General features: G+C 37.2%; 2 protein-coding genes across 2 annotated transcripts; both read right to left on the reverse strand.

Moving 5' to 3' along the window:
* Window positions 1-1487: 1487 nt before the first annotated feature.
* Window positions 1488-17930, reverse strand: LOC114033918 (neutrophil collagenase-like). Its single transcript, XM_027849561.1, has 11 exons — window positions 17867-17930; window positions 14377-14625; window positions 12478-12722; window positions 11174-11322; window positions 10960-11085; window positions 7409-7570; window positions 6682-6799; window positions 5932-6065; window positions 3388-3547; window positions 2033-2136; window positions 1488-1591 (listed from the first exon to the last, which is right to left on the reverse strand). The coding sequence occupies exons 2-11, from the start codon at window positions 14497-14499 to the stop codon at window positions 1488-1490; spliced, it is 1425 nt and encodes a 474-aa protein (XP_027705362.1). The 5' UTR covers window positions 14500-14625; window positions 17867-17930.
* A 31280-nt stretch (window positions 17931-49210) lies between these two features.
* On the reverse strand, window positions 49211-58858 carry LOC114033941 (interstitial collagenase-like). The gene is made up of 10 exons (XM_027849598.1): window positions 58700-58858; window positions 58064-58308; window positions 57797-57945; window positions 57585-57710; window positions 56053-56214; window positions 55725-55842; window positions 53327-53460; window positions 51907-52069; window positions 50291-50394; window positions 49211-49927 (listed from the first exon to the last, which is right to left on the reverse strand). The coding sequence occupies exons 1-10, from the start codon at window positions 58796-58798 to the stop codon at window positions 49818-49820; spliced, it is 1410 nt and encodes a 469-aa protein (XP_027705399.1). The 5' UTR covers window positions 58799-58858; the 3' UTR covers window positions 49211-49817.
* Between the last annotated feature and the right edge of the window lie 13231 nt (window positions 58859-72089).

Here is a 72089-nt window from a genome sequence, read left to right on the forward strand (position 1 = left end):
CAACATGACTATTATGGAAATGTTTTGCATGACTGCACATGTATAGCCTATGTAGAATTGCTTGACTTCTCAATGAGGGAGGGTGGGGAGGGAGGAGGGGAGAGAATTTGGAACTCAAAGTTTTAGAAATGAATGTTAGAAATTGTTTTTACATGCAACTTGGAAATAAGATACACAGGCAAAGGGGTATAGAAATCTATCTTACCCTACAGGAAAATAGAAGGGGAGGATTGGAGAAGAGGGCGGGGCAGTAATAGAAGAGAGAACAGATTGGGTGAAGGGGGAATCAATGCAGGCCGTCATGGATGCCCACCATGGGATGGGGAGAAATTTTGGAACTCAAAATCTTGTGGAAGTGAATGTTGAAAACAATAAATAAATAAGAAAAAAAAAGTTTAAAAAAAAGAAAAAGAGAGTTAATAACAAATTCATGAATTAAAGAGTGGTTTAATAAATTTAACAAACTTGTGTTTAACACTGGGTGACTAAAAACTGTTTTTTTCAATGCAATAAATCCTTTTTATTCGTCATGGGTAACATTGAGAATTAGGAGAAGAGCAAAAGCAACAACAATGAATGCAACTAACATATGAGAAACAGCAAATTACAGTTAGAAACATGGAAAGAACAAAAGGAAGAAAGCCTCAGTTTCCCTCACAAAATAGGTTAGGCCCCATCCATAGGACCGCATTTTTTTTCTCTGCCCTCAGCAATTTTCCTCACCAACTCTAGCCAGATTCAAGGGAATCATGAAAATCAATCACCTTAATTGTGGAGGCCTACACTGGGGAAAATGGTACTGGATCTCCCATGATACCGTGGGGCCATGGCTATAACTTATACCAACCTCCTTTCTCAACCAACACAGAGCACTATGTGCTTGGGCATCAAGTCCAGAAAATCAATATATCAAGAACCTCTGATTTCCTCTGTGCAGGAACTCCTTCCTTTGGGGGGCAGATTTCAGGTAATTTATATCTTATGGTCCTAGAGAGTTGCTTGTTCATAATCACTTAGCTAGTAAATGCCAAAGCCAAGACTAGAACTTTTTGACTCAGCTCTTTTATACTCAAAGTGTAGCACTATACAACTTCTCTATCTAGCAATTTATGGAAAGTAAAAGGGACTTGTGGGTGTCAAATATCTTAAGGATCAGATAATAGATTGGCAAAATGACAAAGAATGTGTATAAAACAAGGACTCTGGAAGACTATTCTGAGTAAAGATCACTTGTTAGATAGAGAGTATATGCCTTGATTACAATTGGGTCAGGATATAAAAGTATTGATTAAGCCTCATTCCTTACTCACAACTGAAATTTGGACTTATTTTACTAACAGGTAAAATAACTAGAAAGATGGCAGAAGACAATAGTAGTAGACAAAAGTGTAAAAAAAAGCCTTGAGTCTTCACCAATAGATTTTTTAAAACTATTTGTTGATACATCTAAAATATACCTTATTTCTAGCTTACATTTTAGTCATATTTTATCTACAATTTAACAACTGGTTACTTCTTCCAACAGCAACAATTCTTCTAGCGTGGAGATCAAATTTATGGTATATTGGTCCAGTAAAGAAGTAGAAATAGTCTAGGGGGAAAAAGAAATCGAATAGTTACCTTACAGTTATGTGCAAACTTTTCAACTGGAGGAAATTACAATACTTGTCTCCAGACTGACTTTTCTGAATGTTCTGTCTTCTGTCTGGACCTGTGATTTCACTGATGTAGGCAACACCTAGTGTGGAAATTCCCTTTGCCAGTATAGACTGACAGCTTCCTCGTAACTTACAGACTTAATGCCTGATGCACTGAGAGGTTAATGTAACTTGCTTCTGGTCACAGAGCTGATATGTGTCGGAGGCAAGACTTGAACCTAGGGATTCCAGACTCCTTCTGGCTATCATACAGTATGCTATCTATGCTGCCTCTGAGGGTATTTGATTCAGACCTATCTTCACAGGGCCTCTCAATGTTATTTCTAAAAGGATAGTTTTTAAAATGCTCTCACAAAATAGGTATTTCTACTTACGATCTTTCTGGAAAACGGCATCCACTCCGCTTCTCAACCCTTGAAATTTATCTGCTATATTTTTAGGATAACCAGGATCCATGGCACGTTTTCGATTATCATATCTGATAAAAATAGATAAAGGTTTATAAAAAGTAGCTCACACATAAAGTGTACTTTATATTTTTCAAAGCACATTTTCTTATTTGATCCTCACAAGTATCCTGGAAGATAAGTGGGGCAAGGTATTTACACCCATTTTATAGGTGAGAAAACTGATCTATAGAGTGGCTAAGTGACTTGTCCAAGATGAAGTAGTCAGCGATAGAATCAGCACTAGAACTCTAGCCTCCCAGTGTCCGTGTTATTTCTAAAGTTAGAGATCTTATGGTTTACAAAGTCATTAGTATACCCGCACAAAACATTGTGTGAGCACATGCATGTTTGTGCTTAATATCACATTGGTGTTGAGAGTTGTGGTCACCAAATTCTCTGGGCCATCTGCAAAATATTTGCTTCAAAAGATTAGAGTTGAATCCCTAAAAAACAATCACTTGCATTGCATTACTCTTCCTTTCCATTGTACCACAGCGTTTCAGCTCAGCCTGATGTGTTTTCTTCTCGTATAGATGCCACCATTCCATTATTTGAATGAGGAATTTGTTAAAAAAAAAAAAAGGAATTTTCACAGACCCTAGCTTTACAATGACATATAAATCATAGAAAGAGCACTGACACAAGAGTCAAGATACCTAAATGACTCGACACTTTATTATTTTGATGGAGCCATCAGTTCATCGATATGGCCACTCCTTCCATATCATTTCATCCTTTGTAGTAATCCATATCACCAGTAACATATTTTGCACCACTTTTTGCATACAAGTCATCATCATATGACATAAAGAAAATGAGGTCCATAGACTTAAAGTGGGCCCAAAGTCACATGACCAGTAAGTGGTAGATCTGGAACTTTAATCCAAATTCTTTGACTCCACAATCACCACACTTCATCATGTTTCCCCTTTGTGTTATTTTTCATTTTGAATCTTCTGATATAGATATTCCATGACTTCTAACTATATATTACAACACCAGGGGAATGTTAGTATTGAAGAGATGGCCTTTTGTCTCAAATGATCCCCAAATAGCTATGGAATCCTGAACAAGCTCTTTATTCCGTTTCAGAAAACTGGACTATTTTGTCAAACACCAGATGCTGTAGCAACAAACATTCAGTTCTTCAGAAATCACTGGAAAATGGAATTACCCATTTTCCTCTAGATTTTTTCATGTTATCAAAAAAGAGCAAAGATGACTTCCTTTCATCTCAAAAACAGATTTCAACTTCTGGATATGGAAACATGTGCCCTTACCTCCAGTATTGGTTCTTTACAAAGAAATATGTTTTTCCGTAGTTACTATATGAAACAGCTGCATCTATGGCTTGCACGGTTCTTGGGAAGCCAAAATTGGAGATATCTTTGGGGAAGCCAGGCCTGATTTCATAACCAGATAGTGCCCAGTACTGGTTACCTATAAATAGTGGTGGGAAACCATTATGTAAAACTTCAATTTTTCTGAACAGTTTATATCACAACTTGTCTCATTGCAAATCATTATAAAAATGAAATTAGATCAAATGTGCCAGTTTTTAAATAACCAAAGGTACACCCATACTGCTAAGTCACAGTTAATGGTATCTCTCATCACTTGCACAATAAAAGCCAAATTCCTTAGCTTGGCCCCTAGTGATTTGGCCTTTACTTCTCTCTTTGAAATAATTTTCAATTAACCCCTTCTGCTCCAACCAAACTGACCTACTGAGCAAATAGAGATTACTGTTACATGCAAAAACTAGGCCCATAATAGCCCCTCTGCTCACGTTGTTTGCTCTACTGGGCATACCTTCCTCTCTGCTCTTTTCATTTCAAAGTCAGTGCCTTCCTTCCAGCCCTAGAAAAAGAGCTGGTTCCCTCCTGTAAATTGCTGTAGATTTTGTTGCCTTCACTATCTATTTGGCACTTAGTCCAGATTTAGCTTTTGTGATGCATAATTTATCTAGTGAGACTGTAAGTTCTTTGAGGTAAAGTCTTATCCTCATCCCTATCGCAACACACAAGCACATGTGCACACATGCACACCCACACCTGCACATGCACACACATACACGCACATCTTAGCTTAGCACAGGGCCTTCCTTGCAAATAGTAGGAACCCAAGCAATACTTTTCAATGGTGGTGATATAAATTCTTTGTGTTGCTAATACCTATAAAAGAACTTTTGTTTTTATGGGAGATTTCACTGGGGTAGACACCCAGCAAGAAGAAACTAGATTTTCCTTTCTGGTACTCTCAGTGTTATAGCCAGCCAGCCTTTTGTCTGCTAATCTGGTCTTGGACATGTAGAAATGTGGTGAAACTGGTGGTTATCTCCAATGTCAGTTTCCCATTTGTAGGTCCTCAAAAATCTCCTATTGTCCTTGTGGAAAACCCTAAGTAAAATTCTATACCTAACCGCGTACAACTTTTTGAGCCCAAACTTTGAAACAGCATAGCATAGTAGATTAAAGTGCTGTCCTTGGAATCGAGAAAACATGAGTTCAAGTCCTGTCCCTGATATAAACTGGTTGTATGACCAAGGGTAAGTCACTTAACCTCTTAGTGCCCCATTTAACTCTCTATGACTCTAAATTACAAATGACCTGCCAATCTATATCAGTGTAGGAAGTTTGCACACTAGGTATTCTCCATACTTGTGAAAATCAGAGAGCTAAACTCCAAAATTTAGGTATTAATGTATAGTAAAGCAGTGAACTATTTTGAAAAGTTAATATTAGAGTAATTAGATAATTAATGAGAGGAACTGTCATATGCTTCAATTATGGGAATATTTCAGGCAAATAATCCAGAATCTTTTCTCTGAGTTTGTATAGTCTCATCCTAACTAGATTTTCCAAAAAGTAGTTCAAAACCCTACTATGAAATAATAAAACTTTTCTCATCATGTAAATGGTATGAACAAAGTCAGGCCAGGCAAAAGTTGGGGCAGCTAGGTGGCACAGACTGCCAAGGCTGGAGTCAGGAAAATTCATCTTCCTGAGCTCAAATCTGGCCTCAGAGACTTGCTAACTGTGTCATCTTAGGCAAGTCACTTAACCCTGTTTGCCTCAGTTTCCTTATCTATAAATGAGTTGGAGAAAGAAATGACAAATTGCTCCAGTATCTTTGCCAAGAAAACCCCAAATGGTATCATGAAGAGTCAGATGTGACTGAAAAACGACTGAACAGCAACAAGATTTATTTTCAGTTCAGTTCAATATCTCCATCCTCTTATTATGCCATCACTCTACTCAGGCAGAGCTCATACTACTTCTGTTGACAAGAGCTTCCCACTATGGCACCTTTAAGAGCAGAGAGCACATCATGCTTCCTGCTGAAAATCAAATATAGCTGAAATAGCCCATTGGATCAGACAGTGAATAAGCATTTATTAGGTGCTGTGCCATATAGTGTGTTAAACACTAGGGATACAAATACAAGGAAACAAGTCTCTACCCTCAAGGGGCTTACATTCTAATGGACAGGGGTTAGATTTGGAATTTCATTAATAAAAGGGAATTCCACATGAAAAAAAATATCCTCTTCTAATGCAAGTTGGCACCTTTTCTGCAACTTCTGACCTTAGAGAGTTGCCTAGGGCACTGATAGGTTAAGTGAGATGTTCAGGGTCATACCACCAGTATGTGTCAGAAGTGGGCTACTAAAAAAAGTAACTTCTCTAATTCCTTATTCCAAGGTCTAAAATTACAGATTCCTGACATGGAGACGTGGGAAAAGACAATAAATGGCAACCGAAACTGGGTTATGCCTCTCTTTAGGCAGGAGTAGAGTAAGAAGAGAAATCCAGGTGCAGTTACCTTTAAATAGAATAACTAGATCCTTTTCATCATCCTCATAAGCAGCTTGTATCCCAGATGGTAATGATGGCCAGAATAAAGAAATCTTATGGAGTTCAGGCTTCGGTAGCTGGTTATGCCTTCGCCAAAAGTACCTGATGAGAATTTTTGAAAAAAAAGAAAATAAAATTAAGGTTGGCAGTAATAGTGTCTCTTTCAATAAGTGAACCAAAATGAATGTAATGAAGTTGATTCTGGTTATGTCTTATAAAGGACTGATTTACCAAAATCATAAACTGACTTAAGAAATCATCTTGTCCCAAACCCTTCTTGCATCTTAAGCTATTCCACAAAGATATCTGTAATTGTTCTCTTTTTTTCTAGAGCAGAGGTTAGCAAACAATGACCCATAGGCTAAATATGGCCTTCTGCCTGTTTTTATACAGCCTGTGATTTAAGAATGGTTTTTACATTTTAAAAGTTACTATAATTCTTAGTTTGGGGGCATACATAAACAGTCAATGAGTTACATTTAGCCCATGGGTCATAGGTTGCCGACCCCTATTCTAAATGTTTAAAGCAGTGTAGACACAACCATTATTTCCAATGAAAACCATAACCAACCAAGCAACCAAGCAACAAAAACAAATAGAATAGAAAGGAAAAGCAGAGAATTAGGTTATGAGTTAAACCCAATCACTTATTTTTAAAATGCATTTGGATACATCTACAAAATAAAAAGTTAAGGGAAGTATTGATTCAGCTTTATACTTGTCTTTAAAGATTATGATTTCTCCACGGAGAGTGGTAATCGCATCAAATGTCAATTGTGGGTCACAGGTTCTTGGTGTAGTGGGTCCAGTAGGGTTGATTGAATTAGTCGAATGACCTTAAAGACAATATTTAAAGAGGTAAGGTTTTAAAAAGTGAAGAGTTAGAAGACTATTGTGATGCTTCTTGAGGTAATCTAAGAGGGAAGGCTCTAGCAAGAGAGACAGGTAGTGGGGAGGCCAGGGAAAGACCTCCTGGAGAGATAAGATTTGCCCAATCCTAGTGGGAAGAATGTCTTAACCTCAATCCAATTCATTATCATATATTAATTTAAGACTTTTGATGTAGCCAGCCCCTAGGTCATCGCACAGGTTCAATACACTGCATCCTTTTGGAGGAGGGAGGAGATTATACCTGGAGTCAGTGGTGTTGCCACGGAGAAATTCGACTCCTGCCTATACAGCAACTTTTACAGTAATTGCTAGAAGAGCATTGGTTGAGCCATTTTAAAATGAGCTCCTTGGTATCAGCAGCTTGAAAATGCTAAAGGAAGGTGACTTATGGAGAGAATCTTCAAGAGAGTAAAAGGTTAGCTCTTCAGAGCCTATATAGACCCATTTCTAGGGTCCTCCAAACAGAAAAATGGGCATGGGGCTCAGCTCCTAACTGAATCTATGAACCAGTCCCTAAGAATAGCTATTCACGGAGGAGAATTACCATAGCTTACCATAGAGAAACTGAATGCCATTAATGTCATCCTGTGGCAGTATGTAAGCTCTAGGTTCAGAGAAGGAATAAGTGGGGAACATCAAGGCACCAGGATCAGTGGAATGAGAAAGGCCCAATGAATGGCCAAATTCATGAGCAGCAACAAGGAATAAGTTGTAACCTGAAACAAGAGTGTAGTCATAACTTTTCCCTATATTCAAGACTATAGCAGAGCAGCTAGGTGGTGCAGTGGATAAAGCTCTGACCTTGGAGTCAAGAGGACCTCAGTTCAAATCCAGCCTCAAGACACTTAACACTTACTAGCTGTGTGACCCTGGGTAAGTCACTTAACCCCAATTGCCTCACCAAAAAAAAAAAAAAAAGAAAAGAAAAAAAAAAGACTAAGGAATCATGAATATAGGTTTTCACATGTCCAAATCAGAAATGCCTAAAGACCCCTCAGTCTACCCTATGTTTAGGACTTTATTCACACATAGAACCAAGGAATGGAAAGTAGATGAATCTTTATATGATTTGAGAATAAGCTAGTGCATTTTTCTCATGGAATGTTTTGAAAACTAACCCCCTCATTTAACATGACAACAATGAAGCAGCAGAAACATGATGTCATTCATCCAGGGTCACAAGGTAGTTAGAGGCAGATTTAGGACCTGAAATTAAGTTTCTGGACTCCCAGTTCAATATTCTTGCCATTGTATGTTACTCATCCTTTTTGTTCTTTTTTTGTTCTTTCTCTACTCTTTGGTCTTTCACATCCTTAATTCTCATTGGTATAGTCACAGCCAACTGCAGGATATGAGAATAGGTATCCAGGGTAGGCACAGAGGATCAAAGGAGACATTAATTTTGACATTTAGTCATATACTGCATTGCATTGTTCTATACTTGTTTCTTTCCAGTCTAAAATCTCAAAACCTTGTTCCTCAAACAAGACACTCCATTTCCTAACTTTGGACATTTTCACTGACTGTTTCCCATGCCTGGAACTAACTCTCTTCTTCTTCAGCTCTGCCTCCTAGCTTCCTTCAAGTTCCCAAATGGGAAGCCTTTCCCCATTCATCTTAATTCCAGTGCCTTCCTTCTGTTGATTATCTCTAATTTATGCTATATATAGCCTGTTTATAGATAGTTTTGCATGTTGTTTACTCCATTAAACTGTGAGCTCCTGCTGTCTTTTGTCTTTCTTTGCAATGCCAAGGCTTAGCACAGTGTCTGGCACACAGTAGTTTATATTCACTGTTTATTGACCAACTGACTAAATGTAAGTTCTTATTATTATACAAACTTTCTATTGCAGACAAAATAGTCTTCTGGTTTTCAACAGAAAATGCCTTTGTGTTTTCCCACCCTCTACTGTAAAGACTGCTTGGAATTCTCTGTTTACTTAAATCTTAAATCTTATCTATCTTTCAAAGCCCATCTCAAATACTGTCTCCTGTATGATGTCTTCATATCTCTTCCCCCATCCTCACCAGCTTATAATAGTTATTCCATCCCTTTGCACTTCTACAGCATTTATGGTATTTCTCAACCCTCCAACCCATCCACCACACAGTTGCCAAATCATCATTCCTAAAACACAGAGCAGACCATGCTTTTATCCCTATTCAAAAATATTTAATAGCTATCTGTTGCTGCTGGGCTAAAATATAAAATTCTTGGCTTGGAATTTAACAATTAATTATCAATTTAGTTTTCCAGGTTAATTTTATATGACTCACTTTCATACATTCACCATCTGGTCAAATTGGCATCATTGGTCCTTTTGTGTGACATTTCATTTCCATCTTCCACAGCTTTACATGGGTTACTTCCCAATTCTAAAATTGACTCTCTTCATTTTTGTCTCAGCTTTCCAAGCTTCCTTCAAAGCATGGCTGAGGTGCTATTTAAGGCCCTTCCTGAGTCCTGAAAAGGTTGTTAGTATACTCTCCTTCCTGAAATTCTTTATCATCAATCATAGATCTAGAACGAGAGGGATGTCAATAGCACCTAATTCCATCCCCTCATTTTACAGATAAGAAAACTGTAGTCTGGGAGGCTGTGACCTTCCCATGGTCACACAAGTTATAAAAACCAGAAGCAAGATTTGAACTCAAATCTTCTGATTGCAAAGTTGGCATTCTTTCCACTATACCGTGTTGCCTCCTATACTTTGGGCTTACTTATTTGTGTATAACCCCAGTAGAATATAAGCTACTTGAGGGCAGGGGCTACTTTGTTTTTATCTTTATATCTCAGGAGTCTAATACAGAACTACACAAATATTTTTTAGTCCAAGTCTATGTCAAGAACTCATGCTGTAGAAATACCTTCCACCATTCCAGATCAGTAGCTTCTTTATAATTCATAATCTCAGAAAGTTGCCTGCTTTCCTGATTCCAAGGATAGCTCTTACCTCCCTCTTCAATAAACTCCAATGCTTCCCTATTACCTTCAGGATCAAAAATAGTCTTCTGTTTGTCTTCAAAGCCTCCACAGCCTGGCCCCTTCCTACTTTTCCAGGGAAAAGGATAAGAGTCTTCTTGTTCTAGTACTGCTTTTGAAAAGCCAGTGATTTATTGAATAGGGATACATTTGGGCCATTTCCTTTAGCATGCCCATTAAGTCTTTCACCTCAGTGAGTTTATCTGGTGCTTAATGATTATTTAAATTTGATTAAATTTAATGATATAAGAGTAGGAGAGAATGTTTAAACTACATAAATGAAATGATTAGATATTTTCCTAATTGAGACTGTTTCTAAATGTTTTGCATTTTTTAGTATCAGAAATTGGTGGTATGGTATCATGGAAAAAGTAGTTATTGGAGTTAGAAGAATGGGTCTGAATCCTGCCTCCATCAGTTACTAGCTATGTGACCTTGAAAAAGTTACTTCCTGTCTCTGAGACTCAATTTATTCATCTGTACAATTAAGGAGTTGAACTAACTGGTCCCTTTGTCCCTTCATTAAAAAAATGCTGTTAGCATTTGTTAAGCACCTACTATGATTCCAAAAAGGCATGGAAAAGTTGGAATCTGTATGGGTGGAAAAGGTATCCATATAGATGGTTTACATAGATCATTGAAGTATTGGATTCAATTTCACAAGCACATAGTAAGCTCCTTTTATGTTCCAGGCACCATGGATGTATGTGTGTACATACAAAAACAGAGAAGAATGGGGTGGACACAAAGTGAAGACACAAGTTGTTCATTTAATGTCTTCACATAGTAAAAATCAAGTGATATTCTGGGATATGATTATACAAAAACAAACAAAAACAGATTGGAAAACTGTCTATTGGTTAGAGTCTAAGGGAATTTTGTTGTTAGCCATTCAGTTCAACCCCTTCATGTTACAGATGGGGAAATTGAGGCTGAAAGTGGTTAAGTGACTTGTTCAAGGTCACACAGCTACTAAGAGTCAAAGGTAAGGTTTGAACCCGAGTCCTCCAACTCCAGAGCCTTGTTCCACTTTGATTTCCAGAAAAGAGATGTTAAAAGAACTGTGAGGGAAAAAAAATGCTCTCAAAAGTATCCATTCAGAAACTGCATTTCGTAACTTACCACTGGAGCCCATGGTCCAAGTTTCATCTTCATCAAAATGAGCATCTCCTCCAATTCCCTGGCCTGGTTGAAATGCATGTGCAAGGACTCCATTCGGACCATCAAAGGGTGAGTTGTCACCATGATCTGTAATCAAAACAAAGTCAATGCTGAGCCTTCCATATTCTCAGATTGGCCAAAGAGACTACATGTAGCATGACAAGGTTGCTATTACCTCCTAGGACAAAAGAGATCTTTATGTCAGCTTCACCCTTATAGATTCTGGTGAACTTCAGAGGTGATGGACCACTCCAAATCTGTATGGCTTTCTCAAGTGCCGAATCCACATCAGCTTTTGACATATCTGGTGTGTAGTTCATAATGCTTTTAAATGAAAGGGATTGATAAAAGACTTATCAATATTAAAGTAATCATATTAAGCATTAATCACTTTGTGATTTCTTTTAGAGTTAACTGGGTACTTGTTTTATCCTTTTTTCTAGATAAAATTTCCTTGTAGGTAGGGTCATAGAATCAGAGATCTGTAACTGAAATAGAGGGCATCTAAGTGGCATAGTGAGTGAAGTGCCAGGCCTGGAGTCAGGAAGATTCATCTTTCTGAGTTCAAATCTATCCTCAGACATTTACTAGCTCTTTTAATCCTGTTTGCCTCAGTTTCCTCATCTGTAAAATGAAGTGGAGAAGGAAATGGCAAACCATTCTAGGATCCTTGCCAAGAAAACTCCAAATGGGGTCAAGAAGAGTTGGACATGACTGAAACAACTGAACAGCAAAAAGCTGAAGTAGATCTTAGAAATCATCTAGTTGAACCTCTCATTTTACATATGAGAAAACTAGGACCTAGAGATGTTAAGTGACTTGTCCATGGTCACATAGGTAGGAAATGGCAGAAATGGGATTGGAATTCAGGTCTTGTACCTTCATTTTTGGTGTCCTTTGTAGTGCACCATACCACAATGCCGTGGTTCATTCTTATATCCTTGATTTCTAGCATAGTGTATTGCATAAACTAAGCACTCAATAAATGCTGATAAGTGAATAAATGAAGTAAAGTAGTTCATGTCTCACATGATTTCTCCTTCCTATTTTTGGAAAAAATGATATACGTATTTTCCATCACTCTTTGGGAGAATGTCAGGCTATGAGAGCGTGAGAGAGGAAGGTAGAAGTAGGTGCTAGACCAAAAGGATGAAGGTGCTATTTCACTGAAAAGATGAAAGAGTGGGAAAGAGGAAATGATAATATAACTGATTTCCCCATTCAAACATCAGTTTATCAGATATCATGAATATTTAGTGAATTGCATAAATTTGAACTAGATTCTCCCCAGTAGTAACTAAATCTTTTCTTGGTGAAAAGCAATTTGGATGCATGGAGAGATATCTTCATGCTATTAAGGTACCACTTAGTCCACTAGAGAATTAATTCATTAAATAACAGGTATGGGGGAGAAAGGATCCTGTATAACTTGTCATTTATTCCTTGCATGCTGTCATCCTTGAATACAGGGTACTTTACCTGTATGTAATTTCATTCCTTTTCCACTTTGGATTTCCTTCAGTCAGCTTATATCCAAGTGCATCAGGAACCCCACATCTGGGCATTGCCATCACTCCCATGGTTTCTTCATCTGGTTGTCCAGTCTCCTCCAATCCAAAAAATTTCTGCATTTCTTTAAGCTTCTTAACCAAATGAGTGCTATTCTTCTGCCGTTTTATCTTATCTCCACTTTTTGGCATATCATAAAAGTTTTCTAGATACCTCTGTTGAAAGACAAACATTAGAAATCTGTGAAATCTCTGCGCAGTTATGTTTTCTGAGTTATCTTTGTTCCAGGTGTAGAAACTCAGGATGACCTCCACTTTCATGTCAACTGGGCTTTCTAGAAATATGAGGACAGCTACAGAGAATACCGCTCTTTCTATAGAACTCTTTGACTATAAAATCATGTGACCAATGTTTTAAGAAGCAGACCCAAGCTTACACATCCAAATAACTGTTGTCACTTTCAAAGCAGTCACCTTGGAAACCTACACACTTATTCTAAGGATATTAAGAACATTTCTTAGTGGGGCACATCGTGGGCATGTAATAGATACTTAACAATCAATAACAAAAAATAACAAAAATACTTCATCAAATGTGTGCGTATGTGTGTGTGTGAGTGTGTTATATGAACTATAACCAGAATAGGATAAACAGGAATTTTTACTAGGGTACTGGTATGGACAAGGGCATACTTCTCCACTAGGAGATCATGCTTCCATACTTTTCCCCATGCTAATTGCTGTCTTAGATTTTACTTTCCAGTCCTACACAGGCATTAGTTGGAGCTGGTCCTGAGAAAACACCTTGACTGCCTTCCACCCACCACTGTAGTATTGTCTTACTGCTCTCTTATGATTGTGCCACAGTGTTCCTGCTCCTCTCTGAGGGTCTATCCTCCTGCTTCCACATCAACTAAATTTCTTCTATCATTTCAGCTAGTTATGGCTCTATGCAATATTGTTTATAGAAAGTTATTTTAGGAAAATTAAAGAGAAACAATGATATCATCACCAAACGTGTTGAATGCTTGTAGCAGTTTCATTAATTCCTTTTTGTGATGTTGAGCTTTCGTTCTATGAAATAATGGAAAAAATCCCTTAGATCTGCTTTTCTATTGATTACTATGATTCGCAGATAGCCCCTAAATCTGGTGAATAGGCACTCTGATTCCACTGTCAGGATCTACTGAATTGATTTTTCCTTGTTCTATTTTCCTGGCTCTAGGTTTCCTTCTGTCCCTGGCTACAGATGAATTCTGTGAATGGAAAACCAGTTAACAATAATAACAAATAGCATTATGTAGCTCTTTCTTTATAACAACCTTGTAAAGGAGGTGGTGCAAGTGATCCATTTTACAGAGGACAAAACTGAGGCTCACAGCAGTCAAATGACTTTCACAAGATCACAGAGTCAGTAAATAAGGGAATCACAACTCAGATCCAGGTCTCCTGGCTTCCAGTATATCATACTACCCTTCCATGAATATGTGGGTGTGGGAAGGAGGGTTGTGGGAGAAGACAGGAAATCCTAATTTAGATAAAAGAATTTTCATGTAATAAAAAATAATAAAAAAAATCATTGTAAAAGCTTCATAGTAAGTACTACTTGAGCTACAACATTTTTATAAATACTAAAGGCAGGGCTAATTCTATTTTCTTCCCTCTGCGGGTGGAGGGGTGTGAAGAGACAATGTTCACCATCTTTAAATCTAAATCATGAAGCTGAACCCAAACCAAATTCCAGAGGGAACAGTCTCATTCTTAACATTCATATTAGGACATTGCAATTGAGAAGGGAAGCAACATCCACTTAACTTCCTGAAAACAAAAAATCAGCCACCACAGTAGGTCATTCACAACCAATTTTTACCTGAACAGTTGCCATTTTTTCCTCCTCGAGGCTTTTAGGAGATACAGGAAAAGCACTTGAAAGCTGTGTGTGAAGTAACAGGAGAAACAGAAGGACCTCCTTCATATTTGGTGTGACTTCCATTCCTTTCTCCCCGCAGCTCTCCTTTCCCTACTAGGGAAGTCGGGCTCTCTGGGTGAGGACCTTCTTTGCTTGCTTGCTTAGAGCTCATACCCTCCTTTGTCCCTTGTTAATGTTCTCTTTATAGACCTGATAAAGCAATGTCCAAGATGATGGTTTCTTCGGAAGTTGTGAAGCAACCCCAGCTTGTTACACTATCAATTTTGTAATTTTATTCTGTGATTTATCACAAGGAAGGGGGGAAAAGAGGCTTTCAATGAAAAAAGAGATTGTCCTGTTCTTTGCTTCCTGAATTTTTCTACAGGCTTTTTCACTCAGATGTTCATCTCAGCAAAATTTACAACTGCATAGGAACAGGAAATAACTTTGACAGTTTTTAGACAAAGAGTAGAGGTTTCCTCCAGCATATATAAGACACTGCGACAGATAGGTTGTGCTTGTGTGCATCCTACCTATAGTGTAGACTTCTTGGGTTCTGCCCACCTCATTGGACGTGAAAAGATTTTGTGCCTAGCCACAGGGCCATGAATATAGGAGTTGTGTATTGGGGGAAATGAAAAAAGAACTTTTTCAATGATGGAATCAAAAATGGGTAATGATGAGGGAAAAGAATTAATCTCCAAAGGTAGAATTTCAAGTCCTATGAAGGTAAGGAGGGTCATAAGATCATAGATTTATAGTTGGCAAAGGTCATTTAGTCCAATTCCCTCATTTTGCAGATGAAGAGACTGAGATCAAAGGAGCTTAACTGATTAGAACTCCTTGAATCATGTTTTCTTACCCCAGGTATGTTAATTCACTCAATCTTAGGACCCCATTTCTCCAGGGGCTGTGCTAAGCCAATTAATGGTTGGGCAACTAACTGAAAACTCACCTAACCTACTATATGTACAGGCCATGCTTCTCATCCCATTTGGTCATCCACCAGGATTCATGGGCCTACCTAAAAACGTTGCCCACTGCCTCACTGTCACACTCAAGACCCACATTTCTCTCTACCTCCTGAACTCACTCTGGGAACAATATTCAAATTAATTCTATCACAACTGCTAGAAAGGTTCCCCAGACCAAAACTCCCTTCCCAGGTCAACAGTACTCTTTTCTGTTATTTCTTTCATTAGTAGGTGTTTAATAAATGTCTGTTGATTGGTTAATTCGTTGGTTACCCACAGAGAGTTGTCACAGAGAATCCCCACTATCACATTCCAGATAGTTTTTTGTTAGGGAAGCCTTTGAGCAGTACTTTTCAAATTATAGCCCATAAACAATAGCCTGGTCTACTTTATATAAAATCTACTCCTATATCCTCCCAGATTGGCTACCATGGGTCTTCTCGATACCCCAGAAATATTTATTGAATGAATGAATACACACACATATGTTGCTGTTACCTAATTTGTTTGAGATAAGACTTCAGATCCTTTGTAATATTTGCTGGGAAATTTTTGACCAACTTTAGGAGCTGGAACTGGGCCTAGATTAGTGAGGCAGCTAGGTGGCGTAGTAGATAGAGTACTGAACATGGAATCAATTGGGAAATATTTATTAATGTTTAAATTAATTAATCTAGTACCTGCCAAGAATTCTGATAAGTACTGGGGATACAAAGCAAGGCAAAAGACAGTTCCTGCCCTCAAGGAGCTCATGCTGTCATGGGGAAGACCACATACACATAACTATGTACAAACAGACTAAAAACAGAATAAGTAGGAAATAGCAGAGAGAAAGTACTTAAATTCAAAGGGATTGGTAAAGGATTCTTGTAAAAGGTAGGATTTTAACTGGGACTTGAAGGAAGCCAGGGAAGCCAGGGAAGCCAGAAGGCAGAGCTGAAGAGGGAGAGCATTCTAGGCCATGAGGGACAGTTGGTGAAAATGCCCACATTCGGGAGTTGTTGGAGTATTTTGTTGGAGGAACAGCAAGGAGGCCAAGCTCACTGGATTGCAGAGTATAGGAGAGGGGTGTAAGGTGTAAAATGACTGGAAGCAGGGAGTAGGTTATGAAGGTCTTTGAACTCCAAGCAGAGGATTTTATATTTGATCCCGGAAGTAATAAGGAGCCATTGGAGTTTATTGAGTCAGAGGTGACATAGTTAGGTCACCCTTTTCTGTACCTGGGTGATGGCAGTTATTAGAGAAGAGAAAGGAGTGTATGCAAGAAATGTGGCAAAGGTGAAATTAAAAGTGTTTGGTGACAGATTGAATACAGGGAGGGGAGTAGGGTGAGAGCCAGGGAGGAGTACAGGACAACATCTGGATTGAAAGCCTAGGGGACCGGGAGGATAGTAGTGCCCTTGACAGTAATGGAGTAGTTTGGAGGGGTGTAGAGGAGTTTTGGGGGAAAGAGAATGAGTTCTGGATGAGTACCAGTATAACTTCAGCTGCAAAAATGTATGCTGAGTTTAAGATATTAATAAGATATCTATTTTGAGATGTCAAATAGGCAGCTTGAGATGTGAGATCAGAGGTCAGCAGAGAGGGTAGCGTTGGATAAGAAGACTTGAAAATCATCAGCATAGAGATAATAACCGAATCCATAGAATCAGGAAGACCTACGTTCAATCTACCCTCATACACTTACCCAGCTGTCTAACCCTGAGAATATCATTTAACCTCTGCCTTGATTTCCTTATCTATAAAATGGTGATGATAGTAATAACATTGGCATCCCAGGTTTGTTGGGAGGCTCACATGATGTAATATTTTTTTTTGTTTTTTTTTTTTAGGCAATTGGGGTTAAGTGACTTGCCCAGGGTCACACAGCTAGTAAGTGTCAAGCATTTGGTCTGAGGCCGGATTTGAACTCAGGTCCTCCTGACTTCAGGGCCGGTGCTCTATCCACTGTGTCACCTAGCTGCCCCACATGATATAATATTTGTAAAATGCCTTTCAAACCTTAAAGTGCTATATAAATGCTAGTTATTATTATTATCCAAATAACACATTTAAGAACATTATATATTCATTACAAAACCAATACCATAGCACTCTGAATCCAAATAGTGCCTTTTCTGTAAGCAGTTCAAAGTGTTTTTCCTTATGTTGTCTCATGGATGGAGGGAAAAGAATAGACATTTATATAACACCTACTATATGCCAGGCACTGTGCGAAGTGCTTTTACAATGACCCTTCAAGGTAGGTGCTATTGTTATCTTTTTTTTTTTACAGTTGAGGAAACTGAGGCAAACAGAGGTTGTGAGTTGCTCGAGGTCATATAGCTAGTAAGTGCCTAAGGCTATATTTGACCTCAGATTTTCCTGGCTCCAGATCCACTGTTAGGGTAGTTTTTGCTTGATTTCCACCCCCCCCATCAGGTTTACAGTTAAAACATCCACTTTGTACAGAATGGAGGTGTCTGACACTTACCCACCTGAAGTTGCAATCATTTTGGGGAATTTGCTTGTGCAGTCAAACTTGGTCTACTTGACTTTTCTCTAAGCAACCAGCCAGGAAGCCAGCACTTTCAGGCTGATTCTTGGGGATTGTTTAAATGTTCTAGCAGTTGCATATTTGCTATATCCTGTTTCCTGACAGCAGGACCAACATTTTGCAAAATGGGGAAGGAGGCAAAGTTTGTCTTTGGTCCTCCTGCTTCCCCTTTTCTTCACCTTTATTATCCCTCTATGGCATTCGCTATACCTCCCTGCTTCTGGTGCCCAGTGCCCTCATGCTACCTCAGGCTCCCCTATCAAAAACTACTTTCACGGAGAACTCTGGTATGAGCCAATTGTACTTTAGGATGACTTTAAGTTGATATATTCCCTCTCACAAAGACTTTGGTAATTTAAGCCTAGAATGAAAGAATTTCTCTACTGTAGATGGAATTTTAGGCATCAGAGAGAAAGAGACCTTGGCAACATTAAAATCTAACTAAGCCAATGACTACCTATTTGGCTTAAATCACTCATTAGCTCGCATTTACATGTTACTTGAGAGTTTAAAAAGTACTTTCCTGTACAGACAGTTTCACCAGACATGAAACTTGACTACACAAGTATAAATAACATAGGAAACCAAGCAAATGTCCACTGTCAAACTTAGTTATTTCGCCTTCTCAAAGTAAATGAAATAGATGGTCCTACAGTGAAAGTGGGATAAAGACTGGGAATGTGATTTTACTTCTATAGGGAACTACTGGTTAAGGGAACTCTCTCTACCAATGAGAGTCAACGTCTCAGCAATTTATAGTCTTAGAGAGTTGCCTAGAGCACTGAGGAATTAAGTGACTTACCCAGTCAGGGTCATATAACCAGCCTGTGTTAGAGGCAGGATTTGAACCCAGGTCTTCCTGGCTTTGAGACCATTTCCATGTACTCTTCCACACTGCCTGTAATGAAGAGTTAAATCTTCTCTGTCACATAGGCCTAGCCTAAGAGATAGTGACTTTTTGTATTATAATTATCTCTAGGTTTATATAATTTCATCACTAGCAGTAATCTCCATGAAGGTAGCCAGTTCATATCTCTGAGCCTCAGTTTCTTCATTTGTAAAATGAACTAGATCAGTGGTGTCAAACTTAAATAGAAATAGAGGCCACTAATATGTACATATGGATTCCTGCAGGCTGCCTATTGACTTAGTTTTAAAATGTGATATTACCCATTTTTTATAGTATTTTTATTTATTTTGTTAACTATGTCCCAATTACATTTTAGGGGCAAATAGGTGGTGCAGTGCATAGAGCACTGAGCTTGGAAAGACTCATCTTCCTGACTTCAAATCTGGCCTCAGACACTCACTATGTGACCCGAGGCAAGTCACATAACTCTGTCTTAGGTTCCTCACCTGTAAAATGAGCTGGAGAAGGAAATGACAAACCACTCTAGTATCTTTGCCAAGAAAACCCCAAATGGGGTCATGAAGAGTCAGACACGACTGAACAAATTACATTTTAATTGGGAGAGTTGTGACTGGCAGTTGCTTGTTTGACACCTCTGGGCTAGATCAACCCTAATGTTCATTCCAACTCTAATCCTGTTAATTTACAATTGAATCTCCTGAATAACCTGTTTGGAGTGAGGTGAGGATAGAAGGAACATGGATTTCTAATAGGTACAACTGGGTTCAAATCCCAGCTCCATTACTTACTGGTTATGTGAACTTGGGCAAGTACCTTGTCCTCCTGGCCTTTAATTACTTATTTCTAAAGTAAAGAGGTTGGGCCAGATGGTCTCAAAGATCTCTTCCAGCTCTAACATACTATGATCTGTATATGAGAAGGGCAAGTAAGTGGTAAGGAGATAAATCCCTGCCTCCCATCTAACCTAATTCTCCTTGCTTTTAGGATGTGTTGGACTGAGGTGGAGAATTACTGCCATCATGTGGCAAAGAGCTCTCTACCCTTTCATTGCCAAACCTTTTGCTGTGGTTTCCTCCAGGGCTGCAATAGTTTTTATCCTGGGCCAACTCAAGCTGTTGTTACCCAATTTGGCCTGGTGAGGATTGAGGCAATTAGGATCACAATGCATATTTTTTGTTGTTTTCATTTTCTTTAAGCATTGCAAAGAAGTTTCTGTCTCCACTCAGGAAGGCAACACAAGCTGACTCAAGCAAAACCATGACTAAAACTCAGATCTCCTTGCTCAAATTGCATTATTCCAAAGTTTTATAGACCAGTAAAATATCAAAATTCTGTATCTTGAATGATCTCACTTCATAGCTTATTTTCTGGATCTCAGAATTCAGTGAAGTAGAGGGATCCAAAGTGGGAAGAAATATTATACAGGCAATTCCTCCAAGTATCCCTCTCCCTCTTCCCAAGAGCCATCCTATATAACAAATAATATTTTTAAATAAAAAGAAGAGAAAAAAAATCAGCAGACATCAATACATTGAAAAAAGACTGATTGATCAATACATTGAAAAAAGACTTCCATTTTTCACAGTGCACCTCTCACTTCTACATAGAAGGGGAGTAGGAGTGTCTTCATATATCTCTACTTTGGGGCCATGCTTGCTTTTTGAAATTGCATCATTCACTTTAAATTATTTCATCATTCTTTCCATTTACATTGTTGCAGTCATTGTGTAGGAGAGTGACATGTTGGGACCTGCATTTTAGGAAAACTACTTTGGTGGCTGGAGGGTAGATTGGAGTGGGGAGAGACTTGAGGCAGGCAGACTCTCCAGCAGGCTATTACAATAGTACAGGCATGAAGTGATGAGGGCTTGCTCTAAAGTGGTGGCAGTGTTAGAGGAGAGAAGAGGATCTATTTGAGAAACGTTGCAGAGGTGAAATTAGCAGGCTTTGGTAACAGCTTGAAGTGGGAGCTGGGGTGAGAGACAGTAAGGAATCCAGGATGACTCCAAGGTTGCCAGCCTGAGGGACTAAGAGGATGGTGTTACCCTCTACAGTAATAGGGAAGGTAGGAAGGGGAGGATTTAAGGGGAAAGATAACGAGATCTCTACTGGACATTTTGTTTCAGATGTCTAAAAGGCAACTGGAGATGTGAGACTGGAAGTCAGCAGAGAGTTTGGGACGGGATAGGTAAATTTAAGAATCATCAACTTAGGGATGGCAATTAAATCCATGGGAGCTCATGAGATCACCAAGTAAAATAGTATATAGAGAGAAACGAACCCAGGACAGAGCCCTGAGGGACACCTACAGTTGGAGGGCTTAATCTGGAGAAAGATCCAGCAAAGGAGACAGAGTAGGAGTGGTCAGATAACAGGTTACTGCATTGGCACTATTGAGTCAAATGTCTTTTAAAAAAATCCAACAATAATCATAGCAGAATCTTACATTATCTACAGCTTTTAGTTGACTTTATATAGATGAGGATTTGCTTTAGGAGGGCTGCTGGGAGTTGTACTATAAGGAGGTATCAGTCTGGTATATATATCACCAAATATAAGCAAAAGTAATAAAAGAAGGATTACTTAGCTTGTGAGGATTCAGTTAGTAAACACAGGGCAGGGGTACAACCTTATAATTTTAATTTGCACCCCTCTGTCTTCCTTTTTTATATGGAGATGATGCTCAATCAGTGGCAAGTATAGCCCAGCTAGAATAGAGAACCAAACAATTCTGAGGATACAAATTCTTAATACATTCATGAAGATATGAGGGACCATGTCATCAGGATATTATATAAGAAACAAAGAGACCTTTGTGTTTTAGCTGCTTATGTGACAGGAGCTACTGGGCAACAGTATTCCCAAGCTCCTACTTTCTGGTTGCACTATGGTTTAGGGACCTCTTTCTTTGAAATTCTGTAACAGAGCCTGTGTTTTAAATGTGTACATGGCATGGCTTACCACATTCCATCCCTTGATTGGGGATCAAGAGTAGTTGTCCTGTGACTCAAATCATTATTAATGTAGAACCTAGATCTCTGCTCTAAATTAAAGGACAATGTATCAAATTAGTTGCTGGGTACAGCGTTCTTTCTAAGCAATATTTTAGCAAGCAGATGATGAACTTTATTATTAAAATTACTACTGGTGGTATAATAAACTTACCCACTTACCTAGGGCCCATATGTTTTATTATTAAAAATCTTTAGATCTCCCATTACGAATACTGGGAAAGGAACTGCGTGAAACTTTCCATGATCACCTTTCTTTCTGAGGCTCCCTAATTAGTGGCTTTACTTCCCTAGCATAGCTTGTCAAGACTGATACTACTCCCTATGATGACTATTACCTATTTAGCTAAACTTGATTGGGATTTGATCTGAGCACACAATTCACCTAGGAAAGAAATTTCTAAAATGTATTGTTTCTCTTGATGCATTCATGGATGAGTTCATCTCTCTTGCCTAAGGCACTGTTAGATTCAATTATACAGCTTCTAATATGGTCACCACTGGGATAAAATAATAATAATAATAATTGTTAATATTGATATCTCTTTAAGTTTAGTAGCATACTTTATGCATATTATTTTATTTTCACAACAAGGTGGTAAGAATAAAGAGGTACGTACTGTTTAATCCTTATTTTACAGGTAAGTAAATTGAGGAAAGCAAGTTAAGTGACTTCTCCAAGATCACATAGCTAGTAAGTGTCTGAGATAGGATTCACATTCAGTATTTCCTGATCCCAAGTCCAGCACTCTATTCACTATGCCATATAGCTGCTATTTAAAAAAAAATAATGTGGTTATTCATTGGAATTCCATTTATATAAAATCTTTCATCTAGAGCCGGGTTTCTTAACCTTTTGTTATATTTTTGACCCTTTGGCAGTCTGGTAAATGTTATGGATCATTATTTAGTATAATGTTTTTAAATGCACAGACTAAAACATGATTGCAAAGGAATCAATTATATTGAAATATAGCTATCAAAATATATATTTTTTTAGAGTTCTCAGACTCCAGGTTAAGAAATCTTGATCTAGAAACTCTACTCCTTTTTGAGGCCCGTGATTAAAAATCTTTGGATTGTTGATCCTCTCCTTTGAGCCAATTGTCTGGTTCAGGAAACATATTAAGACTACCCCCTTGACCAAAAGAATTCCAATATTTCAGTTTCCATTTTCCAAGATGGGGCTGTGGGAGTCCCCCAAACAACATATAAGCACCTATAAAATTCAAAACAATAGAAATATAAGTAGGATGGTTTTCCTCCCACTTGTCACTGTAGACTTGGGGATACCTTATGACAATAATAATAAGATTAATCATAAGTATTTCTATGTCTCTTGCAACAGTCAGAAAAATTTGCTGTGAAAGAAGGAAGAATCATGTGGTGGTAACATCAAACTTTTTCTGTTAATCCTGGGACTAAAGGTCACAGATTGACCTACCATAAGTATGATTGACAAGGCTCTCTCAACTTTATTCATTCTGGTTGAATTCCATAAAAACTTTTTAAAACAACTAATCAATGCATCATGACTCTTCATTTTCTTTTTGGTTACTTAACAGTGTTTTATTTTTTCCAGTTACATGTAAAGATAGTTTTCAATATTCATTTTTTTGCAAGATTTCGAGTTCCAAATTTTTCTCCCTCCCTTCCTTTCCTCCTCTCTCCATAAGACAACAAACGATCTGATATGTTATACATGTAAGATTATGTTAAACATATTTCCACATTAGTCATGTTGTGAAAGAAGAATCAGAACAAAAGAGAAAAAACATGAGAAAGAAAAAATACAAAAAAAAAAAAAATAGCATGCTTTGATCTGCATTCAGACTCCATAGTCCTTTCTCTGGATGTGGATGGCATTTTCTATCACAAGTCTTTTGGAAGTGTCTTGGATCATTGTATTGTTGGGAAAAGCTAAGTCTATCATAGTTGACACAATAACAGCTGTTACTGTGTACAATGTTCTACTGGTTCTGCTCATTTCACTCAGCATCAGTTCATGTAAGTCTTTCCAGGTTTTTCTGAAGTCCTTCTGTTTCCTTTTTTGGTGAGGCAATTGGGATTAAGTGACTTGCCCAGCTAGTAAGTGTCAAGTGTCTGAAGCTAGATTTGAACTCAGGTCCTCCTGTCTCCAAAGTCAGAGCTGTCTCTACTGCACCACTTGGCTGGCCCAAAAGATCATGAGGCTTGGCAATTAAGAGATCATTGGCAATTTTTTCTTTTTCTTTTTGGTGAGGCAGTTGGGATTAAATGACTTGCCCAGGGTCATACTGTTAGTAAGTGTCAAGTGTCTGGTCTGAGGCTGGATTTGAACTCAGGTCCTCCTGTTTCCAGGCCCGGTGTTCTATCCACTGTGCCACCTTGCTGCCCCCTGCTCATCATTTCTTATAGAACAATAGTATTCCATTACATTCATATACCACAGCTTGTTAAGCCATTCCCCAATTGATGGGCATCCTCTCAATTTCCAATTCTTGGCCACCCACAAAAAGAGCTGCTATAAATATTTTTGTACATGTGGGTCCTTTCTTCCCTTCTTATGGTTTCTTTAGGACACAGACCTAATAATGGTATTACAGGAACAAAGGGTATGCACAGTTTTATAGCCCTTTGGGCGTAAGAACTCTTCATTTTCAAGGCATTTTTTAGTCAGGCCATTATCTGTTCCTCGAATAGAATACTTCATGTCCCAGTTTTGTTCATTTTTACTGGCTTTCCTCCATGCCTAGAGCTCAGTCTCTTTATCTCCATCACCTGGATTCCCTGGCTTCAGTAAAGTCTCAGCTAAAATCCCACCTTCTTAAAGAGCCCTTTCTTTATCCACTTAATGCTAGTTCCTTCCTTTTTGAGATTACCTACAATTTATCCTGCTCATATCTTGTTTACACAGAGCAGCCTTCATGTTGTTTCTCCCCTTAGACTGTGGGCTTCTTAATAGCATGGACTTTCTTTTGCCTTTCTTTATATCCCCAAGTGTTTGGCACATAGTGAATCCTTAATAAGTGCTTGGTGATTTGATTTGTCTAACAGGTGGGAAATTTTCCCATTCTAAGGAAAAATATAGAATGGGGAAATGGAATTGAGGGGACCCTGCTATTACAGTCATAAAGACATCCTTTCAGCCTTCTCAGCAATGTACATCTACCCAGAACAGACTGTATATTAGGCTGTAATATTGGTGGGTGCTGAGTAGTGTGCTAGTAAATATTTAATAACTAACTCCCTGAAAAAAAATATATACAGGACATACGTTAAATCGGATCTTCATTACTTAAACTTTCTGTATCACTTTCTTAAACCTAGACATTCTACAAAAAAATAAATCAAGTCATGATTTGTATCATTTGCTAATTTCTGATTTGTGAATGTTCACATCAAAAATTTAACAATCCCAAGTCCTCTGATAATGGTCTAGGCATAAGGGAGTTATTTAAGTAAAGGGACTATTCCAGGCTCTGAAACAGAGCGGCAACCCACTCAAAATACAATAAAACAATAAATTTTCTACACTCTCTGAGGAAAAGAGAGTGAAAAGTCTTGGTACATTTATACACAAATTCCACAAACTATCTGCCTTAACTGGCACCATTACAATTTGGAAATCCACATTAAAAACAAATCATGCCTGACTCATCTTGAGTCACCAATTTAATCTCTTTCAGTTTCCAAGTACTATAAATCTCTGCATTATTATCTCTTACCCTATCTCTCTCCACTTCACATAAGCAATGATTGTAATATAGAGAAAGGAATAAATACTTTAAAGGCGTGTAAACTTCCTACTAAAAACTTTCATGTTTTATGTAGGGAAAGAGAAATCTCCCCTTTTTACTTTTGGTTGACTGAACTACAGAAAAAATACATTCTGCCCTTTTAAATAAAAATAATACAAAACAATATATGTCAAAGAATGTCTTGTTTCAATTGACAGAGAGGATATATAGGCATTTATTTGGATTATCAGCATTCATCCTTATCTGGTGTTTGCCAAATTTATCTCTATAAGTTAAATAAACCTACTTTTGTTCTTTGACATACATTGTTATGTATTATTTTATTTAAAAGGGCAGAATGTATTTTTCCTATAGTTCAATCAACCAAGAGAAAAAAAAAGGGATATTTCTCTTTCCCTACATAAAAGAGAAAGAAATCAAAGTTTTTAGTAGGAAGTTTCCAAACTTTTAAAGTATTTCTTTCTTTCTCTATATTCCAATTAATGCTTGCTTGAAGTAGAGAAAGATAGGGTAAGAGTAAAAGATAATAGTGCAAAGATTTATAGTATTGGAAACTGAGACTAATTTGGTAACTCAAAATGAGTCAGTCATGATTTTTTTAACATGGACTTTGAAACTGTAATGGTGTCAAAAGTGGATTCAAGAATGAATACAGAAAAGAAGTGGAAATTGAGGGGATGCCCATCAATTGAAGAATGGCTGAAGAAGTTGTGCTATATGTTGTAATGGAATATTATTGTGCTATAAGAAATGATGAGCAAGATGATTTCAGAAAAGCCTGGAAAGACTTACATGAATTGATGCAAAGTAATGTGAACAGAACCAGGAGAACATTGTACATAGTAACAGCAACATTGTGCGATGATCATCTATGAATGACTTAACTATTCTCAGCAATACAATGATGCAAAACAAATTCCAAAGGACTCATGATGAAAAATGCTATCATCTCCAGAGAAAGAATTGATGGAGCCTAAACACAGATCGAAGCATACTGTTTTTACTTAATTTTTTTCATTTATTTTTTGGTCTGTTTATTCTTTTACAACATGATGAATATGGAAATATGTTTTGCATGATTGCACATATATAACCTATATCAAATTGCTTACCATGTCTGGGAGGGGGTAGGGGAATAAGGGAGGGAGAGAATTTGTAGTGTGGTGGCTAAAGAGCCATTCTCAAAACTTAGGAAGACCTGGCTTCAAGTCCTGCCTCTGATACAATATAGCTATGTGACCCTGAGTAAGTCATTTAGCCTCTAAGTGCTCTATGCCATTTTTTCAAGATTATAAATTATGGAGAATGTGTCAATCTACACTGGTTGAAGGCATTTGCTCTTCCTGGAGTTATCTCTAAGAGTAAAGTCACAGATCAAGATCCTTTCCTTAAGCAAAATATAAGCAAAATGTTTAGGGTCCAAGTCATCGAGGTAGCAGACATAATTTTCATTCAGCATTCTTTTGAATTTTATATCTGTTTATTGTTCTAATTTCAACTGCAGGTGCTTTTAAAATATTCTGAATTACCTTGAGCTCAAGTAAAGGTCTCTGCAGGCTTGTTTTGTCCTCAACTTCCTTTTGTCATGCTGTGAGGCTGTGTTGATCATGGTCGTCCATTATTATCCTCCAGAATGTTTTGAAAGTGAGTCAAGTCAACAAGCATTTATTAAGTGCCTGCTATGTGCCAGTCACTATGCTGTGCTGTGGGGATGCAAAGAAAAGCAAAAGACAGTCCCTGATCCCAAGGAGCTCACGACAACATAAAGACAACTATGTACAAACAAGATATAGACAAGATAAACTGGAGATAATATTAGAGCAAAGACACTAAAATGAAAGAGAACTGGGAAGGGCCTCTTATAGGTGGTAATCTTCTGCTTTTAACAGATATTACCATTGATTAGCATGTTTCTATGCTTGGCAGCAAAAACATCAGCAACAAGCAATTTAAGGTTTGTTGTTGTTCAGTCTTTTCAGTTGTCTCTGATTCTTCATGACCCCATTTGGGATTTTCTTGGCAAACATACTGGAGTGGTTTACCATCTCCTTCTCCAGCTCATTTTACAGATGAGGAACTGAGGCTTAACCAGGGTTAAATGACTTGCCCAGGGTCATATAGCTAGGAAGTATCTGAGCTCCGATTTGAACTCATAAAGATGAGACTTTTCTGACTCAAGGCCGAGTACTCTATCCTCTGAGCCACCTAGTTGCCCCAATTTAAGGTTTACAAAGTACTTTTTCCTAGTTGTGAGGTATGTATTATAGTATTATTCATTTTACAGTTAAAGAAACTGAGGCTCTATGAGATTAAGTTATTTTCTCAAGGTTAGACAAAAGATTTTGAATGAAATTCTTTCTTGATCTCCCTACATTGCACTAATCAAGGTTGTGCCAACTAAGAAAAAAAAGAGGCTCCTTCAACCTCTTTGTGGGCATTTGGATCTGTTAACCTCTAAGATATAGTATAGGATCATAGATCTATGCCTGGAAGGGGACTCAAAGGCCATGTAGGGCAACCTCTTCATGGTATGGATGTGGAAACTAGGCCCAGAGATTTAAGTGTTTTGCCCAAGGCCAAACAGACAATAGGTAAGATTTTTAACTCCAGTGCTTATGACTGCAGAGACCTTGTTCTTTCCACTATACTGCATTGCTTTTCCTAGTAAATGTCTATTTTTCATCTATTTCTCATTTTTCTGAATTGACAGCCTGCTTTAAAAAGTTGGCTTCAACCTAATATAATTGCTCACTGTGTGTTTATCTCATCTTTATCTTTTCTTCTAATGGGGTGTTTACTATGATCTTTGCTCTAACCATTTGATGATCTAAGTGTATACACAGATAGGTAATTTTTAAATGACTGCTACACCTGCAGTAAGTCATTTCCTTTCTATGAAGATTTAGTCATTTTTTTATGATGCCTTTAGGTATTTTCACCATTCAGCACCTTTTGACTCACTACTTGAAGAAAGTCTGTCATAATACACAGGGGTGAGATTTTTGAGTAATTTACAAGGTTTGAACTCTTTCATTTCTTGATATCAAACCACATTTTCCAACATATTTCTTGTAGTCCTGTACCTATTTTCTGTTGAAGACACATATTTAGTTCTTCATGAACTTCTCCATCCTACCATTATCTGTTAAACCATATCTATGAGAGAATCACAGGAACCCAAGCTCTCATTTACAGGAAGGATTTCAGTAACCATCTAGTCCAAGGGTTGGCAAATTATGACCTATAGGTTTAATATTGCCAACTGCCTATTTTTGTATGGCCCATGAGGTAAGAATGTTTTTTTTTTATGTTTTTTAGTACAAACTTTATTTTAAAATGTAAACACCATTCTTATCTTGTGGGTCATACAAAAACAGGCAGCAAGCCAGATTTGACCCTTGGGGCATAACTTGTCCACTTCAACCATACCAGAAAAAGGGTTCCTTCAGCATGATTTGTAATTGTGGAAAACTGGAGTAATAAATGTCCAACAAATAAAGACAGACAGGACACACTGTTATATAGAAATGTAATGGATTGGAGTATTATAACAATCACAAACAATAAATTTGAATACTATAATGAACTATGGAGACTCGGATGAAATAATATAAAGAGAAAGAGAAAAAATTAGAAAACATACATATATATAAACTATAATTATAGAAAAAGGAAAATGTATGAATAGATGATTCTCTGTAGATCACATCTACTCACCATTAACAGAAAGGTATAGAGTGCAAAAAGGTATTTGACTTAATGGGCAAAATAGCCTTAAAAACTTTCTTCTAGTGATCTATCTCCCATGCACATGTTAATATTATACAAGATTCTTTCATTGGTCCTACAACCACAGAGGAAAATAATGTTCTTAAAAGATCTGACTATGAGTGTGCATTGTCCTTCCCTCTCCCTTTTGACCCCAGTGCTGTACTCCCCCAGGCTTATCCTTATGTACTGTGTTGCGAAGCAGCTTAATTTAGTTTCAGTTCAGATTGGTTCAGAAATAACACAAAGTCTCAGGCTTGAGATTACATATATATGTATGTATGTATATATGTATATATGTATATATAGTATGTATATATATAGACAGTGTGTATATATAGTATAAGTATTTATTATTAAAATAGTAATAAATGTAAGTAAGCTATAGTATAAATCTCAGTAAGTAAGCAATAATATTATGTCTTAATAGTTAACATAATACTTAACATGTCTCAATCAGTAAGTCACAATCAGTATCCAATCTTACCACAATCGATCATCACTGGCAGGAGAATCATGTACATCTGGATCATGTGGCTGGGGAGTCCCAGGATCAGTCTCTAGAGTCCCAACGGGAAGGTCCTGGGCTATACGTCCATACCATGGGGAGGACTCCAAAGATGGCTCAGCCCTACCTGCCTTTTTAGTAATTCCTTCTAACAAAGAAGGCAATTTGCTAAATAAATTCATGATAGGTGAGAAAGCAGTTGTTCTCAAAACATCCTTGAGAGCATTCCTGTTTATGAATGTTCAGTTCCTGGAGCCCTTCCTGGGAGCAAATACCATAAACAATCCTTCAACATTTAGCTAGGAATAAGATTAACATGAAAAAGAGTCAGGGTCAAATTGCAGGCATACTGAGCAAGGTCAGAATGTCTTTTTGAATTCATTCATCACACATGCTAATGGATCTGTGGCAGTCCTCCTTCAATTGATACAGATCACAACCCATGCCTACTCATTCACAGTGATTCTTGTCCATGATTCCCATATATCCTCCATGATGAGTCTATTTAACAGGTAGAGGCCTTCCTCTAGATCTTTGACACTAATGGGTCATGCAGGCTAACCTTGGTCTCACAACATGACTGATTTATCTTCTTTCCCAATCATATATCTCTCAAATGATATCCTTTATGCCTTTTTTCCACGCAGTTTTTCACTTAATATATCCTACAACCTATTCATGTCCACCATACATTTCTCTAAGGCCCTTTGGTTCACTTGAAACTTTAATCTTTTAGAGGTTATGGTATCTATAACTTGCATCCCTGTGATATATGGTTTATTCTGCCTTTCTCCTCTCTTTATCTAGATAGAAGGGAAAAAATAAATAAGTTCAGCTGGAGTCAGAGGGAATGTCATGTACCTCTTAAACACTGGAAACTTGAACAGAAGTTCTCAAGATCAGAGAAATCAGGGCAAAATCACAGCAGCAGATTTCTCCTCATCAGGGATTCTCATTGAGTCCAGTTGCCCTACTCCATATGCCATGGACCAGCTAGAGAAATATACAATTGGAGGACCCTGACAGAGAACTCTGAACGGAAAAGCGCCAACAGCAGGAGCTTTGGTCTTTACTGGTTCCTGTGTCCATACACAGAAAGGCCAAGATCCCGGTACAGATTTCCTGAATATTTCTTTAGTGATGAATCTTACTCTATGGCACGCGTTTAACATCAGGTGGGCTACTCATGTATTGTTTACATTTCTTTGGCTGCAGCAAATTGAATCAATTCATTGTTAGAACTCTTGGGTTGAGAGCATGCTACGTGCAGTCTGGGGCTTGCTTGAGTTTAGGAGAAGCTCTGAGCAAGCAGCGACTGATCTATGTTTTATTGTTTTTATTGATTCAAGTTTTGTTTTGTTTTTTTCCGCAGAGCAATGATTTCATTGGCACCTTCTGCAAGGAGCCTCTCCCGTCCTCCTCAAGGGTAATACATTCCCTCCAAGATAATCTCCAATTTATCCTGTATATAGCTTGTGTTTGCATATTGTCTCCCTGTATTAGACTGTGAATTTCTTCAGGACAGGGACTGTTTTTGCCTTTCTTTGTATCCCCAGCACTTTGCGTTATGCATCGCACATAGCAGATGTTTAATAAATGCTTGTTGACTTGACCAAACGAGAGCAAAGGGCTTCAAGTTATTGTTCTCCTTTTCAGAGCCAAAATCCTAGAAAAGGTCATCTGCAGTTGTCTCCATTTTCTTACATGTCATTCACCTCTTAGACCCTCATAATTTGGCTTCTTTTTTTTTTTTTTAAGTGAGGCAGTTGGGATTAAGTGACTTGCCCAAAGTCACACAGCTAGGAAGTATTATGTGTCTGAGGCCAGATTTGAACTCAGGTCTTCCTGACTCCAGGGCTGGTGCTCTATCCACTGTGCCACCTAGCTGCCCCCAGAGGAACAAATAGGCATTCAGAAACAATTTTCTATAGTAGAACACATCTTTTTTTTGTTTTTTTTTTTTTTGGTGAGGCAATCAGGATTAAGTGACTTGCCCAGGGTCACACAGCTAGTAAGTGTCAAGTGTCTGAGGCCAGATTTGAACTCAGGTACTCCTGACTCCAAAGCTGGAGCTCTATCCACTGTGCCATCTGGCTGCCCTAGAATTTGGCTTCTAACCCACTACTTAACTGAAACTACTTTTTCTAAAGAGAACAACAATTTATTAATTGCTAAATCCAATAGTTCATTTTTGTTTTTTATTTTTTGTCTACCTGTCATAAGTGATGTTGCTTCCTTGTCTAAGTAAGAAAGGATGTGCAAGGGGGCTGCCCACACTAGGTATACTAATATTATTCACTTTCCTCTTTTCTATATTCTGATGAAAGTTTTAGGCAATCCTTTTGTAAGTGAACCAATTTAAGCACACAAATCATGCTGTAACAAAGATTATGAACCAGTTGGAAAAAGGCTTCAGTCATGAGATCTGATTGGGTAATGTGCACATATGAATCCTAACAGGGGTAGGGAACCTGTGACCTCGAGGCCACATGTGGTCTTCTAGGTCTTTGGGTGCAGCCTTTTGACTGAGTTCAAGTTTTACAGAACAGATTCTTTTATTGAGGGGATTGTTCTGTGAAGTTTGCACTCTGTCAAAGGTCCGTATTTGAGAACCTGGAGGGCCACAAGTGGCCTGGAGGCTGCAGGTTCCCCACCCCTGCTAGACCAACAAAACAAAATGATATACACACAAAATGCTGGACTAAGAGAAGATAAGTTAATTCTGTGAGAGACAAAGAAAGCTTTGTGGTCAACCCCTTGGTGTTGAGAAGTGCACTTGAAAGGTGGGGATATTCACTTGATTGATTGCATCTGGTCCTTTCTTCTAAATAGGCATTGGTGACAGAGACCTCTAGCAATTATATATGATGACCGCATTCCAGATAAGGTTTGTTTTCTATAAGGTTGAATGTTTAAGTCTATTTAGATCACTCTATAGATTGATTTTTTTAATGAATTTTTTCTCCTCTTGACTTTTTGTTGCATTATGAATCTCTTTCCAAACAGAATTACTATATTGAATTTTAACCTCTAAATTTGATGGTAAGCCTATTCAGTTTTGCTCATTACTTTGTATGGTGGTTGTTCAAATATTGTAGTATATGGTATTGGGATGTACATTGTAATTATGATTTAAGCTAAAATAAGTAAAATTAGATTTCTAGAGAATTAGGCTTTACAATTTAATCCCCATAAAGATTTTTTTTATATTAAAAGGGCCTCCTGGATCCTCTTTCTTCCTCCTCCTATTCCTTCCTCCTCCTCTTTCCTCCTTTCTCTTCCTCCTCCTCCTCCCTCTTCTTCTTCTTCCTCTTCCTCTTCTTTCTCTTTTTTTTTAATCTCCAGTGGTTAGCAGTGTTAGGTATACAGTAGCTGCTTAATAAATGTTGATTGATAAATTAGTATCTGTTGGGAGACATTCCCACCTAGTACCAACCCTGAAAAAAAGATACCCAATGAATGTTCTCACCTAAAGATAGAGCCACTACATCTTTAAGAAAACAGAACCATCCTCTCCTTGAGGTGATATAGCCATTATTGCCAGAGTACCAATCACTTTTTGGACCATGACCTTGGAAGAACCAGGAAGTCAAGCAATAAAGAAGTGGAGGCCCATACACACATCAAATCAAAGTTCATGCCAGGATCCTGCAGAGGATTTCATGGAGAGAGAAATCCCTCAGATGTGGAATGATATTAATAGTCAGCGTTCTGCAACTGTCAATCAGAGCTAACTTTTACAGAGGGCTCAGCCCCACTCACCAGGGAATTGGGTTCCCAGAATAAGACTTTGTAGCCACTGCTGCTGTCCAAAGGGATTGCAGAGGTTTGTAAATCCAAATTAATGCACTGAGAAAATGAATTTGGAAACAAGATTTCTGTGTCTTCTTCTGGAAGAATCCTGACAAGGCAGAAATATGGAGAGTCAAGCTCTGTCCGTGGATCCTGAATTGTTTAGATGTTGACGGGAGGGTGAAGTTGCTCAAGGGACTTCCCAGGGAAGTTGCCCTGAGTCTGACTTTGCATTATCCAGGACATCTCATAATAATAAAACCAATCACATGCTTTTTTCTTCTTTTGGAAGAGGGCTATCTTGATCCTTCCATTTCTCATTACTAAACATGTACTTGGTATTCTGGAGATGCAAGGCTGCTTCAGTGTCTAGCAGCATGCAGCTGTGAACTGTCTGGGCACTGTTCAGAACATTCTGCATTCCAGAAGTGTGCAGCTGTGGTCATTCGGCATTCAAGAGGTATCCTGCAGCTGCAGGTCATTCATTAAGCAAAGGCCTTCACGAAGAGGTGAGAGCTCCATTCTGTGCTAGTTGAGGATGAAAGTCAAAGGAAAGATTTAAATGCAATCAGGAGAAAGAGAGACACAGAGAGAGAGAGAGACAGAGAGAGACAGACAGAGAGACAGACAGAGAGACAGAGAGATAGAGAGACAGAGAGACAGAGAAAGAGACAGACAGAGAGAGAGTATCAAATCAGGGAAAGAGAGAAGAGTTGAATACAATTATATAGAATCGTAAGAATCATAGAATGTTAAAGCTGGAAAGGACCTTATAGAACTTCTCATCTAATGTCTTAAGTTTATAGATGAGGAAACTGAGTCCCTAAAAGGGAAAGTGACATATCCAAAGTTACACAACAAGTTAGAAGAGCCAGGTCCAGAGCCAGATTTCTTAACTCATTTTCAAGGGCTCATTCTATAAAATCACAATAAAGCTTTTCTGTACTCTTCTTATTGTGGTGGGAGTGATTCTTCTAATATTAATGATGTTCAGAAAAATGTATAATCAAGGAAGAAAAATAAAGGGAAGAACTTTTAAAACTTAAAAAAAAAGGGCCTCCTGACATGGAGGACCAAAACGTTGAAGATGCTTTTTGTGTCACTGAATGATTTGAGAGGTTGTGAAATATTAAAGGAGACAAACAGATCCCTGTCTCTTGTACACACATTGGTGGAATCAGTGTCCTATTGTAGCTTCTCCAGAGAGATAAAAATTGGAGGAAATGCCTAGGGATGGATCATCAGGATGTTTCAAAGAAACAGAGAGAAAAATAGAAGTCAACTCCCCTAAAAATGGAGAGTCTGAAGATGCTGTAAACTGCATATACGGGAGAAAGGCAATATCTGAGGATTGATGTGAGCCAGTGTAAGGACTTGGCCATGGCACGACATTATTTTTCTCAGGGGAATTGTCATATCCCTACGCAAAGGTACCCTTTGAGTCCTGGATAGGGTATACCATGAATTATTATAACAGTAGCAGGAGACCAAAATGGGGAAATGGAGGAGACTAATGGAATATCTGAAGAGATAGGTAATTGGTCAGAAGCACATTATGAAATCAGAGGACTCAGATGTCACAGTGATTCAGATGTTACCTTCCATATGAAGCCTTTCTCTAGGTATTCATGACTTCCCCTCAAAAATTACCTTGTATTTATTTTGTATATATTCTGCACATACTTACATAAGTACATAACCAGTGAAAAAAATGATAGAAAGGGAAACAGAGTAATTAGAGATATATAGTTCTTTAACCTTTTATAAACTTTAGTTTGTTGGCACTTTTCATGTGCCATCTTTCTTCAATGTACAAAGAGTTTTCAGATCAGAACTATTTTCCACCATGAGTTATGGAAGTGGAAGAGATTGGGATCCATTTGTGTTTTTGTCCTTTTCATGAGTTTCCATGACTAAAAGAGTCTTCAGTCAGTGGCCAATCTACTTCTAATGAATCTCTCTGAACTTAGCTAGGCTGTTCTTCAGGAATCATCTGTACACATATTCAAGCATTTTATAGCTTGGTAGGACCTGATGGAGTTTGTTGTCCTCTAGAATAACTTTTATAAACTTCCTATACTCCATCTGAGGTATATGAGTAGGGATTTGGTAGAGAATTCTTTCAGTGACACAAGATTTCAGGGTTAGTGATTAGTAGATGAAAACAAATCACAAAATCAATTTCTTCAGTATTCGTGTCTCCTTTCCAAAATTGCTCTTTTCAAAGATACCAAATTATTTTTATAAATATTTATTTATACACACAAAATAACCTCAACCCTAAGTCACTGTTAACATCATATCATGAATAGCTTGGTGCTTTGAAATTGGAGTGCAAAGTTAATGATTAAGTCATTTTATAAAATGAAATGCTCCCAGCTAGCTAACTAGCAACAGATCATTGGTCTTAGTATTCAGCATCTTGTGTCTCAGTATGTGGGTCTCAGTATAGGATCAAAGGATCAAAGATTAAGAGTTGGAATGAACCTAAGAAATCATGTGGTCCAACCCAGGGAAGTTAAATGACATACTCAAGGCCATAATCAAGTAATAAATGTTTTTAATAGAAATGAGTGTTGTACTTTGTCAAAAGCTTTTCCTGCTTTTATTGCTATAAACATATGATTTTTAGAAACTTTTATTATTGGTATATTCAATTATGTTAATAGTTTTCCTTATGTTAAACCATCCCTGCATTCCTGGCCTAAACCCCACTTGGTCATAATGTATAATCTTTGTAATATATTGTTGTAATCTTTTAGCTAGTATTTTATTTGGGATTTTTGAATCCATTTTCATTAATAAAATTGGTCTATAATTTTCTTTGTTTTTACTCTTTCTGGTTTGGGTATTAATAACATATTTATTTCATAAAAGGAGTTTGGTAGGATCCTTTCTTTGCCTATTATTCCAAATAATTTATTTAATATTGGAATTAGTTGGTCTTCAAATGTTTCATAAAATTCTCTTGTAAATGGATCTGGTGCTGGCATATTTTTCTTAGGAAGCTCGTATTATTATATATTTAAAAGACATAGTAAGTTGTACATAATAGATTTTCAGGTTTGTGTACAATCATCTTTATTTTTCTATTCTACTGTGTTATGTTAATGCCTGTTTTATTTCTTAAGTTCAGAATAAAATAAAGGGAAAAAAATGACAAGACCTAAAATTGGAATCCCAAGTCGTCTGACTCTAAATCCAATACTCTTTCCACTACATTATTCTGCCTCCTTACTAAACTATCACTCCAAGTTTCTCAAGAGGCCATGTAACTAATAGCATCATTTCACTGTAAGATTCATTTATATACTCTCTAGAAATATGTTGCTACAACCAGACAACATATTTCTGCTAACTGCAATTTTTGAAGAACAGTGAGTGTGCAATTATAGCACTCAAGAATTAATGAATAGCCTGTAAATACAAATGGCCACTGAGCTACAGGACTATTTTATAATCAGTTAATTGACATTTATTGAGTTCCCATCACATTCATGGACTGTGGTAAGTGCTAAGGTGTCTCACACACGCATACACACACACAAACCAATATAAAATATAGGTAGCCCTTTGATTGTCCATCAGGAAGTTCCTATCTAGTTAGAAAATATGACATTCGATCCAACAAGCTGAACTTAACAAACATCCTTTAAGTAGCTACAAGCCACATACATGACAAATGTAATAACTGATATCTCTCCTCCTCAGCCCCTTCTAGGATCTTCTATCCTCTGTAGCTAAATAAAGATAAGATAGTCACTCTATCTCTCTGGGCTTCTTTACTTATCATTAAAATGAAATGATCGAAATTCATTATCTTTAAGGTCCCATCCACCTCTAATATTCTGTAATTCTAATGTCAAATTCTTAGCAGAAAAATTTATACTGTGCCATGTAAACCAGCAGAGGGTGCAGAGAGATTACTTGAACTGCAGGTTTTATATTTTTTTTAATATATTTTCATACAGTCTGTTTAGGCTCAGAGGTAAAATTTTCAATAAACTAGCAATGTAGATTTAGGTCTGGAAGAGACTTTAAAGGTCACGTAATCCAAACCCTTCACGTTACAGATGAGGAAACTGAAGCCCAGAAGGACTAAATTGACTTCTCCAAAATCATATAAGGAATAGGAAGCAGAGTTTAGATTTATACCTACATCTTCTAAATTAAAATCTAGCCTAAACCATATTTTCTTCTTTACTTGCTGAATATTATCCAATTTAAATAGATAGTAATATTTAAACAAGAAGAATTGGGTAGTGGTTTCCAGGGCTTCATCCAAACTTTGCTATAAGGAATTAGCTACACTTTTTTTCTAATCCGAACAGTTTTTAATGTAGACTTTAGTGATGTATTTTAGCTTTACATCACCTATATTTCTCTCTCTATATATATAGATAGATAGATAGATAGATAGATATAGATACATAGATATAGATATATATCATCATTGAGTAAGAACATAGCAAGGTATGATTTTAGTGAAGCATAGCCCATTATTCGGACTTTCCCATGGACAAAGGTAAATGTCTCAAATCTAACTAGAATTTGGTGATTTGTTATCCCAAAGAAACATTCTCTTTCTTCCTTGAGAAACTATTAGAACTTAATGAACTGAGCTGAGGATAGAGGGTTTCTGGGGTGGAGGAAGCAAGCAATATAACCAAGCAAAGAATCTGCTTTGAAGGGGAATTAAGGCTATGTATGTTGTTCAAGACTAAGGGATTAAACTGATAACTTCAGAAAATTCCAGGCTGAGGGATAATCAAACTATTCTCCAAAAGACTGCTTGAACTTGTGAAGTTCTACACTCCCTCCTTCCTCTCTGCTTCTATCTCTGCCTGGAAAAGACAAGCATTTGTTTCTAAATGTTATTCTGTTATTTTTTATGTTCTAATTTAATTCATTTGAAATCATTTTTCCTTGACATAAAATCTATGACCTATCATAACTTCATTGTGATGAATATCTGTACATTGGTTGTATATAGAGTCTGTAGATGAAAGACACCAGTGACCAACTTGGTATTCACAATACTTGAATAGGATAGAGTTTTAAACCTTAGTCTAATCAGGATCTTAGCCAGTCTTGATGTCTGAGACAATTGTGAGAGAATTTTCTGGTAATTATTTTATTAATTTTATAAGCTCCTGGTTCTGGTTTTTGTCCTTCATGCTTGAAGAGGACCAAAAAGACGTCACTATGTCAGAGTTGGAGTGTGTCCAACTGCGTCTGATCAGACCAATATAAGCTCAAAAGGCTCTACCACAGGTGAGGCAGAAATAGTTCATATGAACCTTTAGAGTGTAGATGTCTCTAAATTTGTGCATTTCATGTGTCTTCTGAGCTATTGTAGTTCTGCTTTGCTCACAGAGCATAGAATCTCCTTTGATGCTGGCATGCCATGCTGGGTGGTCCTTTGCTAGTGTCTCTTACATCTCCCAAATCACTCCAACGTTCTTCAGAGAGACCTTGAGATTGTCCTTGTATCACTTCTGACCTCCGTGTGTATGTTTGCCCAGTGTGAGCTCTTTGCAAAATAGTCTTTTAGGCAAACATACTTTTGGCATTCAAACAACATGGCCAGCCCATTGGAGTTGTGCTCTGCAGTAGAGTTTGAAAGCTTGGCAGTTCAACTTGAGAAAGGACCTCAGTGCCCAGTACCTCATCTTGCCGGGTGATCTTCAGAATCTTCCTACGATAATTCAAATGGAAGCAATTCAGTTTCCTAACACAGTGTTGGTATATTGTCCAGATTTCATAGGCTTACACAACAATGAGGTTAGCACAATGGCTTCGTAGACCTTCAGTTTGGTAGGCAGTCTAATATGTCTTCTCTCCCACACTTTCCTTCAGAGCCTCCCAAACATTAAACTAGTTCTGGCAATGTGTACATCAACATTATCATATATGTGTACATTCCTGGAAAGTATACTGCCAAGGTAAGTGAACTTCTCCATAGCATTCCATATTTTTCCATTTGCTGATGGTTTCACATATAGATGGTGTATTACTGGCTGGTGGAGAATTTATGTTTTCTTAGTGTTAGTTGTCTGGCCAAAATTTGCACATTGGGGTGAAGCAGACAATTTTAGGGTACCTTTTCTCACTCCTTCCTCATACCAGGGGGTGAACAGTGTGGTCCTTAAAAAAAAAAAAAGAAGAAGGCTGCTCAGACACACAGGGGCTGTCAAATCCCACTGCTGCTACAGTCCAGTGAGAAGACAACCCTATGCCCTGAGCCTCTTATGTGCAGGGTGGTGACTACAGTTCCCAGTGTAACCATCCCTGTTGCTTTATCACTTGCCTGTCACCACAGGACTTCAAGGTAAAATGGTATGAGTGATGTCTTTTAACTCACTCATAAGGGGGATTTAAGTGAGACAGAGTTGCATGAAATCATCAACCTCACTCTCTCTTCCAGAGTCATGGGAGTCTAGTGGCAAGACTGACTGGGGACGGCCTGGGAGGCAATAGACAATCTTGGTGTCTTCTATGTCTAACCAAGTTCTAAGTGCTCCACAGCTCCTATTTCTGCCGACTGTATGGCCATTGGAACAAACTATTCACATCCACCTCTTCTGCCAGGGAAGTCTTCACATGATTAGGGTAGACACCTCATCCAACTCACTGATGGCATCGAGGCCCCTCAATTACCCTCAACCTCGCTTAGCCCATCTGCTGAAACAGTTTACCTGGGTATGGCCATTGTTTATCCTATAGCTTCTTAGAGCCACAGGTGGATGGCAAGTGGACACCAATGGTAGAAAACAACAATGAAAAGGGCTCAGCAACCCTCACACCAAAGATACTAGCCTTCCCTGAACATTCCATATACCTTATAAGGTTCTAAATATCAGAGAGATAACCTATGTAGATAGAGACCAAGTCACCCCTAGGCTGAAACCAGGTCATTCCTGATTGTTGAGGTCATTTGATGTGAGCTTCCTCTTCTATCATTCTTTTCCTCACAACAAACCACTTGACATCATCTTCATTTTCTGACAAAGAAATGGGCCTTCTTGTCAACACCAAACTTTTAAAATTTGTCCTTGATCTAATCCCCTCCCATCTTCTCCAGTAGATTGCATTCTCAATTAAATCCAACATTAAAGAGAGCCCTTCAATAGACCCTAACATTACCATCAAGCCATCATCCCATATTTCTCTCCTTCTTTTCTCAACGGCTTGAAAAAATCATCCATCCATATTCAGTGTTTTCACTCCTCTGACTCTTCTAAACTCTTTGCAATCTTACTTCTGCCCTCCTCACTCAATTGAAGCTGATTTCTTCAAAGGTACTACTGATGTTTCTCAGTAATTTCATCACTTCTCTTATATTTAACCACCATTTCAATGGTCCTAATGACCAGATCTCCATATATAGCCCTAGTATCCAGTCCTATATCACCAGTTGCCCAATGGACATTTCAAACTGGATGTTGAAATAGTTGAAACAAAATTCATTATCTTCCCCCACAAAACCTTCTCATTTTCAAAAGTTTCCTATCTCTGTCCAGTCACCACTATCCTTCTAATTTGCCAGGATCTCAACTTTGGCATTATCCTTGACTCCTTCTTGTACACCATATCTGGTTGCCAAATCCTGCCATTTCTACTTTGACAACATATCTCACGTCTAGCTCCTTCTCTCTATTCATAGTGTTCATACCTTTGTTTGGGGCCTCTTGCCTCACTTCTTGCCTAGATAATTACAACAGCTTCCCAATTGGTTTTCTTGTCTCAAGTTTCTCCTTAAAAGCTCTAGTCTATCCTACTTACTGATGCCCAATTAATTTTATTTAAACATTGATCTGAAAATGCAACACCCCATACTCAACCACCTCCAGTGTCTTCCTATTGTTTCTAGAATCAAATATAAATGTCTTGGTTTAGTTTTGAAAGCCCCTTTGCGATTGTTATTTCCAGCCTCATTACTTATTACTTTCCTTCCCACATTCTGCAATATAGCCAACCTGGCTTTCTCTCTGTTCCTCACATACAATATTGCATTTTTACATTTCTTATCAATGTTCCTTTGCACTAGCTGTCCTAAATGCCTGAAATGCACTCCCATCTTACATTTGCCTCATAAATTCCCTTTCTTCTTTCAAGATACACCATCTTCTATGTGAAGCTTTTTCTTATTTCCCCAACTACCAGTGCTCTCCTTTGAAAATTACCTTATATTTGACTTTTTATGCCTATTCCTTTTATATCCATGCTAAATATACTTAAATATATACTTGTCTCCTCCACTAGAATATATATGTATGTGTATATATACACATATATGTATATATGTATGTGTATGTGTGTGTATACACATACATATTTTCCCCCCTTCCCCCTCCCAACTGGGAATTATTTCATTCTTTGTAATTGTATCCCCTGCACCTAGCATAATACTTGGCACATGATAGGTAAATAATAAATATTTATTGATTGTTTTAAGTACAGTCAAATGTGGCTATTCCAATGCAAATACTCAGGTAAATCTCAGGTCTCCAAGTTAGGGGTGGGATAGAGGGGTGGACCAAAGGGAAAGTCAGTTCCTTAGGCTACCTAATTGGAAGATAAAGCTATAATCTTGGAAGACTATATCCCAGCCCAAATTCCTGCAGGAGGAGGGTATAAGAGGGAGCCAATTTCTAATGCAAACCTTCAAACCTTGCCAGATAGCCGTAATTGTAGTTACATTAAAATTCATTAAGAAAAACAGCAGCTGAAGAGCTTTATCAGGAAACTTCTGAAGGTACTGGAACCATTGAATCATAGAGTTAGATGGAATCTTAAAGGTCTCTTATATATTAATATTTCTATCCATATCTCTATAAATGAATCCTTTCTCCAGCATCCCTGAACAAGGTCATCTAGCCTTTGAATATATCCAGTGAAAACATATTCTCACGTTCTATTTGGGGACAATTCAGTTAGGAAGTTCTACCTCATACGTTAGCCATCTGGGTGGCATAGTAGAGAATGCCAGCCCTGGAGTCAGGAGGACCTGAATTCAAATCTGTCCTCCGATACTCACTAGCTGTGTGACCCTGGGCAAGTCACTTAACTCTGGATGCCTCAGTTTCCTCATCTATAAAATGAGCCAGAGAAGGAAATGGCAAACCACTCCAGTATTTTTGCCAAGAAAACACCAAATGGGGTCACAAAGAATTGGGCACGAGTAAGACAACAACAAGAACTTCATACATGCCTTAGAGGTACCAAGCTGGTACGGTGGATAGAGTACTGGAGTCAGGAAGATCTGCATTCAAATCTAGCCTCAGACAATTATTAGCTAGGTAACCCTAGACAAGTCACTTAATCTCTGTTTGCCTCAGTTTCTTCAACTGTAAAAATGGGGATTATAACAGCATTTGATTTCAGGGTTGATGCGAGGATCAAATGAGATAATAATTGTAAAATGTACTTAGCATAAAGCCAGGTACGTAGTAGGCACTGTATAAACGCTTATTTCCTTTCCCTGTTGAAATCTGCCTTCTTATAATTTCTATTAGTCTTATATCCTCTGTCCCGGCACAGGCTCCTCTTCTAGACCCCAATCCCAGACCAGACAATGCTTAACATACCATTAAGACATCCACCTGGGCCTTCTTGCTACCTTCCCTGCCACTATCATCTCAATTTTCATCTCAGTGCTGATGACTCTTATATCTTCTTGTCTAACCCCTAATGTTTCTCTCTACTTCACTGTGTGACTCCAAGTGCCTTTTAGACATCTTGAAATGGATGTCTTGTACACACCTTAAATTCAACAGGTCCAAAACTGAGCTCATTATCTTTTCCCCAAAACCACCCCCTCTTCCAAACTTTCTTATTATTGTGAAGAGCACTACCATCCTCCCAGTCACCCAGGCTTATGCCTAAGCGTCATCTTTGACTTGTCCCTCTCTCTCACTCCCATACCCAATCACTTGTCCTGTCTTTTCTACCTTCTTAACACCTCTGGTATACATGCCCTTCTCTTCTCTGACACTGTCATCACCTTGGTCCAAGCCTTCAACATCTCATTCCCGGATTATTATAACAACCCACTGGTTGGTTTCCCTCCCTCAGATCCCTTCCCATTCCCAGCTATTCTCCACTCAGCTGTCAAATTGATCTTCTTCACTCTAAAAACTGACCACGTTTTTCTTTCAATTGTGTCTTCATAACCCCATTTGGGATTTTCTCCACAAAGATACTGGGGTTGTTTGTCATTTCCTTCTCCAGCTCATTTTACATAGGAGGAAACTGAGGCAAACAGTTAAATGACTTGCTGAGGGTCACACAGCCAGCAAGTGTCTGAGGGCAAATGTGAATGTAGGTCTTCCTGACTCTAGGCCTGATGCTCTATCCACTGTGCCACCTAGTTGTCTCTGACCATATTACCCACCTACATATATTCACTCTACTCCAGTGATTCGGTGGCCTATTACCTCAAAGATCAAATATAAAATCTTTTGTTTGACTTTTAAAGCCCTTACAAATCTCTAACCTGAGCCCTTCTTACCTTTCCTGTCTTGCACCTTATTCTCCTTCAAGTACTTTGCAATCCTGTAATACAGACCCTGATGTTCCTTGAAAACAGTACTCCATTTCCCAACTCAGAGAGTTTTCCCTAGCTGTCCTCCATACCTGGAATACTCTCATCTCCATTTCCAAGCTTAATGGAATTACTCCAAGTCTCAGTAAGTTCTATCTTTTATTAGAAACCTTTTCCCAATCTCAAAACTAATGCCTTCACTCTGAAATTACCCCCAATTTATCTTGTCTATATCTTGTTTATACATACTTGTTTGCATGTTGTTTTTCCCATTAGATTGTGAGCTGTTTGACAGAAGGGATTATCTTTGTATTCCCACTTAGCACAATGCCTTGTACATAGTAGGCGCTTTATAAATGCAAGTTAATTGACTAACCATGCACATATTGTTTTCCTCCCCACCCCCACCTCTGATTTCTCTCTCTTTCTTTGAGCACAGTAATAAACTCAATTCTACTATTGCTTCTGGAAAGGATATGTTTAATTCACCAGAGCTGATACTCATCAACCCAAAATTTCCTTCCCTCACCTCCAATCTCTTATGTGTGGTGTTTCTTCTTATTAAAATATAAGTTTCTTGAGGGCAAGGACTATTTTGTTTTTGCATTTATATTACTAGCATTTACTATAATTTTTTACATATAGCAAACAATTAGCAAATGCTTATTAGATTAGATTGTGGAAATAGAGTTAGAAAATAAAGATGGAAGCTGAGATCATATTTTCAAGGTTCAGGAATGTCAGGAAAACAAAGTTAGACTTTATTTAGCAAGTAATTGGTGGAGCCATTGAATGTTGTTGAGTTGTGATTTAGGAATCAATCTTGAATGAGAGATGATAACAGAAAAGCTAAATAGACGATGATATGCTACATGAATATAATGGAATATTATTATACTATAAAAAATCAGGAATATAAAGAATATAGAAAAGCACGGGAAGACATGAATCAATGCAAAGTGAAGTAAGAAGAACTAGGAAAAAATATGACTATAATATAAATTGTAAAAAGTAACAACAAATAAATAAAACCTAAACCCTGTAAAATTATAATTACCAAACTTGACCCTAAAGTAAATATGAGAATGCACCTTTATCCTCCCTTTCAGTGACAGAGGACTATGGATATAAAACAATGCATATGATATCAGACTTGGTTGACATACTGATTAATTTTGCTAAAGTATTTTTTTCTCCATTTTTTTTCTTTTCGTTCTTTGTTAGAAGGAATGGCTCCTTTGGGAGAACAAGGATGCATTGAGAAATGAAAGTAATATTAAAATAAAAGATACCCATAACTTTTTAGAAGCTTTAATGATAGAATTTTAATCATTGGCAAAGGTCTATTAGAAATATTGTGAGGGCAAGGAAGGAAAGAGGTCTCCACAGAATCCGTTCATGTCAAAACACATAGATGGCCGCCTAATCTTCCAGGATTCACTGCAACCCTCTCTGTATTTTAACTTACTCAACTGTGAAATAAAGGTTGTTGGGACCAACGGTTGCCTCCACAGTCACTTCTGGCACTAAATCTATGAGCTTATGATCTTTTTCATCTTTCCACTAATGCAGTTTGTCTGGAATGAATAATTAATGAAAAAACAAATATGAAGCCTTCATTAAATACTGGGAATACAAATAGAAAAGCAAGACAGTCCCTGATAGCAAGTAGCTCATATTCTATTGCTGTGGCACAACACATACAAAAGGTGTTGGCTTTAGGGTGAATGGAGAAAGGACTAGTGCCACTCAAAAGCAGATGGTGGTACATTTTCTTCAGTGATATTTCCATTAATAAAACCATATCTGTTTCTGGTGTTGAGCCATTTGTTAGTGCCGAAGGACTTTGATAGTGAGAACATTATTTAGTACCAAGTAAACAGTGCCATATTTCAAATTATACTACAAAATAACAAGTGTCAAAAGAATATGGCTCTAGTTAAACAAACAAACAAAAAAAAAAGAAGTCAACCAGTAGAACAGCTTAAGTTCACAAGACTCAGAAGCAATTGAAAACAGTCCCATAATGTTTGATAAATCCAGGGACAGAAACTACTGGAGTTAGAAACTGGTGGGACAATTGGAAAGAAAGCTAAATCAGCCTTTATTGAATATGGGTGTGTCCTTAGAGGGAGGTGATTAAAAGAAGCTATAGAATAAAAGCCTATAGTCACTTTCTAATCTCTGAAGTCCTTTCCCCCAATCTTGGGGTTTAAAATAAACCAAAGAAAATTTTATCAATAAATATTATTATAATTCAACAAAAGCTGAATAAAGTTTAAATAAAACTATTCTAACCTCCCATGGACAAAAGAATGTGTCAGTGAGTCAGCAGTTTTAGCTGGGAGAAAGTTCGAGGAGAATTTTCTCTCCTATTGTTCCATCTCAGGGCCAAATTCAAGGAAACTTCCACTGAAGAGAGCAGTTGGGAGACACTAGCTCTACTCTTACTATAGTAGAGGCCAGATAGAGGGAGTAACTAGTTTTCCTCTTCAACCACTCAGCTACCTGGGTCTCCCACCCAGCCCTGCCCTTATAATCACTATTTCACATGATATATTTTTGGTAGATACGAAGGGTTTTTGTCAGACAATATATCCCACATATTTGTCTTCCAAGAACCTTTTGAGGTCTAGCTATTGGATATGTGGAATGAATAACACTTATCCAGTAAATACATAGCCCCTATTAACGAGAGTAAACTCATTATGTTCTCTGTCCACGAACCTCATTTATACTCTACATTTTAGTTTCATTTGGATTATCTTCATGGAAATAGTAAACAAAACAAGATACTGGTCCAGAAACTATGAACTATTTATATTTTCTTCTAGTACATTTTTCTTTCCTGTTTATCTCCAAGGATTTTCTTTCCTGTTTTCACCAAAGATTTTTTTTTAAAAGTATTAGGTTAAAATAACCTTATACAGTCTCAAAGATAAAGATGATGGTTAAACTGCATGATGAAATTTGGAGCATCTTTTGGTGAAAGTCAGGAAAAACTTGTCCAGGAAAAAGGGATGTCAGCAGTGTCAGGTGCTAAGGAGAAGTCACAAATGGTGAGGACTACATTGGTTTTTCTATTTAGGAAAACTGACCATCATATCCAACCACTAAGATAAAAAGAAAAAGTCTTTGTAACATATATGTACAAATATGTGAAGTCATGCAAAACAAATTCTTACATTGGCCGTGTCCCTGATATACATGTCTGGGGCAGCAAGGTGGCAGAGTGGATATAGGGCCTGGCCTAGAATGAGGAAGACCTTGGTTCAGATATGACTTTGAACACATCCTAGCTTTGTGACCCTGGGTAAGTCACTTAATCTCCATTTGTCTCAGTTTCTCATCTGCAAAAGGGGGATAATATCATCTACCTCCCAGGGTTGTTATGAGGATCAAATGAGATAATAATTGTAACTTCTGTTTTTTGGGGGTATAGACCCAGTATATTGTTGAGTCAAAAAGAATCCATAGTTTAGTAACTTTTGTAACGATAGTTCCAGAAAAATTTGTTTTTTTCCAGAGTGGCTGGACCAATTCACAGTTGTATCAACAGGGACAAATAGAGTCTATTTTCCTGTAGCTTCTCCAACATTTTTCATTTTTCCCTTTTTGCCAACTTTTCCAAACTGATGGGTGTGAGGTGAAGCCTCATGGTTGCTTTAATTTGCATTTCTTTAGTTATTAGTGATGTGGAAGATTTTTTCATATTGGCTATTGAAAACTTAGATTTCTTCCTCAGAAAACTGGCTTTAACTATTTATGAATTGGGGTATGGCTCTTACTCTATATGATTCAATTAGTTGTTTAAATACTTTGAGAATGAGATCTTTATCAGGAAGATTTCCCACAATGGTTTTCCTCCTTTCCTTCTAACTTTGGCAGCATTGTTTTTGTTTGTGCAAAACCTTCATTTTATGCAACTAAATTTTACACTTTATCTTCCATAATTTTCTTTGTGCTGTGTTTGTCATGAACTATTACCCTATCCAAACACATGAAAAGTAATTTCTTCCTTGTTAATCTGTTTTTTAAAAATTATGTCCTTATGAAGTTTATTTGTTCATCCATATCTAGTTTCTGCCATACCACTTTCTAGTTTTCCCAGCAGGTCAAAGAGTAAGTTACCCCAATGCCTTACCCCAGTACTCAGTACACTGTTGAAACTCCTTCCTCCTGTACAGTCTTTGGTTTATTCAAACACCAGGCTACTGCATTTGTTTTCATCTGGATATTGTGAACTGACATGTTCCACTAATCAACCTCTCAATTTCTTAACCAAGTACAACTTGCTTTGATGATGACTGCTTTGTACCACAGTTTGAGATTTGGTATACTTAGTCCCTCTTCTTTGCTACTTTGTTTTCATTATTTCTCTTGAGATTCTTGACATTTTCTTCCTCCAAATTGATTTCATTATTATTTTTTCTAGTCTGTAGATAATCCTCTGGTAATTTGATTGATATGGCACTGAGTAAATATGTTGATTGATGTAGTATTATCACTTTTATTATATTGTCTCAACTTTCTCACGAGTAATTAATATTTCATTTAAGTCTAACTTTATGTCCATAAATAGTGTTTTATAGCTGTATTCATATAGTTCCTATATGTGTGCCTTTTTAGGTCAATTCTCAAGTATTTTACATAGTGTGTTAAATGGAATTTCTCTTCCTATCTATTCTTGCTGAGTTTTATTGATAATATACAAAAATGCTCATGACTTACGTGGATTTATTTTATGTCTTGCTAAATATTGATATTAATTCCCCATTAATTCTCCAGTAATTTCCCTATTCATTTCTTTCAGTCAGTTCTATTTTTATTGTTGTTTTGTTTGAGATCATGATTGTTAATCCTGCCTTTTAGAGTTCAGCTGTTACATAATAGATTTTGAACCAGTTCCTTATATTAACTCTGTGTGAATCTTTCAATTTAAATGTGTTTCTTGTAAACAGTCTATCACTGGATTCTATTCTATGATAGAACACTGGTTCTATCAAGAAAATACAGAAGAAGCCGGCCACTTAAAAAAATACCACAAACTTTCATTTTAATTAATCAATATTTATTGAGCATCTACTATGTAAAACATACTGCTGGATGTCTTCTGCAACAAAGCGGTACCTGCCCACTTTCAATGTTTATTAAATGGGGGAAGTGGATCTAGTTTTGTTCCAAATACAAACTCCTTCACTTTCAGAAACAAGTAAAGGTGCTATCCATTGTGTTACAGAGATAACAGTAGTGACCTATGACCCACCACTAGTAAGAACTGTTTTTCTCATATTAGTGATTGATAGTAACAAATTGTTCACATGTGCTGGCTCATTCTCTCTTGTGGCCAAGGCGTGAGTTTTTGACACTGATATTCAGGAACAAGATCTCAATATTTAAATGAAAAGTTCTTTAACTATATTATTTCAGTCTCCTGGACACAATGGATTTCCTAATATTAAGACAATAACAATACTAAGAATATACAAGACATTTAACAAACCGTGGTTCTAAGTTCCTACTCCCACTCCCTCCCCAACCCCCCTGCCCATCCCTCAACAACTTCTCAGGTACAAAAAAAGCTACTAAATACTGAAAAATCTGGCTCTTTTAGAAAACATCTTCTCAGTGCTTACAAAGTATCTTGTAATCTTGCTCAGTAGTTTCCACAGTTAAACCAGCTGTTGGCCTTCAAAACAGCCACAACTCTCTTGTTTTGGGGTTCGAATTTAAACTGCCTTGTTCTACTGAAGAAATACAAGAACTCTAGAAATTGAAAGAAATATTTATTAGATAAATTTCGGTTTTCCATCTGAACGACTTATCAACAGGGAGTAGAGAATGACCATATAGTCTCAGTGTTTTCATTAGCTATGTAAACTTAGAAAAGCAATTTAACTTCTCTGGACATCAGCCTCCTCATCTGTAAAATGAAAGGGCTAGGCTAGGAGGGAGACCTGTAAGGTTCATTTCAGTTTTAACACTATGATACTATGAAAACCCAAAATTTGTTACTGAAGTATCTTTTGTTTAGCAAAGGAAGAACCATTTTTCTATTAGCAACAACAAAATAGGGAATTAATGTTTCCTAGTTTGGGAGGATTGTTATAAAAATGGCTCCCCACTTACCATTGTCATTGATAACAGCATCAACTTTGCTCCCAATTCCAGGAAAGTCATTTGTTATCAGTTTTGGATAACCTGCATCCATAGATCTTCTCCGTTCATTATATCTGATCAGGAAAAATGTTACATGTATAAATATAAGAAGATAAAACTAACCAAACAACCAATGAAATGGCCTAATAAAACCATTATGATGTTCATCACCAGCTAAATGTACATATACACACATATACATATACACTATAGAAACATGTTACTGAATATGTTATATGCCTAATGAAAGTAGTTGACCTACATTTGGTTTCATCAGAGCCCTTCCAGCTCTAATCCTGGTACGATTTCATGAACTTAAGTCCCTGGGTATGTTCCACAGTATGGCCTGCTTAAATGAAATGCCATGAGAAACAAGACATCTCTTTCTGCAATGCCTCTAGGAAGCTAATTGCATTCAGCTTCATCTCTCAAGAGACAGGATATAATAAATGGAAAGGAACACTGGAGATAAGAGTCCTGGGTTCCTTTCCCAGCTCTGTTGCTAACTCCTTCTATGAACTTGGAAAAAAAAAAGTTATTTCAGGTTGGACTGAAGATTGGACTGTATTATCTCTATATTATATTATTATATTATATATTATAATTTAATATATTATATATAATAATATATTATCTCTATATTATCCCTAAAATGCCTATCAGCTTAAAAAATTCTATGATTCTTTTGCAGGTCTTCTTCTATCAATCAATAAGCATTTATAAAGTTCCTACTGTGAGATGAGCACTGTGCTGGGTGCTGGAAATACAAAGGCATAAAATGAGAGTCCCTACTCCAAAGAGTCTTACAGTTTTGCAGTCTCCCTCATCTCCTGGGACTTAACCAGGACCAACATTTGGTTTCTGATAACTGATCAGACTCCGGATAGCACTTGATGGACTATAGAAATGTTGGAGTGATCACTTTTCCTAATAATCCATTCACTTACTGAGAGATGTCATACATGGATCTTGTCATGTCACTCCTTTGTTCCAAAATCCTTAGTGGCTCTTTCCTGCCTTTGCTCATAATTTAGGGCATTCTATTCTCTGAGGCCTTCCTTCTTGACAGCTTTATTTTGTACATAAATTAAGCCCTTCCACACACTCTCTGCTCCAGAATATACTCTGCTCTACGAACAAATGCCCCTTCTTTTTATGCCTGGAATGTTTACGCTTCTGTGGAATTCCTATCTACTTTAAAATGCCCAACTCAGATGTTGCCTTCTACAGGAAACCTTCCCTGATTCATTCTATCAAGGAATGAACTTTCCCCTCAGACCTCACAAGGCACTTTGTTTTATACCTCTCTTCTATTGTTAACCTATAATATTATGTAATAAATCATCTCTATTAGTGAATTACAGTGTCAGCTTTAAGCTCTGTGATGGCAGAAGCCATATCTTATCTAAACTTTTTATTTCCCACAGTCCATAGAACAGTGCTCTGCAGACAGAAAACACCTGATGTTTGCTGAATGAATAAATGAATGAATTTCTAATCTTACATTGATAATGGTTAAATAGACATCTCTCTATTAAATCCAAGACTGAGCCAACTCTTTAAGATTTCCAAATGTGGATTCTTACCTCCAGTACTTGTTCTCTACAAAGAAATATGTTTTTCCAGTGTATCCATCAGAAAAAGCAGCATCAATTTTCTTTACGGTTGCAGGAAAACCAAAAGTGCTGTAGATGCTCTTGGGGTAACCTGGCAACACATACTGTCCTTGGGTGACCCAATACTTGTTACCTATAAACCAACAATCTTTTATGAGAAGATTTTCCCTAGGATCCAGTTGATAATAAATACAGGCACACCCCAAAAGACCACTTCCCCTACCAACATTTCACAATAACATTGCTAATAACCAAAGCCTACCAATTTGGTCAGTTACTCATTTATAGCATCATTCCTGTGGAACTAATTGCCCTTATGTAACATTGTTTTGCCTAAGATCATGATTTTATTAGTTTATCTAACTAATTTATAATAGTAGATGTGGTTTGTCTATCATTTCTCACTTTTCACCTCTAAAAGGTAGACGGAAACGGAGCTATTCTAAGGTCAGCTTCACAAAGGGTATGCACATTACAGAATCACAGAATCTCCGAGGTATAATGTACTTAAAAGAGCATCTAGTTCAAAGCACATCTGGAAAAGATAGAGTCAATGTATATGAGTTATAGTAGCTGACCTTATATTATAAAATCAGAATATCTCTCACGTTATGAAATATACTCTTATTACTAAAGTAGCAATTAAAATGGCAATTAAAAACAACATAAAATCCAGTATGTACACATACACACACACACACACACACACACACACACACACATATACACCCCATAGGCCAATAGACTAGTTTCACGGTCTCTTTCATGCCTAAGCTGAACTATTCAATGCTCTTCCTTAACATTCCAACTATAAGATAGAATCAAACATCTTATCTTTTTTTACATATGCCGACATCTGACTAGCTACTAGTAGCCAGATATTTGCCATCCCCACAGCCTGTGGCCGGGTATATGACTGTGGTTGAGTCAGAGAAAAACAAATCATTGGTCCTATCCAATTTGCAGCTGTTCATTCTACACCTATGTGCTAATTAGTGGGGTACCAGCAGCATGAGAACCATCATTAAGGGATTAGATAGTCTACATCTTTTTGTTCCATGCCTTGTTGATCTGACTCCAGTCTCTAGATTTTCTGCTTGAGTTCTCACTCCATGTCCGGGATGTTTTTCAATAAAGGGAATAGCATGCAAATTTGTGTTACACAATTCCAATGACAAAAACAGAAAAGCTACACATGTCACCATTCAATAAGGATGAGTCACAAACACCTTGTGCCATTTTGTTTGTGATTGGTAAACTCAGAATGGTTCTAGTGGTCTGGATTAAATCTTTGGGTGAAATCCCATGGATGAAAAAGAACAAAGCCACCCTCCCTCCTTGGTCCAATATTACCACGTGGAAGGATTGAGTGGAAAATCTGAAGCATTACCCTTGAAGAATTTGACCAAGTCTCTTTCTGCATCTTCATAAGCAGCTTCAATCCCACTTGGGAGGCTTGGCCAGAACAGAGAAATGAAATTGACTTCTGCCTCTGAATCATAGGGGTTCTTACGAAGATAGAACCTGATTTGAGAGAAAGGTGAGAAAATTTGATCTAATTGTAAGCAATCACAGATGCCCAATTATCTCAGTCCTGGATATGATTTCACATTCTCTGTTATAATGAAAACATCCTGATTGATTAACAAACTTTTCATGAAGAAACAAATGAATGGGTGTTCTTTAATCTCTTACCTTCCCTTTTCTTAAACTTCTTTCTATGGTAATAGATTATTTGAAGCTGTAACACAAGCAATGGATCAAGGGGTGAAATTGTATCTCCACCATAATACCTGTGGAGCTTGGTTAGATCAGTCTACCACATACTGCCACCATTGAGTAGCTTTAGGGAGTTGTCTTTTTGCCTTCCTCCAGATGTCCTTTCCTCTATCTGTTCCTTTTACTTTAAGCAAAACATCCCCATTTCCTCATCTGTAAAATGAGCTGGAGGAGGAAATGGCAAACCACTCCAGTATCTTTGCCAAGAAAACCCCAAATGGGGTCATGAAGAATCAGACACAACTGAAAAATGCCTCAACAACAAAAGCTGATACATTGGATATGTTCAAGCTGTAAAACCGTAGGTGCTAAAATGAGAAGCACTACTTAAATATGATGAGGTAAAAAAGGAATGTTTTATTCCCCAAACTACAAATGTCCTTTCTTTTCTACACAAAGCAAGCACTTGTTTTTGAAAAGAATTAATCATTGTCTGAGGACATGGGCAATGGCAAAATGGAAAGGGCATTAGACTGACAGTCAAAATATCTGGGTTCTAGTCCTGGCTCCACTACAAACTTTCTATGTGACCTTAGATATTCAAAATAAGTCTCTGGATCTAAGTTTTCCCATCTATAAAATGAGAGGGTTGAGTTAGGTGGACTCAAGTGCCTTCTAGTCCTACCATTCATGCTGTGACTCTCTGGCAGCTGTTTTTGCCTGTAGATACATTTCAACAACACAAGTATTTAGATGATTTCTAACCTACGGAGAGGCTTTCCCCCATAGTAACAGTTTAGGTTGGTTTTAAATAACCCCCACTCTGGCAGATTCATATCCAGATTTCTCTTTAATAATCAGATATAATATAAAAGCAATTTTAAAATATTTTGAACCAGTAACTCTGGATTTAAAGTCAGAGGATCTGTTTTCCTACCCTGGCTCTGCCTTTTCTACTTATGTGACTATAGGTAAGTCCTAAGTCAACCTTCTGGAGACTGATTTGTAATCTTCATTTGTAATAGATTAGATTAGATGATCTCATGGTCCTTCTGGCTCTAAATTCCAAGTTCTATGATTAAAGCAGTGGTACAATGGATAGTATAGAACTTGGAATCAGAAAGACTTGAGTTCAAATTCCACCTCAGACAATCACTAACTGGGTTACTCCAGGCAAGTAACAATTTGTCTCAAGCCTTGCTTTTCCTATCTGCAAAACAAAAAAAAAGAGTATAATAATAATATTTATCTGATAGGGTTGTTGTGAGGATCAAAGGAGATAATATATGTAAAGCACTTTGCAAAACTTAGAGTGTCGTGTAAATGTTATTGTTATTATTTATTGTTATTATTATTATCATATCATCATGACTCAATTCAACAAATATTTATTAAGTGCTTACTCTGTGCAGAGCTTTATGTTAGGAGCTGGAGATATAAAGATGAAAAACAATGTAGGATCTCCCCCCCAAAGACATTCAGCATGTATACTGCTAAGCATAATACAAATGGTCTGATAGGGATATTAGAAAGATGCTAACAAAGTGCCCTAAGAAAATTTGAGGAGAGAGAGATGACTTTTAGCTGAGAAACATGACCAGAAAACAATACTGCCACAAGATACACTATCAGTTTCTAATTCCAGATTTCTCATTCTTCCCTACCCTTATTAACTTTGTGAATTTGGACAAATCACAATCTCTCTGGGATTCAGTTTCTTTACTTATAAAATAAGGATTTAAACTAAATTTCTCCACATGTTAAGTCAGACCTGGGGTCAGACCTAGGTTGTTCAGTCACTAGAGACTTCTTATGTGACTTTTGGGCAAGTCATTTCAATACTCTCTCCTTTACTTTCTTCAGCTATGAAAATTAGAATAACACTACCTCTCCAAGTGCCTCTGAGGGTTATTTAAGGCTCAAAGACCATAAGGATGTGAAATTCATTTGAAAAGAGGCCATGTAAAACAAATACAAGGTATCTTCACTATTTTTACTAATAATCTTAATATATTAGCAATAACAATAAAGGAATCAAGGATACAAAGGAAATGTTACTGATGGTTAACCTGTCTTTGAAGAATATTTTTTCCCCCCGGATTGTGGTGGCAGCATCAAAGGTTAATTTTCTATCACAGGCGTGTGGTGTTGTTGGTCCTGTTGGCTGGATGGGATTATTGCCGGGCCCTAAAAGACAACAGGGATATTAATGCTACCTTGGAACACTGCATGCATGGACACACATAGAATGAAGGCATGATTTTTGAAATATGAGGCCACTGATTAATTTATAGGAAACCTTTTAGCCAACCTAAGTTGTTTGTGTGTGTGTATGTACGTATGTGTGCATGTACGTATGTGTGCATGTGTGTGAGAGATGCATATCTTTCTACTTACCATAGATGGCTTGAATACCATTAATATCATCCTGAGAAAGCTGGATATCATTGGTGTCACTGAAACCATAGCTGGGGAACATCAAGGCACCAATATCAGAGGAATGGGAAAGACCCAGAGAATGACCAAATTCATGAGCAGCAACACGGTACAAGTTATAATCTAAAGCAAAACAAAAAAAAAAACAAACCACAGTTGTGAGACACTGTAATTATGTTCCACTTCAAAGGCATCCTCTTAGGATGCAAAAGTCCACCTAGCTACACAAGGATAAGAAGAAATATATAGCACTTTTAGGTTTAATAATAACTGCTGTTTGTTTTAAAATTTACAAAACACTTCACATAGCAGTCTCACAAGAACTCTGTAACGTAGATACTCAAGCTCCATTTTATATGTGGGGAAACTGAGGCTTAGGTAAAGTGACTTGCTCTTGGTTTTACTCATGTGTAGCACTCTCTCTATATATATGCTATGTCAAGCTGCTTCTGAGACATGGTCAGAAACTTTTCAAAAGTTATGTAGTTCTTCTGAAGGAGTCTGTACTGCAATTATTATCATTGCTGAAAGGGATAAGGTATCCCTGAAGAAATGATGTTATCTTTATAGTAGCAGTCCTATCAGAGAGTGGTACATTAATGTGACTTGCAGTGCTGTAATCCCTACCATGGATCAGTCGGTACTATCACTGCCCAAGATGGAGAGCATTACTTCCCTGATAAATAAGAGGTTTTTCAAGAAAGTGTGATTCTTATTTTATTCTTGAAAATGCTTCCTTGAGGACCATTGCCAAAGAGAGGATTCTTAGAGAAAGAGACAAAAACGACTGAGATTTTAAGCGTGGGTCATTTAGGGGATAGTGGTGCCACTGAGATAGGGAACAGGATGGTTGTGTGCTAGAAGAGTGAAGAGATAAGATAAAGAGTCGGAGAACCAGGCGTAAGACCCAGCCCCGCCACTTTCCATTGGTGATTCTCTTCTCTGAATTTGCCTCCTCTTCTTTAGAAGAAGGTGGGTGAAGTTTAAATTACAGGGCTTACAGATGGAAGGGACCTTAGCCCTCCAGATGATACTATGTGAAGATCAAATGAAATAATTTCTATAAAGTACTTTGTGAACAATAGTTTATTACATAAATGTCAACTATTTGTTTTATTTTCTTACCACACCTATGGTCTATGTTGTGAGTACTAAATGAGATATTCGTAAAGCTACAGTTCTTGGCAAATAGTAGGCACTTAATAAATATTTATTCCCTTCCTTTCTTTCTTTATCATTTATTATTACTGCTACTATTCATAGAAACAATATAGTATAATGTATATGTTATATATATAATATATTTATATATATTATATACAATTATACATATAATATAGTATGTAGTATAATGTATAATATATTAAATCACTCTTAAATTTATAAAATCTCATTGACATAAAATGTCTATTTTAGCATATTTTTTCAGTCCAATCAACTAACATTACAGTGAGATGTGGGGAAAGGAAAGGAGGCATATTTGTCTGACTTACTTCTATGGTCTTTTGTCCATTCTTCACCTTCATCAAAATGAGCATCCCCTCCAATACCTGGGCCTGGTTGGAAGGCATGAGCAAGAATTCCATTGGGACCATCAAAGGGAGAATTGTCATAATGATCTGAAAGAAAAAAAGATTTAATTCAAGTCCTCCTCATTTCTCAGGTTAGGGAAAAAACAAACTAAACTAAAAGACCAGCTGGTTACCTCCATAGTAAAAAGAGATCTTTATATCTGCTTCACCCTGAGAGATCTTAGTGAATGTCAAGGGGGACACATCGCTCCAGACTTTAAATGCTTTCCTGATGGCATTGTCCACATCTTCCTTTGCTAAATCTGGTGTGTAGTTTTCAATGCTTAAAATGAAAAAGAAATGAACACAGACACCTTAGTAACTCCAGCTACACTGAAGCTATTTTATACATATGGTTTCTTTATAAACCCATTCTCATCCTGATGATCGAGGATCACTACCTGTAAGTAAGGTTTTTCTTTTCCCACTTAGGATTTCCTTCAGTGATGGCAAACTTAGACACATCAGGGACCCCACATCTAGGATTTTTCATCATCTTTAGAGTTTCAAGATCTGGCTTCCCAGTAACTTTCAACCCAAAAAATTTCTGCATTTTCTTGAGCTTCTCAACGACAGGGCTACTGTCTTTCTTCTTGGAAATTTTCACTCCCTCAGTTTTTAGGTCATAGAATTTCTCAAGATAGTTCTGAAGAAAGATAAAAAAATTTAAATATTAAATATGAGATATTTCCTAGATTTTCCTTAAAGAAATCTCAGAGCTTTGGTTTGGTCAGATGATATTTATACCCGGGGTGATGGGAGATACAGGCTGGAATAAGACTTTCAATTGTCTGTGAATTTAGAGTTTCTGATTCTTATTAGAAGTTCTCAGTTCCTTGGTCCCCTCTGACCTTGAATAGTTTAGTGGGTATTACACAAATAGCATTTCAGCAAGAAAAATCCTCCTAATTCTTATCACTGTGCTAAAGTCAGAATTCCATCTCCTCAAACTAGATCTCAGATTTTTTTCCATTCCTCCTCAAAATAATTAGCAAAGCAAAGACATAAAACTGTTGCAATGAAAAGCCAAGATTTACCTGGACGATTTCTAGGTCTTGCTGTTCGGTTTCCAAATGTGCAGGGAAGCAATGGGAGCCTGTGAGGCAGAGGATGAGTAGAGGGAGAAGGCTCTTCATTCTTGCCCTCTTCTATGTCTCAGGCTGATGCAGCAGCTCTTTACCTGCCTCCTGACCTACTCTCACTCTTCAAGAAAAGTGCTCTTTATATAGTATTCAGGGAGCCAAAAAGCTAGTATGTCTCTGACTCATATTTTATAACTTCCTCTGGATCAGCATTTTATCAGAAACAGTGACACAAACCCAGAGCAGGTTAAATGGTCAACTTCCATGGTGCAATCTTATGATTAATGCAAAACAGGATGTTTGTTAAAGAGGCAATCACATACAAAGTTACTTTCTTCTGTTCCTGTCTGTGCTATTTTGATAAAATTACTGTGTTTGTGAATCTTGTAGTTTATGTAAAACTTTCTGTATGTTTACGATGAACTTTGTTACTTTGGGAAACAGCCTCAAGCTATGACTTCGCTCCTTGTAGGCATTTCCATACACATTCTCCCTAGGTGAGAGGAAACAATGACTGCCAAATTATGGAATACACACTTCCCATAGTTAGACAAGGGAACCAAAGCACAATTCTCCAGACACTGTAATGAGTGTACAGTTCTCCAAGGTTTACAGAATCACAGAATTTAAGAGTTGGATGGAACCTCAGAATCCATCTAATCCAACCATACACAAAAAGAATACCCACTCTAATGCCCTCCTCCTCCTTATTATCATAGCTAACATTTTTATAGTGCTTAAAGGTCTGCAAAATGCTTAATATGGTTTATTTCATTTGATCCTCACAACAACCCTGTGAGAGAGATGCTATTATTATTCCCATTTTTTACAGACGAAGAAACTGAGACTGTCAGGAGTTATGTGACTAGCTAGAATCTGGGCAGGATTTGTACTCAGGATTTCTTGACTCTCAAGTTCAACACTCTATCTGTATCCCACATACCCAAAAAGGAAGTGGAACCAATTACCATTTGAAATAACCCTTTCTGCTTTTGGATAGCTCTAATTGTTGGAAGTGTTTCCTGACATCAAGCCTAGACTTGCCTCTTTGCAGCTTCCACCCCATAGCTTCTGGTTCGACCTATTGGGGCCAAAACCAACAAGTTTAAGCCTTCCTTAACAAGACAGCTCTTCAGACCTCTTCTAAATAGCTATTCTGTTCATTCTCACTTTACTCTAGGCTGAACATGCCCAGGTCTTTAACCATCCTGGTTGCCATCTTCTGGACCCTCAGCATCTTTTCAATGTCCTTAAACTCTCATGCCTAGAACTGAACAGAAAAGTCCAGGTGAACTCTGATAAGGGCACAGCATAATTAATATCATCTCCCTGTTCCTGGAAGCTAGGCACCTCTAAATGCAGTTCAAGATTGCATTACTTTTTTGACTGCCATGACACACTGCTAACTCATATTGAGCTTATAGTCAATGAGAATCCCAGATTTTCTTCAGAACAATTGTTGTCTAACTTTGCCTCCACTATCTCATATTTGTGAAGTTGAAATTTTTTATCTAGGTGCAAAAATTTATATGTATGCCTATTGGATTTTACCTTATTAGTTTTAGCAGCTCCATGATCTGGTTTGTCAAGATGGTTTTAGCTACTGATTGCATTAACCATCTCTCTCGGTTTGGTATCATCTGCAAAATTTGTGAGCATGTTCTCTATTCTTTAATAAAAATTACTGATGATAAATTTTTTAAAAATTACTGATAAAAAAGTTAAACATCACAAGGTCAACGATAGATTTTTGGGGTATTTTATTGGAAATCTCCTGCCACATTGACATTGAACCATTAGTAACTACATCAGAATCCAGTCATTCGATCATTTCCGAATGAAGCTGATTTTACTGTCCTCATCTCCCATCTCCATAAGAACAATTTGAGACACTTTAGCAAAAGCTTTACTAAAATCTAGTGAACTGTATTTACAGCATTCCCCTTCATCATCTACTTTACTAATCTTGCCAAAGAGAAATGAGAGTGAGTCTGGCAGGAGTTTTTCTTGAAAAAGTCATACTGGTTTTATGGAATCACTGCTTCTCTTTCTGGAGCAGCAATATGGCACAGTAGATAGAACACCTTGCCTATAATCAGGAAGACCTGAATTCAAGTCTGGCCTCAAACACTTGCTAGCTGTGTGACTCTGGGCAAGTCATTTAACTCAGTTTGCTTCAGTTTCTTTGTCTATGAAATGAGCCAGAGAAGGAAATGGCAAATCACTCAAACATCTTTGCCAAGAAAACCTCAAACGGGATCATGAAGAGCTGGACATGATTGAACAACAAGCTTCTCTTTCTAGATGTTTACCAACCATTTATTTAATTATCCATTTTAGAATTGTCCCATGAATTGAAGTCAAGCTTACTGATCTATAGTTTGCAGTTTTGGTTCCCTTCCCTTTTTTTGAAAATTAGGGCAACATTTTCCTTTTTCCAGTCTTGGAATTTTCCATTGCATTTTCCATGATCTTTCAAATATGACATGCAGAGACTCAACCATCAACTAGTTCTTGCAGAACCAGAGGAGTCACCTGGGTCAAGATACTTGGATTTATCAAGAGTGGCTAAGTGCTCCCTTTCTGTATCTTTACTTATCTTGGGTATTTTGTCATTTCCAGTTACATAAAAAAGAAATCCATTCTATATTTGAAAATATATGTTACCTCCCCTTGGGTCTCACTCACCCAACTCATGGTGCCACTGGCTAATTGAATCCCTAGAGAGATGGCCATTGTACTCCCAAGATTCTAAGAGTAACTCTATGGGTGGCTCTCCATCAAACACTAGGTCACAAGCCTCCACCAACGTGCTTTCCCTTAACAATCAACAGTAAGTTAGATTTTAAGCATATGGACTAACTCAAATAGCATAGGGAGAATAGTAATTACAAATAATTTCCCCCAAGACAAATGTCCTTATTTCCTATAATATTCCCAGAATCTAGAAGGAAGAAAGATCACATAGTTGACACATTGGCTAGGCCTATGGGCCAATCAGTTGGAGTCTTATGGTTACTCTGTTTAGCTAGCGTACTACAAAAGCTCTTTTAGCTAAGACAAGGACCCTTTTGATTTCCTTTTATTCAATTTTTTTATGTCATTCCTACTGAAAAATTTGGCTAACAGAAGCCTGTTTCCAGGGTGAGGAATATCTATCTGAAGGCTTTTCCTTTAATCTTTCAATCTCTTTCTTTTAACTTCTATACATATTTACCTTTCGCTGAAGCCTCACCTGGACACCAACCTTATATCTAAATCAAATTCTATACAGAAGGCAGAAGGCTCGTCCAATAATTAAGCCCCGAGGCAACTGTGTCATTTATTCATTCAGGCACTCAACAAACATGGTGGAATAGAAAGAGCCCTAGCTCTGAAGTCAGTGGACAGGGGTTTGAATCTTACCTTTGATGCTTAATATTCACACAAATCAGTCATTTAACTTTCCTTGGCCTCAATTTCCTCACCAGTAAAAATGAGGATCTTGGACTGGATGAACTCTGATATCAACTCCATCTTTAGATCTTTGTTATTAACATGCGCAGAATATTGTCCTAGGACATATTGTGTGTATATGCACACACTTATACATGTATGTATAGCATACATGCATGTATAGCTATACATATACGAACAAATGGATATAGTCATAGGTATATGTGTGTGTACATGTATTGCACATGTATATGAGCATGTATGTGACATGTAAGTGTATATGCATGGTGTTGTATGTTGTGTGTATATATGTATATGTATGTGTACAATAGTTTTGGTTCTCAAAAACCTTATGTTCTACTGGTGGGGGATATTTAAATGCTAAAAAAACCAAATTTATCCCAATAAGAAAATATATTACATCAATGGAGACTTACAGAAAGAGTAGAAAGTGGGTCTGGATCCTCAAGATGAAGAAGATTCTATCACGCTTTTGTAGAGTTTCTAAAAGTAAGCCTAGAGACAGAGAACATGGGGAGTTGTGGCAAGAAAATGAAACCAGGTGGTCAAGGAAATCCATCCAATCAGCTGTGCGCTATTAATACTAAGCACAGGCCATGCTTTCAGAGCCTTTCCTGAAAAGGTCCTTCCCCAATTTGGATACTTGATCTTGTCAGTGTGGGTGTAGATTACAAATCCTCCATGCCTTGTCTTTCTTTGTGACTCTCTTACCTCTAATTCTAATTCAGATGCAGCTATGTGGCACAGTAGATAGAATGCCTAAAACACTTTACTAACTGTGTGACCCTGGGCAAAACATTTAATCTCTGTATGCCTCAGTTTCCTCCACGGTAAAATGGGGTAAATTATAATTTGTGAAGATCAAATGAGGAAATATTATAAAAGCGCTTAGCACAGTGCCTGGCACTTAAATACTTATTCCCTTCTCTGGTAAAAGTGAAGGAGTGGTTCAGTCAACATGCTTGGAGAATTCTAGATTTTTTGACATTTTGTGGTTACCAATGGAGTACATAGACAGAGTTAGCTCTTGTTTTCACTATATGTCTGGTTGGACTCCTTTTCCCCTGAATCTCTTTCATATTATCTTTAAAGAGCATATGTTATTGTTACTAAATATTTAAAATAAAAATAAGGTGTACTTTAGATAGTTATTTCTGCTGTTGCCTGGCAAGAATGAAATATTCTTTATATCCAGCAGATGTCAGTCTTGTTGCCTCTGCCTATGATCTTATGATTTTGGGGAGCTGATTGTAATCAGAATTAGTTGGGAAGTTTTGAAGTTGTAAAAGAAAAGAAGTTACGTTTGGGAGCTGGCTGGCTGTAGCCATGCCTAGGAACTTCTCTAGCATTCACAATTACTGGATGTAGAGGGGAGTATAAGCCCTGGGAAAGTTAAGGATGGAGGTGAGTTGTTCCAGGGGAACTGTACCAGCCAACCAATGCTAGATTTTTGATACTTAACATTTCTATGCTCTATAAATTCATAGTTTTTCTAGCCTATATTTTGTTTTATGTCTCCCTTAACTGACAGGGGAAAAAAGGCTTTTGGAAAATAATCGAAAACAAGAAAATAATTTAAGAAATAAATAATACTAGGAACTGGTTTTATGGTGGGGAAACAAAAAATATATATACCATCGGTCATTTTTATATTAAAAAAGAAAGAAACCAAATTACCTGTATCAATATGAAATAAGTGAATGCACCACCAATAAAGATGAAATTAAAGCAATTATTAGAAGCTATTTTGTCCAATTATATGCCAGTAAAACTGTTGATTTTTGAGGGTGCAACTTTGCTGAAGTTGTCAATTATCACATTTAGTATATTTGCTGATTCCCTAGGATTTTCCAAATATGCCATCAGATCCTCAATAAGTAGGGAGAATTTTATCTTTATTTCACACATCTTTTGTTCCTTTATTTTCTTTCTCTTGTCTTATTGCTATTGCTAGGATTTCTAAAACTATATAAAATAATAGCAAGGAGAGTAGACACCTTTGTATCACTCCCATATTTACTAGAAAAGATTCTAATGTATCCCAATTACATATGATGCTTACTTTTGATTGTACATAGATGCTTTGTATGATATTAAAAATTTTTTTCTTTGCCTATACTCTGTAGAATTTTTAGCATAAAAGAGGGCTACACTTTGTCAAAGGCTTTTTCTGCATCTATTGGGACAATCATATTGTTTGGGATGCTTTGGATTTTAATATGATTAACTATATTGATTGCTTTCCTACTATTGAACTGTCTTCATATCCCAACTTGGCTATAATGAATGATTTCTTAGACAAAATGTTGTAGTCTTTTTCACAGGATTTTGTTTAAAAATTTTTGAGTCAATAATCATTAATAATATTGGCCTATAGTTTTTCTTCTGAGTTTTATCTTTCCCTGATTTAAATATTAGTACTATATTTGCTTCAAAAAAGGATTTAAATAGGGTACTTTCTTTCTCAATTTTTAAAAAAAAATTTTTTTTAAGGCTATTGGGGTTAAGTGACTTGCCCAGGGTCACACAGCTAGTAAATGTTAAATGTTTGGTCTGAGGCTGCATTTGTACTCAGGTCCTCCTGACTTCAGGGCCGGTGCTCCATACACTGTGCCACCTAGCTGCCCCTCTTTCTCAATTTTTGAGAACATTTTGTAAAGTATGAGTACTACGTGCACTTTCTAAACTATTCTTACATCTCAAGCATCCTTGCCAAAAGGAATGGTGAGCCATACGGTGAACTGTTCTTGATACAGACAACAATCAATCAGGTGTATAGGTAGACAGATATATCAAGAACTCAGACAATTTAAAATAGTAAACAACACAGAGATCATTTATATCTGCTTCTAGTGTGTTTTTTTGTACTTATACCGAGATATAAATGTGTCCCTTACACACTAGCCGCAGAAGCCATGTGGAAGATCTGCTCAATCAGGAGTGGCTGGGAAAGTGTACTGCTTCCCTACCTCATTCCTCACTTTCTGCTAAAGATGCCAAACATCATCCCCCAGACAACCTCAGCAGCAACTCTCTCTGAGCAATCTGCCTCACCCTGGATCTTGATTGGAAAAGGCAATTAAATAATCTGTCTTTTGGATTTTAATCTATAAGGTCTATAGTCTAGTCTATGAAAGGCTACAAGTTAATAGGAGACAGGGAATTTTGTCAACAGAAAGCTTGATCTTAGCTTTGGAAGGCAATGGGGTATAGTGGAAATAATGGAGGCTTTGGAGCCTGGAAAACCTGAGTTCACCTCTCCCTTCTGACACTAACCAGCTATTTGACCTTATATGAGCTGCTTAACCTATCTGAGCACCAATTTCCTCATCTGTTAAATGGAGATAAAGGTTTACATCCTCACAGGGTTGTTGTGGGGTTCAAACAAGATGGTGTGTGTAAAGCCAGTATAAATAGCAGCTATTATTAACTAATTAAGTTAACAGATTTAAAAGCAAAATAAATAATGTGCATAATAGAATAGAACATAGTTTCCTGCTTTTTCACTATATTATTTATTTTTTCAGACAAACCATTCAGCGTACTCATTTAGGATAAATTTGGAGTTATGTGTTTGATAAAGCATTACTTCTATCCCAAATGTTATTTTAATGCCCATAGATATTGCCTCTAGGGACCACAGCAATAGTCACACTTTAGAGCATCAAAAAATTCTGTTGACTCACCAACATTACAAATATTTATTTTCCTAATTCATGAAGCAAGGGGTATTAAAGACTTTGTGACCCATTATTTAGTCATTCTGATGAACTAACATTTAATTTCAGCTAAGATCTTGGAAAAACAGCTTAGAACTTGAGTAAAATCAAACAATGTCAGTAACACAGACTTCAGAGGGACAGAATCTAGATTGTCATAGCTGGGAAAAACTTTGGAAATCACCTAATCTAATCCAAACCAGAAAAGTCTCTTCATTACAAGGACTCCAACAGGTGATCATCCAGCCTGTTCTTAAAATTCCTTCCTGGACAAGGAACTTATTGTGTCTGAATGAATGAATGAATGAATTACAAAGCATTTATTAAACACTATGTATCAATCACTGTGCTAAACTGTAGGGATACAAATAAAATTAAGAAGGTGTTGCCCTCAAGGAACTTACGTTTCTTCTTTTCTTTTAGGAGCTTATATTTGAATGGGGTAAATAACACCATCATGAAATAGTGGCCATTCTCCCACTGCAGACTAGAAGAACTGCTGGAACCTTATAAAGAAGTTTCTCCAGTCATCTAGACTATTCACACACCCTAATTTTAAACTGAGCACTGAATCTCTTCAAATTTTTATAGGTACATGTAAAGTTTTAGTCTTGATCAGGGAGATCACAGGGATAGGAAGTGGAATCATAGGGCAAATTGATCGCCATGTACTATCTGAGAATAATAGTATTGATTTGATTACTATTCCCAGAACTAGAGGTGGAAAGCAGAGACTAGGGTGAGAAGTGGAGTGGTACGTGTGTAAGGCATTAATTGTCTTAGCAATAGAAATATCAATGGGTTTGCATCAGCCAAGTTATGAATAACCTCACCAATTAAAAGCCCTAGTGTTCAGGGCAGAGTAGGAGTACCGGGTAGGAGGTGGAAGCTTGAGCACATAAATGTGGCATGAAGATGGCCCAGGAGTAGCTTTTAAAGCAGCCCATCTTACTTTTGGATAGCACGAAGTGTTACAAAATCTTTATCACATTGAATTGAAATCTGCCTCTTGGGACCAAGAAAAAGAACCCTAGTTCCTCTTCCACAAAATAATACTGCATGCATTAGACTAAGGCTATTAAGCATGTCCCTAGGGTTTTCGTGATATGATAAACATCTTTTAGTTCCTTTAGCAGTAACAGGGCCATGACTTCCAAAGGCGTGTCCTCCGGTGTTCTCACCATCCTGTTTATCTATTTTTACATGCTGGTTGGTATCCTTCACAAAATGTAGTGTCCATAGCCACAATTCATTCTGGACACTCTGCTTCTCTGAGTACAGCCCAATTTACATGAACTTGTTTGGTAGCTCTGTTACATGATGGGCTCATCTTTAGCTTGTGGTCTACTAAGGATGACAGATCTTTTTCACATAAACTATTTAGCTATACCTTCCCCATCTTGTCACTATAAAATTAATTTTTGGATACCAAGCTTATGACTTCATATTTAAGCCTATTAAATATTATCTTAGTTTATTTCAGCCCATCATTCTAGCCTATAAAGCTCTTTGGAGATTTTGACTCTTTTCAAATGTTTTAGCTCTCCTTTCCACCTTTGTGTCATTTGTTTGAGAAGTATGCCATCCATGCCTCACCCAAATCATTGATAAAAATAACAAATGAGGTCATGGATAAAATGCCTTGGAACACTTCCCTGATGATATCACTTTAGGTTAGCCATTTGGGTCTAGCCCTTCAACTAAAATAAAAATCAACATCAGAGTGCTTTTAGCTAATCCACAACTTTTTATTTCATCTCCAACAATAGTGTGAGAAACTTTGCTAAGCAAAAAATTACTGAGATTCAGATATCCATGACCTTTTCTGGTCTACCAATCTAGTAACTCAATCAGAAAGAAATGAGGTTAATTTGTATGGCCTATTCTCAATGAACTTAGTTGTCATTATCCTTTCCTTTTTTTAAACAATTTTTATTTAATTTTTAATTTATGGGTTAAAACAAGCATTTCCATAACATAATATAATAAAAAAAGATTACACATGAAACTACAAATCTGTTATGTACAACTTGTTATTCCATTTAAACATATAATAAAGTTAATCATGTAAATTTTTTTTCTTTTTTATCTTCCCTTCCCTCACCCCAGAGATGGCTACCATTAGGCACAAATATGTATGTGTATATATATGCATATATATATATGTAAAATCATTCTATACAAACTTCTATTTATCAGTTCTTTCTCTGGATGCAGATAGCATCTTCCTTCATATGTCTTTTGTAGTTAATTTGGGTATTTATAATAGTCAAAATGACTTTTTCTCTCAAAGTAGTTCTTGAAACAATATTGTGTTACAGTACACAATGTTCTCTCGGTTCTACTCATTTTGCTCTTCCTTATTTTGTGCAAGTCTTTCCATGTTTTTCTAAGATCATTGAGCTCATCATTTCTTATAGCACAGTAGGATTCCATCACAATCATATACCACAGCTTGTTCATCACTACCCTTTCAAAATATTTACAAATCATGCCTTTAATAATATATTGTATAATTTTGTGAGGAGCAAATGTCAAGCTCACCAGCCTACATCTTGACCTCAGAGGTCATCTGGTCTAATCTGTATTGTGAGCATGAGTGTTATAAAAAACAAGTACAAATCATTATTCTGTCTTCTCTGAAGATTTCCAGAGATTGTGGAATTTACTACCACCCAAGGGAACCCACTCCATTTGTGAACAGTTCTAACTGCTGGGAAGATTTTCCTTATGTTGAACTAAAAATGTACCCATTCTTCCCAGTTCTGTCCTCTGTGGTCACACAGAACGTGCTTCCTCCCTCTTTCACGGGTTGGACTTTCCCTCTTTCTGAATCAGTTCAGCTTACCTAGTTTCTACCAGGCTTCATTGTCAGACTGTGCCCTTGAACTCTCCCATAGCCAAAAGTCACACAACTCAGCCCCTCTTCTCAACTCCATAACAAAGCCCTGACTAGGCTCAGCCTCTCCTTCCTAGTGCTAAAATGCATAGGGTTGCTACCAAAATGTCTTGTTACCAGAAGAGTGGAAGGAATGAATTGCAAGATTACAGAAAATATGAAGGAAATACAAACTTTAAGTAAGATATAGCCCTAGCTCCCACAAAGCCTGGTCTAGGAATTGTGTGCATTGCAATTATATATAATTGTACCCTCCTTGTAGGATATGTGTCATAACTCAAAATGACTGTGACATTACAGAAAAAAAGAAGATTGTGAACAAGGAGTAAGTGACAGTTGGTAGAAAGGATGCCTTTTCAGGTAGTACCTAAAAGCCAATCTCAGATTTACTTTAAAAATTTTTTTTTATTTTATTTTTCTTTCTAATTCTCTTTAATAGAGATAGAGCTATTTGTTCATAGGCATAAGGCTAGTAAGCATCAGAACGAATATCCTAATTTCCTGTTAGTCACTTTTTTCACCACAATATGTTATTTCCCTAATTACTCCTAAATGTTATTATTTATATAAATACTGGGTAATGTACATACCATGTGGGGATGTAATGCTTGTAAAAGACTTTTCCCTTATTGCTAGAGTCATGACTGTTGATTAGATGATGTTGCTGAAAGCATGATTTCCATAGTTTTTCTTTCCTATGTATTTACTGTCATGTGTATTAATTCTAAGTATGTGAACCTGTGTATTTAAAGGTATATAGGTATATCCATATGCATGCATCTTCTGTGTTAATTCTCTGTGTGTCCTTCCTCTATGGGAACAACCAAAGTCATGCTATGGCCCTTTACCTATAGTGCAATGAGGTTGCCCAATTATTGAATGAATCAATCCATTCTGAGACTGAATATTCCAACAAAATAATGTGTTTTTATATAAAAGGTCATTTCCCCAATCTAACTCAATTATTTATTATAACAGTGGGCCTTATTATGCTTTAATGATGATTTAGAAAATGTGTTTCCCTCACTCTTATTATTGTTTGAAGAGTTTAATCCATTGCTTGCCTTTTCTGTTGTGCCTTAATATAGTATAATCTAGGGACAGTACCATATGTGGAGCCATGGACAGGACAACTTCAATTAAAATAAACTCAACTGGGTTTATACTTTTTTTTATTTAATTTATTTATTTTTGGTTTTCAACATTCACTTTCATAAGATTTTGAATTTTACATTTTCTCCCCCTCCCACTTCTTCTGCTTCCCCTTCCCTCGAGACGGCGTACAATCTGATATAGCCTCTACATATACATTCATGTTAAGCATATTTTACCATTAGTCATGATGTAAAAAACAATTAGAACTAATGGAAGGAACCATGAGAATGAAGCAACAAAACAAAACAATGAAGGAAAAGGAGAGCAAATAGTATGCTTCCATCTGCATTCAGACTCCATATTTCTTTCTCTGGGTGTGGATAGCAATTTCCATCGTGAGTCTTTTGGAATTGTCTTAGATTCTTGTGTTGCTGTGAAGAGTCAAGTCTGTCAAAGTCAGTCATCCCATAATATGGCTGTTACTATGTACAATGTCCTCCTGGTTCTGCTCATTTCACTCAGCATCAATTCATGTAAGTCTTAACAAGTTTTTTTGAGGTCTGCCTGTTCATCATTTCGTATGTATACAATAGCATTCCATTACATTCATATCCACAACTTGTTCATCCATTCCCCAATTGATGGACATCTCCTCAATTTCCAATTCTTGGCCACCACAAAAAGAGCTGGTATAAATATTTTTGTACATGTGGGTCCTTTTCCTATTTGTATGATCTCTTTGGGATACAGACCTAGCAAACTAGAAGAGCAAGGAATAGTTTACCTTTCAGATTTATGGAGAACAGAGGATTTTATGACCAAACAAGAAATAGAGAACGTTATAAAATGCAAAATGGACACTTTTGATTACATTAAATTGAAAAGTTTTTCCACAATTAAAGTCAATGCATCCAAGATCAAGAGGGAAGCAGAAAATTGGGAGTCATTCCCCAGTTTATAAATGGTCAAAGGATATGAGCAGGCAATTTTCAGAGGAAGAAACTAAAGCTATCTACAGCCATATGAAAAAATGTTCTAAATCACTATTGATTAGAGAAATGCAAATCAAAACAACTGTGAGGTACTACATCACACCTATCAGATTGGCTAACATGACAAAACAGAATAATGATAAATGTTGGAGAAGATGTGGAAAAATTGGAACACTAATACATTGTCAGTGGAGTTATGAAACAATCCAACCATTTTGGAGAGAAATTTGGAACTATGCCCAAAGGGCCATAAAATTGTGCATACCCTTTGACCCAGTGATACCACTTCTAGGTCTATATCCAAAAAGGTTTATACTTTCAAAGAACATTGAAAATCAGACACTTCAAAATGTGCAATCTGGTCATTTTTGTTTCATTTTGTTTTACTTTGTTCAAAAGTGGAAGTCGATTTTCATTGTTCTATTTCCTATGGACTGAATTTTTTGGTATTGAGCAGGAAGGAGCTGAGGGGAGTGACTGACCAAGGGCTAATGAGGTAAAGCAATCATTTGTGTCTGGATGAGATAGGGAGAGCCAGTCTCAAGCCCAGTTAATTCCATCTGCTCCTTACTGGGGCTTAGTCCACAGAAATCAACACTTTTTTTCCCATTGCCCACTATACTTCATTCCCATTTTCCCTCTGCATGCACTAGGAGGGGTTATTGAGTAGGATGGGAGAGTAAAAGGACCCTTCCCTGACTCACTCCCTTCCCCAGTGCAGCCTGCAATTGGGAGCCTTTTGCTTTAAATTAATAGTATCTATCTATACTCTGACTCTATACCTTGAGTCAAATTTCTTTCAGTTAGAAAGTCAGTAGCATGTTTCATCATAGACTCCCCTGGAGACATAGCTGGTCATTGATGAGAGTTTTTAAATCTTTCAAGATTGTTTTTCTGTGCAATGTTGTTATTCCTATATAAATTACTCTCCTAGTTTTGTTCACTCTACTCTGCATAGTTTATATTACTGAGAATTCTTTGAAATCTTTCTTTCATCATTTCTAATAGCACAATAATATTCCATTACCACTTAATTTGTTCAGCCGTCTCCTAGTTGATGGACACCCTTATTAAATTCTAATTCTTTGCTTTTCTTTTGTCTATTTCAGGTGAATAAGATTCACCTGATATCTCCTCCTGTCCGCCTCTTCCTTCATGTTTATATATTTTTTTCACATACTCAA

This window comes from Vombatus ursinus, unplaced genomic scaffold (genome assembly GCF_900497805.2).
Source record: "Vombatus ursinus unplaced genomic scaffold, bare-nosed wombat genome assembly UNPS02007612.1, whole genome shotgun sequence".
In the NCBI taxonomy this organism is placed as follows: Eukaryota; Metazoa; Chordata; class Mammalia; order Diprotodontia; family Vombatidae; genus Vombatus; species Vombatus ursinus.

Excerpts from the sequence above, each read along its gene's own strand:
- LOC114033941 (XM_027849598.1), bottom strand. The coding sequence starts at position 58,798 with ATGAAGAGCCTTCTCCCTCTACTCATCCTCTGCCTCACAGGCTCCCAT. Across the intron at positions 57,946-58,063 it reads AAGAAAAACCTTACTTACAG|CATTGAAAACTACACACCAG; the intron begins GTAGTGATCCTC and ends TTTCATTTTAAG. Across the intron at positions 55,843-56,052 it reads TGGTATTCAAGCCATCTATG|GGCCCGGCAATAATCCCATC; the intron begins GTAAGTAGAAAG and ends GTTGTCTTTTAG.
- LOC114033918 (XM_027849561.1), bottom strand. The coding sequence starts at position 14,499 with ATGGAAGTCACACCAAATATGAAGGAGGTCCTTCTGTTTCTCCTGTTA. Across the intron at positions 11,086-11,173 it reads GATCTCTTTTGTCCTAGGAG|ATCATGGTGACAACTCACCC; the intron begins GTAATAGCAACC and ends TTTTGATTACAG. Across the intron at positions 2,137-3,387 it reads GTAAAGAACCAATACTGGAG|ATATGATAATCGAAAACGTG; the intron begins GTAAGGGCACAT and ends TATTTTTATCAG.